This window comes from Staurois parvus, unplaced genomic scaffold, assembly GCF_062004578.1.
Source record: "Staurois parvus isolate SC_StPar_1 unplaced genomic scaffold, SC_StPar_1.0 ptg000220l, whole genome shotgun sequence".
Classification (NCBI taxonomy): domain Eukaryota; kingdom Metazoa; phylum Chordata; class Amphibia; order Anura; family Ranidae; genus Staurois; species Staurois parvus.
The window spans coordinates 59,089-131,177 of record NW_028318016.1 but is presented as its reverse complement, the minus strand read 5'-3'; the positions used below and the strand labels follow the sequence as shown (position 1 = coordinate 131,177).

The 72,089-nt window shown below is 42.1% G+C and overlaps 2 protein-coding genes across 2 annotated transcripts in view; both read left to right on the top strand.

The window, feature by feature from the left end:
* Positions 1-21,579, top strand: part of PRR11 (proline rich 11) — a 31,749-nt gene extending 10,170 nt beyond the window's left edge. The window contains exons 2-10 of the mRNA XM_089679177.1: positions 604-707; positions 7,219-7,381; positions 9,484-9,606; positions 10,099-10,359; positions 10,855-10,953; positions 12,540-12,652; positions 12,752-12,814; positions 14,872-14,968; positions 18,557-21,579. Of these exons, the coding sequence (XP_089535303.1) occupies positions 607-707; positions 7,219-7,381; positions 9,484-9,606; positions 10,099-10,359; positions 10,855-10,953; positions 12,540-12,652; positions 12,752-12,814; positions 14,872-14,968; positions 18,557-18,628 (1,092 nt within the window). The 5' untranslated portion in view covers positions 604-606 and the 3' untranslated portion in view covers positions 18,629-21,579. The remainder of the gene's footprint in view (positions 1-603; positions 708-7,218; positions 7,382-9,483; positions 9,607-10,098; positions 10,360-10,854; positions 10,954-12,539; positions 12,653-12,751; positions 12,815-14,871; positions 14,969-18,556) is intronic.
* Positions 21,580-44,010: 22,431 nt separating this feature from the next.
* SMG8 (SMG8 nonsense mediated mRNA decay factor) lies at positions 44,011-71,117 on the top strand. The gene is made up of 4 exons (XM_089679176.1): positions 44,011-45,634; positions 48,090-48,235; positions 49,409-50,290; positions 69,216-71,117. The coding sequence occupies exons 1-4, from the start codon at positions 44,092-44,094 to the stop codon at positions 69,411-69,413; spliced, it is 2,769 nt and encodes a 922-aa protein (XP_089535302.1). The 5' UTR covers positions 44,011-44,091; the 3' UTR covers positions 69,414-71,117.
* Positions 71,118-72,089: the final 972 nt, after the last annotated feature.

Here is a 72,089-nt window from a genome sequence, read left to right as displayed (position 1 = left end):
AGTCAGTGCCGCCTATCAGTGCCAGTAGGTGCCACCTGTCAGTGCCATATATGAGTACTGCCTTTCAGTGCCCATCAGTGATGCCTTTCAGTGCCACCTATCAGTGTCCTTCAGTGCAGCCTATCAGTGCCCATCACTGCAGCCTTATTAGCGCACATCAGTGAAAGAGAAAAATCACTTATTTACAAAATTTTATAACAAAAACTAAGAAAAACCTTTTTTTTTGTTCAAACTTTTCAGTGGTTTTTGGTTTGTTTAAGAAAAAATAAAAAACCCAGAGGTGAATAAATACCGCCAAAATAAAGCTCTGTCACAAAAAAATGCTAAAAGTTTCATATGGGTACAGTGTTGCATGACCGCGCAATTGTCATTCAAAGTGTGACAGCGCTGAAAGCTGGAAATTGGCCTGGGCAGGAAGGGGGTATAAGTGCCCTGTAGGCTAGTCGTTAAGGCTTTTAAAGCCTCAAATGGTGGGTAAACTCCTTATTAATGCACAAACTTTTGGCAATTTTTGTAAATAATAACATATTATATAAATGCATATGTTAGAGACATATAAATCACACAAAGATAATTATTTGATTTGAATTTTTAAAATTACAGAATATGGCAAAGTTCATGCAAGCACGCAGAAGACCAGGAAAACACAAGCAGAAGAAACAATGGGCAGCAAAGAAATCAGACACTTCCAGTTGTAACTCAGTACAGTAAGTTAATACTGCGCCATTTGTCTCTGGCTACTGATTAGGACATACAGGCAATGCTTCTTTTATGCTGATGCATCAGAGTTTCTTCACAACTTTACAGAAACGTGTGCTTCAGCCTTATTGCTTAGCAATAGAGACATAGAGCTCAATTCACTATGTTAAATTCCAAATGTGGTATTTAACTCAGGAGCATGCAATTCCACAAAAAAATGCACGTTAAATAATACAACTTATTCTTTTTATTTTGCAGTATTTGACATGTGTTTTTGCATGTTATTTTACCGCAGACCAGCTGCAGTAGTAACTGAAACATTTAGCAATGGTATTCCTACCACTGCTAAATGTGACAATTTAGCTCAGGGCTTCCAGTTGTTAAGGAGCCAGCACCCACCGGCATCCCAACAACCAGTGACTCCTGTAACAAATGAGTTGACAGTAAAAAAAAAACAACTATTATTATACAGGACTTATATAGCGCCAACAGTTTGCTCAGCGCTTTACATTATGGAGGGAGACAGTACAGTAACAATACAGTTCAACACAAGAGGGATTAGAGGGCCCTGCTCCTTGGAGCTTACAATCTAAGATGGAGGGGATAGTGGTACAAGAGGTAATTAGCTGTGGGGGATGGAGTGGTAGGAAGAGTAGAGGATTCCAATATTAGCTGGGGTCGGGGTAGGCTTCCCTGAAGAGATGGGTTTTCAGAGTGCGCCTAAAAGTGAGCAGAGTAGGCAATAGCCTGATAGATTGGGGTAGGGAGTTCCAGAGGATGGGTGAAGCCCTTGAGAAATCCTGGAGATGAGCATGGGAGGAGGAGACAAGGGAGCTAGAGAGTAGGAGGTCTGGCGAGGAGCGGAGAGTACGGTTTGGGTGGTATTTAGAGACAAGGTGGGTGATGTAATTAGGGGCAGTGTTATGAACGGCTTTATACGTCAGTGTTAGTGTTTTGAATTTTATCCGCTGGGCAATTGGAAGCCAGTGGAGGGATTGGCAAAAAGGGGTGGCAAACACAGAGCGGTTAGTAAGATGAATGAGTCTGGCAGCAGCGTTCATGATGGACTGGAGTGGGGATAGCCTGCGATGAGGTAGGCCAGTGAGGAGGGGGTTACAATAGTCAAGGCGTGATATAATAAGGGAGTGAATAAGTTGCTTAGTGGTTTCCGAGGTTAGGAACGGTCATATCTTGGAGATGTTACGGAGGTGAAGTCTACACGAGTTTGTCAGTGATTGGACCTGGGGCTGAAAGGACAGATGGGAGTCTAGGATTACACCTAGTACCTTGGCGTGAGGGGTGGGACTAGTGTTGTTGATCATGATGGAGAAGTCGGGGGGGGCACAGGCTGGGGGGAATACTAGGAGCTCGGTTTTGGAAAGGTTGAGTCTGAGGAAATGGAGTGATATCCAGTCCGATATTTCACTTAGTAGGCTGGTGATGCGATTGGAGACTGAGGGGTGGAGGTGAGGGGTAGAGAGGCATAGAGATGGTAGTTGAAGCCATGGGAGTTTATCAATTGGCCAAGGGAGGAGGTGTAGATGGAGAAGAGGAGGGGTCCGAGGACAGAACCTTGAGGTTCCCCAACAGAGAGCGGGAGTGAAGGGCAGGTGGCAGCGTTATAGGTAACACTGAAGGAGCGCTGCGATAGATAGGAGGAGAACCAGGAGAGAGCGGAGTCTCTGAGGCCAAGAGAGTGGAGTTTTTTGAGGAGGAGGGGGTGGTCAACCATGTCAAAAGCCGCAGAGAGGTCAAGTAGTAGGAGTATAGTATAGTAGCCATTGGTTTTGGCGGTTAGTAGGTCATTGGTGAGTTTGAGTAGGGCAATGTGCAGTTCCCCCTCCCCCCAATCCGCAGCAGGTCCTTTGGGTCTGGTACGAATTTTGGAGGGACCTCACATCAAAAATAAACAAAAAATGGCATGAGGAACCCCCCCCCCCAAAATCCATACCAGATCCTTATTCGTGCAAGTAGCCCAGCTGGTCAGGAAAGAGAGGGGATTAGTGCCCCCTACCTCCTGAAACTTACCAGATCACAGGTCCTCAACATGGCGGGGGGGGATGTTTTGCCAGTGGGAGGGCTCCCTAGTTCCCTCCTTGTTCCCATGTTGATGCGGACAAGGGCCTCTTCCCCCAACCGTGGTTATGATGCCCGCACGAAAAGTAAAGACCATTGGCATGACTAGTCTGTCGCTTCTGCCGGCTAACAACCCACTTCCAGCACCACTTAAGTAAACAAAGGGGTAAGGTCAATGACATCACAAGGGGCGGGGCTACTCAGTGACATCATTGACCTACATGGTGTAATTCTTTGGGGGTATAAAAGCTCATTGGTAGTTCCAAAACAGTGATTTCACTTCACTCCAGAAGTAGTTTTCAGGGCTTTTTCTGGCCACTGTAATTTAAAACAAAGCAAAAGTTTACAAAAAAGGTTTCCCATGCAGGGGGTTCTCACCATCACATCCACATTGTCACCAGTGCCATCACATCCAGTGCTCATGCACTCACTGCTGTACCTCAGCTTTGTGTCCTTTACGCAGCATCCCAGCTGTTCTGTCCCTCATGGACTGTCTCTCATACTCAGGGACTTGTGCCTCAGACTATCCTCCAACACCTGGCCTAAACTGCCTAATCACACATCCATGTTCAGTCAATGATGTTATTGGGTGGTCCTGACCTCTTGTGACGTCATTGGCCAAACAAGGATGTTTTGTTTACATTTTACTGTCAGCGGGTAAACCCTGCTGACAGCAGATGAGTTACTGTTAAGGACGCAGTGGGTGCTGGCTACTTAGCAACCATTAGTATTCACTAAACAGTGTGTGGCTAGACCGCAACTTATTTAACAAATATTTTTTCTTTTTTTTTTTTACTTTTAGACATTTACCAAGTGTTTCTTGCAGGAAAGACCACATAAACCTGTTGTCAATTGACATTTCCATGCAATATTTGGATACATGACCCAGTTATCACATACAATATCCTTTAGTTAATTGAGCCCATAGTACGTAAGTAAGCTAGAGAAACCATTCAAACTGTTGTGTAAGACTACATGTACACATACAGTATTAGAGTGTATTTGGGAAGTTGTATGAAGTGAGGCAGTGTGGAAATATTTGCCTTATCAGTGGCCTTGTTACTATTAGGTTAGATTTAGATATGTGTATAAATCTGTCTTTCCTCTGAAGCCCGATCTGCTTTTACGATTGCACTTCAGAGGCTACTGACAGGCTGTGAGGAAACTATGTGACGTCTCCTCACCACCTGTTTTCATCGCATTTTTTCCAACAAATGCACCACAATCATGTGCATTGCATGCAGTTGCAGGGCATTAGCAGCACTTCTTCATTTGTTAGAGTGCGTAGCCTTCAGTGGGCAAATCGCTACATGTTGGGTAAACTTTGCTTCAGACGCAAAGCAAAGCATCATGACCTCTGCATGTAAACACCCTTGTCTGCTGCCTATTGCAGCTTAATTGAGGGCAGTTGGTGGGTAGCAAAAATGCAGCTCAGCCATGCATTTTTGACCCCCCCCCGAACAGCATGTCTAAATGCAGCCTTACTCTGCTTCCCTTTTTAAGTGTATATGGTCTTTTGAGATTGTGTTTGCTCATATTCCTTCATATGCGTCAGTTTGAATGTTCGGCAAACATATTTCAAATGCTTCTCAAATGCCCATTTAGTAGTCTAGCCCATGTAGTCTAGCCCTAAAGCTACTGTCACTAAAATCAAAGTGCCAATAAACCTGTTCACTGCAAAGAAGATAGTAATTACTCACCTTTCCCTCTACCCAGCTACTGTACATCTGGGAAGAATAATTTTCTGGTCCACTTCCATGCTCAGTGGTTTCGCCCACCGATCCCCATATCACTACTGTGTCCTGTACCACTGGACACAGCAAAGGACCAAAAGATTAGCATTTCTGGAAGTGTGTATTTGGTTTTTGTGACACAGCCTTTTTAATGTCCTGCAATAAGGAATTCTGTCCTCCTCTAGCTTTTAAGGCCTCCTACACACAGCCAATTACATGGAACCACTGGATAACAGAGACAAGAATCAGTGGATTCTTGCAGCTGGAATGATAGGACCATGCGAATAGCAGCGGCCACTCAGCCTATTTAAACTAGTGACTGGCTTACAGCAGCCACCACAGAGCAATTCTAAGAAAACTTGCTGGCAGTAGTCACACTGTAAATTTTCCTTAGAATGTGAACTTCATGCCAGTGAGGTAAGCAATTTAGAAAAGCTTGAGAAAGGCCCAGGCATTGGAAACATCACCCAGGGCCATAGTGCTTTTTGCTGGTGCGCCTGTAAGGTGGGCTTACATCGGTTAACTGTTGGTGCAACGTGCACCCTAGACTGACCCCACTTCTTGAATGGGACAGTCTTCCACCAGTTATTTTAGAGCATCTACGCCATATTGTGTAACACTCTCCTTTTTCTCATAACATTTGTAGCTCTACCCCCACAGGAGCCGCTTGGTAGATTGGGTTGTTCTTCTGACAATAACCTCAGCCCCACTGACACACCAAGTTAAGAAAATGTATAATGCACTGCTATTGGAAGCACAAATATAGATATTCTGCACACTGAACAAAAGTTCAGTATCAAAAATCAAATACAGACTAGTTAGCGGTAAATTAATCCAATATATTGGCGTGGATTTCAGTAAATAGCAGTATGCACAAAAATGAGAAAGTAAAAGATTAGACCGTTCACTAGACCATACGTTCACTAGGCAGCATAGTAAGGAATTTTATGCAGCTAAATTAGAGTAACCCTCATAATCCACAAAATTGGCAATAAGTAATGGCTTTAGAAAACAGTAACAGCAATGATAATTAATACTGCAATAATACCACTATATCCGCTTTAGAGTGCACTGTATATGAATGGCAGCAAAGAAATGTAGGTCTCCCTAAAGAGGTACCCCCTACTAAGGCAAAGTTCTTGTGATGAAGCTATCTGAGTTAGCAGTCTTTAGCCTTAGTTCTTCAGCTGGCTAGCACTGGGGTCCAGTCTTTACAGTGGTGTACATGAGTACAGTCCTAGTAAAGTTTGCACGCAGTAAATAATGCTGCTAGTTAGATGATCACTTCCTATCTGCTAAGTTTCTGCTAGCAGCACCAGGTTAATTGCAGCAGTGTCCTCTCACCAGTCCCAGTGATACAACAACAGGGGCCCTGCTGTTCAGATGTCAGCTCACTTCAGGATCCACCGTGAGGGTCTTCGGTACTCAGCACATGGCCACACGTTAGAGCTGGTTGGTGTGCACACAGGAGCCGCAGTGTGCACACCTCAGTTCCTTTGCAGCAAAGAGGAAATCCCTCGGTATTCAGCCTATGAAAATACAGCTTTCACTCTATATATAACTAGCTCGCATTGAGAATTATAGTCCAATAGTCCATTAATTGCTATAGTAAAGTTTCTTTCCCAAATTTAATTTCCCATGATTCAATGCTGCCAGCCATCAAGTCCCTTGAGCTCCTTCTGCTTGTCAGCTCCCCCGTTTTGGATGGAGGTGAGGTAGTGTTAACTCATTCATCTAAAGATTATTGAGAGCACAGAGTGAACTGCAGCACATTGTCTTAAATGTCTCTATGTTTCTAGCCAATCACCTTGCTACACTTGCTATGCAATGGTCTCACAAGTGTAGAACACTTAAAAGTCTCCCAGAACAGTAAAGCCATCTTCCATAGATGTTGCAGTAATTTATCAGTGGGTGTTATTCACACAGGGTTTTCCTTCCTCACACACAAAGGAGATCCTTCATAGGCCCAGGGATCACTCTAATACAAGCCACAGGATCCGTTAAGTGAGGGTCAAGGGAGTCAAGGTGTCGCTCTCTGCTCCTAAGTGCCCTCTCTCATGACATTGGCAGTTCAACCCTGCAGAGGACTCTTTAGTTTAGCTCCAGATCAGCTCTACATGTCTGCAGATCAGGGGTGTCCTGCTTTCATACCCCAAGGGCACTGGACCCCACCCACAGCTGGCTTATAAAGGGGCACTATCTCCACCCATTACATCGCTACAAGAGGAGCAACAATTAAAGGGCACTAATACCTGCAAACCCATCATTAATTTTCAGTTTATGATATGAAGAAACAGGATACATAACATATGGCAGATCAAGAGTGGCACTCATTTTTTTTCATGTAAATTGTCCATATAAGTTTTACAGATACTGGGGACCAGCATCTGTGACTTTTATCATGAACATTTTGGACAAGGCAGCTGGTGTTTTGTACTGGCTGGTAGTTCATACCAGATGTACTACAAATTCCAGTGTGTTACCCAGTAATTCTGCTGATATATTACTGAATGAAGAGCCTATAATTTTTGACCACTTGTTTCTAAAATTCATGTGCGTGATTCATTTTAGCTTCACAAAATATTTTTTTTCAAAGGGATATTATTATTATTATTATTATTATTATTATTATTATACAGGATATTGCTGCAAGTTGAAGTTATGATCCACATACTAGATAAAATTATGCCTATACTTTTCTGCTTTCCAGGTTGCCAGAACAGACAGATGCAAAGTTGTCGTGGTATTTGAATTTGATTTCTTCTGTATGGTTTAGATTTCCCAATATAAGAAATACAGTGAAATCCTTAGTATATTCCATAGTGAATCCATTTATATCTTTATTTGCGTGGAGCTATTACAATCTGAAAAAGGTATGTACATTATATCTATCTTTACAATGTTGCTTTCACTCTATGTCCTTCCACTTTTTACTAGTGTCATAGTATCATTGTTTCATGTCATGAGATTATAATTAAATTATGGTCTACAGTTACATTCAGCAAACATTCACTTCAGGTTAACCCAGGTCCATGTGTTTTAAATGACTGTGATTGAAAGTCACATTCATTGCTTTATAAATAGACTAGTATAATAATTAAAAATAAAAACAATATTTTATTATTAACAAGCAGTCATTAGGCTCCAGTCATGCAGCTCTCTAGACCTGAGAAGTGTAGTCTTGGAAAATGAAGTAATCAGTCAGTTGAAGTAGGAGGAATCCCTTCCTCTCCAGTGCTCCTGTGTTCATTTAGTGGTACTGGCAAGCAGAAGGTATGGTGCTATATGACACATTTACACAAAGCCAGTATTGGCCATCTATTGGTCAGTACCAATCAGAAAGAAGATGCAGATCAAAAACAAGCATAAATTCCCAGCACACTTACCAGCTAGCCTGCAACAAAACCAAATTGACCCTGTCTAACAGTTCACCTTAAAAACAAGGGGTTTTATCATACACATTTGCAAATATATGTGTAAGCTGCAGTAGCCATGTCAAGTACACCCTGTCTACTGAAGTCATAACTCTATCATTCTGAGATTCTCCCAAATTGGAGCACATATAGCAGTGGATAAATGTGCCTGGAGAAAGCTCAACCCTCTTTAAAGGTACACGGACGCACGGGACACCCAGCAAGGGCACAGTGGCAGCGGAAGGTATCTCAAGTGTTCCTATATAACTATACAAACAAATGGAAATCACCCCAACCTATAACTAGCCTTTGCAGCACGGAACACTAATTTGAGAGACTCTCAAAATAATAGTTAGGACTGCAGTACACTTGGGTGCCTTGACGTGGCCACTTCAACTTACACATATATTTGTAAATGTGTGCAACTAAACCCCTTGTTTTTAACATGAACTGTTAGGATTAATTTGGTTTAGTTGCAGACCGACTGGTGAGTGAGCTGGGAATTTGTTTTGCTTTACATTTCCTTTCCATGTACTCTTTGCTGCAAGTTATAGGTTTGGTTGGCTGCTATTTGTTGTGTAGAAAGTAAATGCTGAACCTGGATGATGCCTAAACAAAGATGGCACCAGCCTTCTGTGGAGAAAGGAAGATGAAAGACCTATCAAGGGAGTACTGTAATCTTCTGCCTGCAAGTCTTACACATGCATGCACCTTAAGTCGTCACTTTACTCATTTAGAATATCTTAAACTGAATGTGCAGAGTGTTAGGTTTACTCTGTCTTTCCACTTTAGTGAATGTACAGCTGTAACAGAAAAGGGACTTATACATAATTTAGGAGTGAATGAAAAACATTCACATTCCTAGAACAGGGGCTCCACACTTTCTATAAAGAATAAGATTAGATTAGGTAAAAATGGTCAAAAGCTAGAATATATGTTATGGAGGTGTGCTTCTACCTCTAGCACAGTTCACAACCATGACATGCATCAACTGAAGTTCCAGCACTGATTTCACTCATCACCATTCCTAAAATCATTAGATTTCTGCTAAAATGTGTTTTTATAAGGCTCCGTGCACACTGGGCCTTTTAATAATTCTGGTAACGTTAGCTGTGTAAAGTCACATTAAAAACATGAGTTTTTCAGCGTTTTTGTATTAGCGTTTTGCCGCGTTTGTGTTTTTTTGTTCAAAAAAAGTCCAAAAACACTGGTTTACCGTGTTATTCAGCGTTAGAGCATTTTTACAGCTAAAAAACTCCTCTAGAAACCCACTAGTTCTGGGGGTTTTTTTCTAGCCAAAAACGCCCCTGCCAAAAAAGTTGATTACAGTCTGTGTGCATGGACACATAGGATAACATGCTGGGGGGTTTGCTGGCTGTAGAAAAAAGCCAAAAACAGCAGCTGTAAAAACGTCTAGTGTGCATGAGGACTCAAACAGAGTGAATTTCAAAGGTAAGCTTGATTTCATCTTTAAAATAGTAATTTTGGCATTTGTAATTCAGTAACTTTTGTCAAAAAAAGTTTCAAAAAATAATATTCTAAATCTCTGTATTTCTTTTCAGCAAGTTAATGTAGTAAAAAATGCAATTGCTCCATCTTTAATCTGCCAACGTGAGCTACGCACACTGAGAAAACGCCTACACAAACTTGAAATTGAGTTTCTCAGGTTGCAGTTATCACTTCCGGTAAGCACCTCGACATTTACTGTTGTTGTCAGACATACATTACCATTTTCTTTTTGTTTTAATTGCAATGGATATTTGTTTCCAACAATAGTTTTTTAAACTGTGATGCAAAGCATAGGTTTCTCATCTATGTTTTATGGTGAACATATAAAAATGCAGCCTTACTCATTGAATTCATGTCTTCTCTGGGGCATCAGATCCCTTAGGAAGCATAGCAAAATGGAGCCTGAGCCCACCGACAGGATGCACAAGCCAATCCAATTATGTATTTATAGGGAGGGTATCCACACACTGTAAACAAGCCAATACATACATGTGTGCCTATCACTTTGATTTCCAGATTGTTTTAAAATGGGTTTACAACATTTATTACACAAACTTTCTTCTAACAAAGTACATGAACCAAACTTATTTCTTTATAAAATAAACTTATTTGAGACATTGGTTGTTTCTCAGATAGATACTATTAAATGTTTTCTAATTTTCTTCTAGGATAAAGGAACTAATTCAAGTGTATCAGGAAATTTCATCTGCAGGTGTTGTCAGCAAGCAACCACTGCTTCCTCTATTAAGGAGTCAAATGTGCGAGCAGCAGAAGAATGTACTTTGCCTTCTCTACCACTATCAGTTCCTCCACCTCCCCCTCCGCCACCGCCACCACCTCCACCACCACCAGTGCCTCCTTCTCAAGCCTTACCATTTCAAAACCGTTTGCCTATACTGAAGAAAACTGGAAGTAACAGACCACCTAAGGTTAGATATGTTTGTTTAAGTGGAGAAAAATGAGATGTTAAGAAAAGATACTTTCGAAGAGGAAAAATTAAAAGCAAGACAATGGAGCACACAATAATGTAGTATTGTCTGTGGCAAAGGAGTATTGCTTGTAGGAAGGTGGTTTTCCCTTCTTCAAGTTAGTTCTGCCCAGAACTTGTAGGCTGCCTGAAAAAAGCACTTGTGGAAATATATATCTGTCCCCACACAGACCTTTAGAGGAGAGTGTAAGTGAAAAAGTGGTAAGTCTTATATATGATATTCAGTCCATGGTCAAAGCTGAGAAGCGTAGGGCAGCCAGTTCAGTAAAGTATAGAGACGTGGATGTGATCCAGCTCTCTCTGTGGTTTATATTCTATCTGCAACTTTACAAAATGTTATATAAATGTGCTGTATTTTGAGCAATAAAGAGTGTGCTACAACAGATTCTATTCGTGGCTTCTAGGTTTACAATCTGCTTTTTTGTACCTTCTTCAGGAGGAGCCTGCAAAACCGGAGGGGCCCATTCAAATAACACTTAAAGACCTTTTGAATGTAAAATTAAGAAACACAAAAGATAATAATGAAAGACAAAAGGTAGGTTTCCTTAAATAACTCTTGGCCACATACATTTACCCAGCTTCTTCCAGGTTCCGGGCTGCAGCTGTCTTTATTGGTTGGCGCAGAATGACATCACTCCTGCACTTATGCAGGAGTTCAGTCATCCCGACACACGGGATTTGTGTCGGTATGTAAACAGAGCTGTGCATACATTCAAAAGAAGACTGTGAGCAGGTAGTTAAAGTGTTACTAAACCCACAACAGTAGAATCAGTCTGTATATGCAGTAATGCATGCTTGTTAAACTCACTGTGGAACCTAAGGGGCTAATCCTCTGCATTGTGCAAAAAGGCTGTTTGATCCTGTCTTCTCTGCCCCTCCTCTTGTTCAAATGACTAGCTGATACAGACTGAACTGGTGGTCACATGCTCAGTTTTGTGTGAATTGCTAGAGAGGTTTTTTTTTTTTTTTTTTTTTTTTTGGGAGGGTGCATGTGATCAACACAGGGCCAATCAGCACTGTCCAGACAGAGGGTCAGAGGTTTCACATCCTCCTAGTGCAGAAAGAAAACTCCTACAAGCTTTAACCAGTGCTATGCTGAAGTCAGAAGACTTCTCTAACTGCTGATGAGAAAAGGTATTTGGCAGTTTATATTTACTAAAATAATTGCATTTCCATGTTCTGTGTACTGTGGGACACCAGATATAGTAAATGCTGGGTCCTGGGTTTAGTATCACTTTACGTTTATTTTATTGCAATAGAGACAATGCATGACTCTTCTGTAATAAAGAGCCTATGTGTTCACAGTTTTTTAATTAGAGACTTTAGTTCACATTAAGTGCATGCTTATAGTTGCATGGTAACCTCTAGATCAGGGTTCTCCAAACTTGCAAAGCAAAGGACCAGTTTCGTGTCCTTCAGACTTTAAGAGGGTTTGACTGTGGCCAGTTGGAGTAGAAAATACCCAGTGTGAGTGAAAGTAGACAATGTCTCAAGCTTGGCGGGAGTAAAAAAATACAGTAGTGCCTCTGGTCAGTAGGAATGGAGGCCCATCATTGGAATTAGTGGGATAATTAATGCCTAGTTGTTTATTTCAGGGGCAAAATTATGCCCATTTTTAGTGTCAGTGGAAAGAATAGTGCCTCCTCATTGGTGTTAGCCAAAGGAATAATTCCCCATAGATTGTGTCAGTGGGCTGAATAGTCCCCAACTGTTGTTGTCAGTGGAAAGAATGGGCCTCGTATCAGTGGGAGGAACAGTGCCCCAAGGGCCAGATAAAGGCAAGCAGGAGGGCACATTTGGCCCACAGTTTGGAGACCACTGCTCTAGATGGTCCATGTTTTCTTAGTGATTTTAAGATTAGTCATAGACTGGCAAATGCTTTATCAATAGCTACAGTAGATTTTGTCTCTTTCTGCAACAGACTGTGAATGAATAAATGCATTTTCTTCAAAGCAAAGGGATTATCATTTCATAAATATCAATTATCTTCTAGTCTGGAGTGTGCAAAAAGATAACCCCACTATTTCAAACTACATTGGTTAGAGGTTCATTTGTGTTCCTGTTGAAGTGAATGAATATATTTATGTTTCTTTCATGTCTGTCCCACTGCAATATTTTAAGGTGGCAGGACGCAAATATGATGGTATGCCACTGATCACGATATCCGCATTAAAAGGCGTAAGTCTGAAGAATGCTTCTAAGATGCCACCAAGGCGGCTTGCACATATATTTAAGTAAGAGGTTTAACTGGAAATCTTTCTCAAAAGCACAATAGCATTTACATGTACACTGAATTCACTTATTATGTTTTTGTATTATTTCACTGGATATAGAGATGTGAATAGTAAAAGCCCTCTGGACTTGAGACGCCATCTTAAAAAAGTCAATATGGTGAGGTAAGCTTATCACCTTCCTTGCGTGTATTTCCCTTCTGCTAAACCTTCAATCTTATTCTCCTAGCTAAATGGAATCTTCCTCAAAAGACTTTATGAAAATACACACAAGGTAATCAAATTTTGAGATTACCAAATCACAAATCAATTTTTGTTTAAACTGAGAATTTTTGTAAGGAAACCCCCAAAACACAGGACCATGATCAGCACAGTCTTTAATGGGAGCCAGTGGCATATATCAGAACTCTTGTCCTTACAGTTGTGACCAAAATTATTCAACCCCCACTGAAATTGAGTGTTTTGGCCAGTTTGACATTGCTTTTGATCATTCAGTCATCTTGCTTACATTTACATTAAAGAGGCACTTGTAGGTCAGACAAATATAACATAACAGTTATAATGAAATAACCACAAATGTCTTTTCTGTGCTCACAGCATTATCAGTTTTATTCAACCCCCAAGTGACATTCAATCTTAGTACTTAGTACAGCATCCTTTTACAGTTATAACAGCTTTTAAACGTGAAGCATAGCTTGACACAAGTGTCTTGCAGCGATCTACGGGTATCTTCGCCCATTCTTCATGGGCAAAGGCCTCCAGTTCAGTCACATTCTTAGGCTTGCGCACTGCAACTGCTTTCTTTAAGTCCCACCAGAGGTTCTCAATCGGATTTAAGTCTGGTGACTGCGATGGCCACTCCAAAATGTTCCAGCCTTTCCTCTGCAACCATGCTCTAGTGGACTTGGAGGTATGCTTGGGATCATTGTCCTGTTGAAAGGTCCAACGTCTCCCAAGCCTCAGGTGTGTGACGGACTGCATCACGTTTCCATCCAATATCTCCTGGTACTGAAGAGAATTCATGGTACCTTGCACACGCTGAAGCTTCCCTGTACCTGCAGAAGCAAAACAGCCCCAAAGCATGATTGACCCTCCACCATGCTTCACAGTAGGCAAGGTGTTCTTTTCATCATAGGCCTTGTTCTTCCTCCTCCAAACATAGCGTTGATCCATGGGCCCAAACAGTTCTAATTTTGTTTCATCAGTCCACAGAACACTATCCCACAACTTTTGTGGTTTGTCCACATGGCTTTTGGCATACTGCAGTCGACTCTTCTTATTCTTTGGAGACAGCAAGGGGGTACGCCTGGGAGTTCTGGCACGGAGGCCTTCATTACGCAGTGTGCGTCTTATTGTCTGGGCTGAAACTTCTGTACCCACATCTGACAAATCTTTTCTCAGTTCCTCAGCAGTCACACGGGGACTTCTCTCCACTCTACGCTTCAGGTAGCGCACAGCAGTCGAAGTCAGCATCTTCTTTCTGCCACGACCAGGTAGCGTTTCAACAGTGCCCTTTGCCTTGAATTTGCGAATGATGCTTCCTAAGGTGTCTCTTGGTATGTTTAACATCTTTGCAATCTTCTTATAGCCATTGCCCTTCCTGTGAAGAGAAATCACCTCTTCTCTTGTCTTCCTGGACCATTCTCTTGCCTTCACCATGTTTGTAACCACACCAGTAAATGTCTAGAAGGAGCTGAGTATCACAGTCATTTTAAAGCTGCCTAATTGGTGCTTATTATGCTTGATTGCTGCTCGGTGACATCCACAGGTGTTTTCAATACCTGATGGAAAGCACCTGTATGAACCTCTGTTCTTCAGAGTGGTAGTCTTTAAGGGGTTGAATAATTGTGGCAATGAAGAAACCACATAAGAACCATTTACTACTGTATTACATAAACAATTGATGTCATTTTAGTTGCATTTGGGTAGTTACAACGTCCTTGTAGGATTTGATTCTGAATACAATTCCAAATGTACACTATAGTCCCTAAACCCCTTTACAGCATTGGGGGTTGAATAATTTTGGTCACAACTGTATGTGCTACACTGTCTGAACATAAAACCAATATCATTCCTAGCAAACAAATATTCTTCCTTTGCTTTGCTGAACTGATATAGTAAAAGGAAAATCGTATTGCTTTCTTTTGGCAGTACACTGATACATATACTACACCTTTCATAAGAAGCATGACTGTCTAACTTTTTCTTTTTTTCTTTTTTAGGAGCCCAGGAGGAACTCCAATATATGATAGAGATAACAAGGAGAATGGCACAGGACTGACTCCTTTAATGACAAGAGCTCTCAGACAGAAATTTCAGGCAAGTGTATTAATTTTTCATTTAGGTTTGTTACTAAAAGGGTATGCGTAGTCAAAATTTTTTTAAGTTATGAATACAGTGGGGAATGGTTAAAACCTCTACCAGGTAACTTTTTGCTATCTCTGTTCTGTTGGGGAGTTTTCCCTTCTCTTTCTGTCCTAAATAAGCAACAGGAGATGGGAGGAAATTTCCCCATGGTGACAGTAATTCCCATTTTTGACAGTTGTCACCAGAACAATTGTCTCAATAGGATGATTGAATTTTTCCTCTTGTTGTGGTGACCACACTGGAACTCACCTTCTGTCTTGCTGATAATGATATTCAGGACAAATAGAGGGGTGAAGCTGCCAAGTAGGGGCATAGACAGCAATAAAAAACCTGATATCAATCCTTTCCTACTCTATGCAAAACAAACAAAAATCCTTTATGTCCATACAAAAAAATAGCTGCATGTTTAAAATGTTAAAATGCCTAAGCTTGCTTAATATATTCAAGAAGATTAAATATATTGTGTTGAAATTCATTCTGCCCTTTACTGGTATTCAAATGTCTTTCTATTTCAAATTTCTTCTGCTTTTCTGATACAATTTTCTGCAAACACAGATAGACCATACGCTTCCTGCATATGAAGTTATTGCAAAGAAAGCATCCCCAAGATCCCTGTTGCACAGCCCAATTTGCTTTAAAAGGGCACTCGAGACACCATTCCATCCACTGACACCAATAGTGGGGTGCCATTCCTTCCACGGACACCAATGATAGAGCACTAATTCTCCCTCTAAAGCCAATGAGGAGGAATATCTTAATCCCACTGACACCAGGGCATTTTCTAATCCCACTGGCTACAGTCTGGCTTCCCCTAAAGCCTGAAGGACAGTTAACTGGCCCTTTTTTTTTAAAGTTTGAAGACCCCTCGCCTAAGAGAATTGGATACTCCCTGGATCAACAATCTACAATGTTGTTATTTTTGAATATTGATACACTCATCGGCTGCTTTATTAGGTACAACTGTTCAGTTGCTTGGTAACACAATTTGCTTATCAGTCAATCACATGACAGCAACTCAATGCATTTACGCATCTAGATGTGGTGAAGACGACTTGCTGAAATTTAAACCGAGCATTAGAATAGGGAAGAAAGGGTATTTAAGTGACTTTGAACGTGGCATAGTTGTTGATGCCAGATGGGTTAGTCTGAGTATTTAAAAAACTGCTGATCTACTGGGGTTTACACGTACAACCATCTCTAGGGAAATCGAGACTCATTAGACCAGGCAACGTTTTTCCAATCTTCTATTGCAGGGCTCAAAATTTCAAGTCCTGAGCTACTAGCCAGGCCTTAAGAGTTACTTGCCACCAGTTGCCCCACCCAACCCCTACCCTGCTACACCCCTATTTCTGCCCCTAAACACGCCCTCGTAAATTATTACATTACATCAGGGTCCCCAGAGTCCCCCCTCATTACATCAGGGCCTCCAATGTCCCCCTAACCAAACCATGATACTTAGAACATGCACCGCATACAACCATAACCCCCCATAATCTTTCACTCACAAAACCATAACTCTACCAAGCATATCCTACCTACTATCCAACCCAGCAGTACCTCAAATGTCCCATACTCTACCACCCATAATAACCACATAATCCTGAACCTGACCAAACCACCCATACATGTAGGTTTCCATACAGACACATGTACATACACACACACACACAAACAGATACACCTGTACACACACACAGAAACATGTACACACATGCACAGAGACACATGTACACACATATAGACTCTTGTATACACACACAGACACATGTACAGACACACATACATGTACATACACACAGACACATGTACGTACACAGAAATACACCTGCACAAACACATGCTCATACACGCAGACACATGTACATACATATACAGGCACATGTACATACATGCAGATACATGTACATACATGCAGATACATGTACAAATACACACATGTACATACACACACACAGACACATGTACATGCATACACAGACACACACACACACATGTACAGACATACAAATACACACACACACACACACACGTACACAGCCCTATAAAAATTTCAGTACTTCGTTACCTTCACTCACATAGCCGGGTACTGCACTCTAGGGGAAGGCAGAGAGCACAGCACACTCCTTCCTTTGCTTTCACTTTGCTCAAATTTTGAGCAGTCTGACTGCTCCCAGTGCGAGTGACAGATCCGGCCCTGAGTTCCGAGCCTGCTCAGCAAGACGGCCCTGGGGACACATTCGCCCCCACCTTTTTTCCACCTTATTTCCAATGTGAGCAGGCGAGTGGAAATTTCAAGACCTGTTCTATTGTCCAATTATGGTAAGCCTGTGTGAATTTTAGCCTCTGTTTCTTGTTCTTACCTGACAGGAGTGGCACCCAGTGTGGTCTTCTGCTGCTGTAGCCCATCTGCTTCAAGGTTCGACGTGTTGTGCATTCAGAGATGGTATTCTGCATACCTTGATTGTAACAAGTGGTTATTTGAGTTACTTTTGCCTTTCTATCATCTCGAACCAGTGTGCCCATTCTCATCTGACCTCTGACATCAACAAGGCATTTTCATCCACACAACTGCTGTTCAATGGATATTTTCTCTTTTTCGGACCATTCTTCGTAAACCCTAGAAATGGTTGTGCATGAAAATCCCAGTAGATCAGCAGTTTTTGAAATACTCTGACCAGCCCATCTGGCACCAACAAGCATGCCACATTCAAAGTCACTTAAATCCCCTTTCTTCCCCATTCTAATTTTCGGTTGGAACTTCAGCTAATCATCTTCACCACATCTAGATGCCTAAATGCTTTGAGTTGCTGCCATGTGATTGGCTGATTAGCAATATGTGTTATCAAGCAATTGAACAGGCGTACCTATTAAAGTAACCAGTGAGTGTATATTCTATTTATAAAAATGCTGGATGTGTTTTAAATGAAGAGCTAGAGCTAGCTCCAGTGGAACGTTTGCTCCACAGCTTATCCTGTAAAAAAAAAAAACCATATGTGAAGGTTAAACCTTCTTTCCTCCATACACAGAGTGCCCCTTTTTCATTTACTTTAACCTTGGCGTGAACAGCTTTGCCCCAAGTTTATGGTATACCCCTCATAAATGCCTTTTCTCAAAGGAGAATACATTTAGTCGAGGGGTAACAAGGTTAGGGGGTGATCATGTGACAGTGGTCATATGAGCTGAAGCCACTCCCGCCAGCTACTGATCTTTAGCCTGAACTGGGAGCTGTCTTTGACAGCTAAGTCTTTGTGATGAGAGCTCGCAATGAGCGCACAAACATCAGCCACCCAGTGACGCATAAGTGTGGCGGCCGTAAAGGCGTTAATCTTTCCCCACGGCTGAAGTTAGGAAGTTTCTCCAGAACCTAAACCTATATATATAATTCTAAAATGAAAGATGTATGAAATGTATGTATGAAAATATTTATTTAAAACCACATAATTGTAGTTTTATTTAATGCTGAAATTTGTAAATGTAAATCACTATATACAAAATCGTCATTGCATGAAGGCTTAGAAAGATTAACGTTATATTTCACAGATGGCCCACCCAAAAAGCCCATCACCACTGCGAATGTCTCCAGGAAACCTAGGTCTTGAAGAAACATGTTAAACTCACAGAAGTTGAGTGGTATAAAAGAAAAGTATAGGAGCCTTCCTACTTTACATACCCGTTTGTATGCATTTAAACTGGGAATTTTATACTGTATATGAAACCACTGAGCGATATGCAGTTTTTAACCATGTTTTTACTAAAGAAAAGCCACTTTTGGTCCTGGATGAATTTCTGTTTGTATTAACTTACCGAAACAACACACAGTTTATTATGGATGGCTTATATGAGCAAGTGCCCCACTTCTTTGATAAGCAATGTATACACTCTATACACAGATGCAATGGTTTTTATTAATAATTCTTGCTCTGTCTTGCTCAAACCATTTGTTAGAAGTGATATATTACATAAGATATTAGAGTCTACCACTTTATTTTTCAGTATTATAAAATATCAGTAAATGTACTATCAAATATACATGCAGCGTTCACCACTAAAACAAGCCTTGCAATTTATTTTATATATTATGCTGCTGTTTTTAACAAAGGCTTCCTGTTATAAACGGAAAAGAAAGTCTTGTTAGCTGTTTCTCGAGTTTTAATCTACAAGTTATGCATGGTTTTTTATTGTGGTCTTGGTGTCAAGTTTTCGTTGTTTTTAAATGTATTGCTTTCATACTGTAATTTAATATGTTCCTGGCTGGTTTGAATTTAAGTGGAAGTTGTCTCCTTTTGGGTGAGGATGACGCTCTGTTTAATCCATAATCCAGTTTGACTGTTATGTAACCACAAGAAAAAAAAGTTTCTATGTCTTCAATCATACCATGACTAACAGGGCTTGGCTATATTATCTGGTGTGTATTTTCTGTATATTCCTATGCATAAATTGCTAAGGTATGGTGACACCATAGTGCTGCTGTCACTAGCCCTACTGGTTATTTTATAGAAATATAGGCAAAATACACTCCAGACGAAGGAACTAGGAAACTCAGCTCAGATTGTTTACATGGTAGGTATTAATGTAGGGACTATTCTCTAGGGACACAAGTAGTAGTAAAAAGCTAATGGGGATCAACTCTGAACCACATCTATTCACCAAAATAGTTTATTACATCATTGTATAGCTAGGTTACAAAGACTAATCCTCTTATAGTTTAGTATAGAAATATTAGTGTTACAGTAGTTAATTTCAGTCAAATCCTAATTTTACTTAGACTTGCACCCACCCCCAGTGTATGCCATTTCTAACTACCCTGTAAAGGAAAGATGTGTATCCTTACCTATGCTGAAGGCATTCTGGTCACATGATTTCTCCAGCGGCCAGCTTCAGTGAAGAGGAGAGATCGGCTGCAGATTCTCTGCAGTGACATCACCGATAGGCTTACTATGATGAGGCATCTGATGTCGGCTGTCCCTCCTCTACACTGAAGCTGGCGCTGGAGCCGGATCATGTGACCAGACCAGTGCGCCCTCATCATAGCTGAGTATATAGATCTTTCTTTTAGAGGGTAGTTAGAATAGGTCTTAGAATGGGGGTGGGAGCAGGATAAAGTATAGTTAGGATTTGACTCACTTCTACTTTAAGCCATCTAAGAGATCATTCCCCACCCCCAAGATTAATCTATTGCAGGTGTCTGATGAGATTTATAGGGATAATGAAAAAATGAGGTGGTGGTCAAATGGGTGTCTATAGAATCGCACTGGTCAAGTGTGCTTTTTTATGCCCCTGGCCCAGTCCTTATGTTTGAGAAAATAATGGTGATCAGTCAGGCAAACCCATCCTGAAATAGTCTTTTTTTTTTTTTTATTGGTTAGCCTGGAAATGTTTGACCATGAAGCTGGGTTAGGTAACAGACACATTATGGAAATGTGTACCTTTTACCTATACACATGCTGACCATGGTGCATCCTTTTTTTATTTTGTCAGGATAGAGAGTGATCACGTATTCTAATATGTATATATATGGGAACATTTAGCTTAGCAATGATACTGCACACAAATGGGTGTGATCGCTGTCAAGCTCAAATACGCATGCCATTTGATAGCTGATAATGCCAAATTAGAGATTAAATGGTCTTTGAAATTATTATTGCACGGGATGATATTAAATTTATTAGGCATATCAGGCAGTTACCTGATCATCTGTCCTAACCTTCCCATCACCCCAGCACTCTGGTATTTCTACCTAGTCGTCTGATCTTTTATTCACTTATGAGGGGCTACATACATGCTGTTGTTGGCACATGGTATTACACAAACGAGATTTCTCACATGAACTGAGCACAGGAATAAAATATATATTTTAACGATGGTCTATTGAAGACAAAATCACCATTAATTTTCAAAAATGTGCTGGATTCCTCTTTGATCATTAAAAAGATAAAGTTATTAAGTTGTTATGTTATGTCTCAAAGAAGTATACACCTTAAAAAGGAATCAAACCCACTCTAAAAACACAATTTTCAAAACATTTACAATTCACGCAAGCTTTGCTTTATATGTGCCTGTCCAAAGACTATTTTAGGTCTCTTCATATTAGTGGTCTTCCTGGTCACTAAATGATTGAAGTATAGGATGTATGTGGTGGTTGTTTATATAAAAACAAACATATATAGTTAGGTCTTGCAAATTATTAGATTTATAAATATATACAACATTTTTTGTTGTATTGTTTGTAACTTTCAATAAAAAGGCCATTCTGGCAATAGTTTACCAAAACTGGAAGTAGAAACTTAGGGGATGATTTATTAAAGGCAAAGGGAATTTGCAGTTTGCAAAAGAATTTCCCTCCATAGCTGTGTGAGTGAGATGAAGCTCTGCTGGCTTCCATCATCCAATCATGAGTGAGCAAAAGAAAGTTTACATTTAACTGCTATGGACAATAATTCACTTTTCTTTTACTCCAGGATCTGAAAAGTACCAGCATACTACAGACCTGTGTTGTTTTAACATGTACTGTATTTGTCCTTTAGCTGTTTATTCAGATGTTAATAAAAATCAATACTATGTGATATTTTTTCCAGCTGTTATATACATGTAATTACTGTAAAGTGTACCTCTGATATTCTACCATGGAATATGTTTTATGTAAAAATCCTGTTCTAAAATAAATTATTGTTTTGAACAAACCTATTTAAGAAACAGAAGATATTACACCACATGGATGATTTACTAAAGGCAAATAGGCTGTTCATATTGCAAGGAAAATTTCCCTTAGCTTAGTGAATGAGTCGAAAATTCACTTTCAAAAGAATACCCAGTAGTATATGTACACAGAAATGTGCCCAGCTTCTGGAATATGGGCACTGTAATGGCTGTGGCATATATGTGCATGCACAGAAATGCCCTGCGTGTGTGCAGATGCGCAGCAAAGTTGCAGCCAGTCTGCGCATATGCTGAATCTTGTGGAGAGCATGTACCCCTGGTAACACATAGCTTCCAGGGATGAATATGATGTGGCAATCCCAGGAGGCAGCGGGGCACGACTTAGGCCCAAGAGCAGGAAATGCTGTCTTGCAGCACAAAACAGTACTACAGAATAAAAAGTATTAGTGAAACGTATTCTTATTTTTGTAAGGAGGAATAACAAAAAGAGAAATGTTGCTGTAATGGGTTAAGTTCTTCTTTAAATATTCACTCTATTTAACCACTTCAATACCGGGCACTTATACCCCCTTCCTGCCCAGGCCAATTTTCAGCTTTCAGCGCTGTCGCACTTTGAATGACAATTGTGCGGTAATGCAACACTGTACCCACATGAAATTTGTAGAAATGTTTTCACACAAATAGAGCTTTCTTTTGGTGGTATTTAATCACCACTGAGTTTTTTATTTTTTGCTAAATAAAACAAAAACCCTTGAAACTTTTGAAAAAAAAACACACCTTTCTTCGTTTCTGTTATAAAATTTTGCAAATAAATAACATTTCTTCATAAATTTAGGTCAAAATGTATTCTACCGAACCGGATATCGTATGTACTCTCCAGCGCCTCAGGAAATGCACAGCCAAAGGGAAGCCAAGGGAACCAGGACAGCGACAACCAAAGGAAATGCTTCAGGGGTGCAACCCTCCTCAGACGGGGAGATCAGCCACTAGATAGAGAATAAACAGGTGGCACACACACCTAGTGCATTATCCAAGGTTTATTCAAAGGTATAAAGGATAAAAATGGCCATCACCAGCAAGGCTCCCATCCTCCATCCACTACACATCTGCGCAAGAGGCTGGTCAGTAGCTCTGAGGAAAGGGATTCGTCCCCGAAACGCGTCATCCATTTGACCGCACTGACAGTTGGAATACCTTGCTTGCTGTTGTGGCCATCGTCATTATGCAAATGCTTTTTAGATACATGCTTCGTCTGTGAGTATGTTTTTATCCTTTATACGTTTGAATAAACCTTGGATAATGCACTAGGTGTCTGCGCCACCTGTTTATTCTCTATCAAAATGTATTCTGCTAAATTTGTTTGGTGAAAATAATAATATTAATTGAATTTGTATTTTTTTTCAAATGTTTCTATTTTTTTTTTATTTTTTATTACACTTTTTCTTTTTTTTTTACTAATTTATTTTTTAACACACTGTGACAAAAGCAATACAATGTTACCATAGTAACATTGAATTACTCTGGGCCAGTGATCAGGATTTTTTTTTTTCTTTTTTTAACACATTATGATTGCTAATACCAATGTATTTAATTGATAATTGTAATCATTGTTACTGAATGAAACTGATTCATTCAGTATTTTGTTGTGATTAGCTGTGATTTGGGCAAAGTTGATCACATGATACACATGGTCTGTGATTGGCCCTGTCTGTATCATGTGACTGCCTTGACCAGTCACAGCTAACAACATAATTGTATACAATGTATGGCATGACAGGAAACCATCCATTGTATACAATTGATATGTGATTTGCTGTGATTGGTCACATGACACTGGCAACGGGCCGGTGTAGTGATATGTCATCGGCTGTGTCACGTGAGCGGCTCGTTTTGACAGGACGTCATATGACGCCCAGTCACAACGGCGAGTGTCCTGGCCAGCCATCAATCTGCTATAGTCCTGGTGGAAAGGTGTTAAATTACCTGACAATTTCCCATATCAGTTTTTTTTACTCTATAAAGAGTGAATGTTACATTTCTTACACATTCAATGGACACATTTTAAAGCAGACCTCCAGCCAAAAATACGATAAAAATATATAGGGCATTAAAAGATAAAATAACAAAACAAGCTGCTGCAATATTCACCTTCAATTTAGAGATTTCACCCGCAGTACTTTAGATTAATAAAACTCAGCTCCTCTGAGACCAAGTCATCCTAGGTCCGCTCCATGCTGTGACTGGACAGTGAAAGGAGAAGCAGCACAGTGCTAAACTGGCCATAGATGGATTGCATTTCAGTCGGTTCAGCAGGTACTAGCTAAGAATCAATCCATCTATTGACAGACTGATTGTACCCAAGTTGAACCATCATTCAACTAGGGTACAACCAGCATGTCTGATTTTTTTTTACATGTGGTTACTGCAGGAGGCTATAGTCACTACCAGTAATCACTGTGTTCTGCGGCAAGGAAGTCTCCTTGCCAGTAGAACACAATATCGGTATGGGAAGGATTCCCCCATCAACATTGACTATGTTGATGGGGATATCAAGCAATTTTCTTTCCTTCAGTCTGTGGTGTAAGGAAAGAAAATCACATAATCTATGGGCTGCTTTAAGCTCATCTCTGTCACTCCGCTTTCTTCTCCTCTCAGCGTGCTCTTTGTCAGCATGAGAACTGATTGATTTCTTGTGCTGCTGCTTCTTCCTCTCACACTCCAGCTTCCTATACAATAATAGCAGGAGGCTAATAGCAGGTTAAAATCAAATACTTACACTGCTTGCATTTAAACAATGCATTGCATGATGTAATAATGATTACAAAGCCACATTAAACCGTATGTTTTGTATCTGTCTAGAGTTCAGCTTTAAGCCTGGAACCAAACTACACTGAAGTAAATTGAATCGCATCAAATTTCATGTTTTTGTATGTTATTATGTTCAATCTTATTTCTGCTTTGTGGCATCATGGGGTTTATTTACTAAAGCTGGTTCACTCATCTTCTCGTGCACTTCTGCATAGAAACCAATCGGCTTCCAGGTTTTATTGCTAAAGCGTAAATTAACAAGCTGAGGTTAGAAGCTGATTGACTACCATGCACAGCTGCACCAGATTCTGAATGCACCAGCTTTGGTAAATAAACCCCCAAGTGTAATGTCTCCACATTGGACAATTAACGGACATGGTGTTAATGCAGATTTATTGTTCAATGGCCAGACAATTAACAAGGTAAACAGAAAACATGACAAGAAATACTAATGTCAGCTTTGTTAATAATGAGCTGCCCAGTGCTGAATTTTGTGCGTTAACCACTTGCCGACCAGCCATAGTAGATATAATGTGGCAGGGCGGCACCGCTGCGCAAAATTACATATATATATGTGATTTTGCATTTTGGGTAGGGGGCGTGCGCGAGGTGCGTAACCGCCCTACTCGCGCCACTGATCGCGGCCACGGGTGTCAATCACCAGGTCCCGGCCGGTGATTACCCGCCGGAGCCCGGCGATTACCGGCAAATACTGAAAGAGAGGACAGCTGCATTGTTTTCAATGCAGCTCTCCTCCCTGTCAGTTTGAGCACACTGATCCGGATCCCTGAGCACAGCCTTCCGGATCAGTGTGCTTACAGTGAAGCACACACCCCCGCCCCCTAGTGAAATTCCTCTCATACAGTTAACTCTTTGATTGCCTTCTAATGTTAACCCCTTCCTCCCCAGTCCCATTAGTACAGTGTCAGTGTTTTTTTGTTTGTTTTTTTTTTGCACTAATCACTGTATTGGTGTCACTGGGGATGTCAGTGACCCCAAGTCAGTTCCCCCCGGAGTCAGAATGTCCGCCGCAGTCTCGCCATAAGTCGCTGATCGCGGCAATAATTTGCCAATTGCTGCCATAAGCTGCTGCCATTATTCGTATATGAAAAAAAAATTCCAGTATATATACCACCATTTGTAGACGCTATAACTTTCATGTAAACCAATTAATTAACACATATTGTGATTTTTTTTTTTTTTTTTTTTTTTTTTTTTTTTAGCAAAGACATGTTGCAGAATACATTTTGGCCTAAATTTATGATGAAATTTGATTTTTAAATTTTTTTACTGGACATGTTTAATAGCAAAAAGTCCAAAATACACCGCGTTCCAAATTATTATGCAAATTCTATTTAAGTGTCACAAAGATTAAATATTTTGTTTTTCAGTGTAACTCATGGATGGAATTGTGTGTCAGGGCTCTTTTGATCACTGAAAACAATCTCGGACACCTGTGATAATTAGATTGGCCAGAGAGCCCAATTTAAGGAAAAACTACTAAAGGAGGGTGTTCCACATTATTAAGCTGAGCTCCATTTTCAAGCAATATGCGGAAGAAAAAGGATCTCTCTGCTGCCAAAAAGAGTGAAATAGTTCAATGCCTTGGACGAGGTATGAAAACATTCGATATTTCACGAAAACTTAAGCGTGATCATCGCACTATTAAGAGATTTGTTTCTGATTCAGAGCACAGACGGGTTCGTGCAGATAAAGGCACATTGAGGAAGATTTCTCCCAGATCCATGCATCGGATCAAGAGAGCAGCTGCTAAAATACCATTACATAGCAGCAAACAGATATTTGAAGCTGCTGGTGCCCACGGACATCAAGGTGTAGAGTCCTCCAGAGTCTTGCAACTGTGCATAAACCTTCTATTTAATCACCACTAACCAATGCTCACAAGAAGAAATGGCTGCATTGGGCAGAAAAATACATGAAGACTAATTTTCAAACAGTCCTGTTCACTGATGAGTGCCGTGCAACCCTGGATGGTTCAGATGGATAGAGTAGTGGACGGCCACCCTGTTCCAACAAGGCTGCAACGTCAGCAAGGCAGTGGTGGAGTCATGTTTTGGGCCGGAATCATGGGAACAGAGCTGGTCGGCCCCTTTAGGGTCCCTGAAGGTGTAAAGATGACCTCTGCAAAGTATGTGGAGTTTATGACTGACCACTTTTTTCCCTGGTACAGAAAGAAGAACTATCCTTTCCGTAATAAAATCATCTTCATGCATGACAATGCACCATCTCGTGCTGCAAAGAATACCTCTGCATCAATGGCTGTTATGGGGATAAAAGGAGAGAAAGTCATGGTGTGGCCTCCATCCTCCCCTGACCTCAATCCTATTGAGAAACTTTGGAGCATCCTCAAGCAAAAGATCTATGAGGGTGGGAGGCAGTTTACATCCAAACAGCAGCTCTGGGAGGCTATTCTGACATCTTGCAAACAAATTCAAGCAGAAACTGTCCAAAAACTCACAAGTTCAATGGATGCAAGACTTGTGAAGCTGCTATCAAATAAGGGGTCCTATGTTACAGTTGCGGTTGTATTAGTCCACAGACCCAATTCATCATATGCCCGTGTTCTCTGCTGCCATGGCCAGGCATAGATATGAGAATATAATGTGTTTTATGCATTTCAACGACAATACACTCTATTGTCCTCAAGGTGACCCTGAATTTGACCAGCTCCACAAAATTCAGCCCCTTATAAAACACCTTAACCAAAAATTTGCAGATGTCTATACTCCCCAGCAAAACATCTGCGTTGACGAGTCCCTCATTACTTTTTCTGGCCGCCTTGCATTCAAACAATTTCTCCCCAGCAAGTGTGCCAGATGTGGGGTCAAGATGTATAAGACCTGTGAGAGGGCAACAGGCTATACATATAAGTTTCGGATTTACGAGGAGCCCCCCAGATGCCCAGACTACATGGGGAGTAGTGGCAAGATAGTTTGGAACTTGGTGTCATCCTTTTTCCATATGGGGTACCACTTATACTACGACCTAATGTGTGCCCACCATTAGAAGTGGGTGGATGCAGGGCGGTATAGTCTAATTGTGGGCATACCTCACACTTTTTCTGGCAGAGATTTCTGCATACACAAAAAAAAAAAAGAACATAGCATATATACCCAACAAGGACCAGGGACGTACTAGTATATCACTGGACTTTGAATGGTTATACCAGGATGATGCCTACAGCTGCAGCCATCATCCTGGTATCATTTTTTTCAGCCGGCGATCGGCTTTCATGTAAAAGCAATCCTAGTGGCTAATTAGCTGCAGGATTGCTTTTACAAGCAGCGTGAGATGATGACCCCCCTCCCCCACGGCCTTCTCAGGCAGTCCTGTGCGGGGGAACCTGAGAATGCAGCCGGTGTTTCTGCCAGCTGACCACAGAGCTGATTGCAGACCGGAATGGTGCAAATCATCTCTATAGTCTAAGAAATTGGAAGCTACGAGCATTTCATCACTTCAGTTTCGCAGGATATAAACATTGCCATTTGTACATTGGGAAAGCATCTGATCACACCAATCTAGGTTTGATTAGATAATGTAAGGGCAGAGGAGATATCTAGAGTCTGATAGAACCTAGATTTCTCAAAAAAGAATATATGACAATGACCATTGAAGTTATAGAGGATATTTGCATTCCCTGTGATTGCATTAAAAGTGATGAAAAAAAAATGAAAGGGACAGTGTAAAAATAATTTAAAAAAAATCAAAATAACTTTAAAAAAAAAAAAGCACCCTTGCCCACCCGTGTGCGCATGTTGACCCTGTGTCGGTATGTAAACAGCGGTTGCACCATGCATGTGAAGTATCGCCGTGAACATCAGATCAAGGGCAGTAATTCTAACAGAATTTATTTTTTTACCGCAAGTTTTTGGAAAATGACAAAAAAAAAATTATTTTTTTTTACACAAAATTGTCACTTAAATGATTTATTGCTCACACATGCCATGGGTATATGTGGAGAGATGTTTTGGCAGTCTAGCCAAGTACAGGATCCCAAAATCCAATAAGCACCTTCAGGCTTTTAAAGGGCTTTATTTTCTCATTACACTTCCTAACTACCTATTACAGTTTCGGAGGCCCTGAAATGCCAGGATAGCACCAACCCCCCCCCCCCCCCCAAATGACCCCTTTTTGGAAAGTAGACACCCCAAGGAATTTGATAAGAAACATGGTGAGTATTTTGCAGATCTCGTTTGTTGCCACAGGTTTTTGGAAAATGAAGAGAAAAAACAAAAACATATTTTTTCTTTTCTTTTTTATATTTCAAAACCTTGTGAGAAAAAATGAGATCTGCAAAATACTCACCATGCCTCTTTTTAAATTCCTTGGGGTGTCTACTTTCCAAAAAGGGGTCATTTGGGGGGGTTTGGGGCTATCCTGACATTTCAGGGCATCTGAAACTGTGATAGGTAGTGAGGATGTTAAGCACCTTTAGGCTTTCAAAGTGGACATTGGATTTCAGGCTCCTGTATGTGGCTAGGCTCCCAAAAAGTCTCACACATGTGGTATCACCATACTCGGTAGAAGTAGCAGAATGTATTTTGAGGTGTAATTCCACATATACCCATGGCTTGTGCGAGAAATATATCATTTAAATGACAACTTTTTGTAAACAAAAAAAATAATTTTTTTTTTGTGTGAAAAAAAGGACGCATATTTCGTTTGGGTACAGCATTGTATGACCGTGTAATTATCAGTTGAAATAGTGCAGCACCGAATAGCAAAAAGAGGCTTAGTTATTAAGGGGGGTAAATCCTCTGGATGGCACGTGGTTAATCCTGACCTCCTACTGTCTTGACCCCTGAACTTACTGCATTTCTTTATCCTGACTCTGTATTACTTAATCCTGACCCCTAAACTCACTGCATACTCTGCATTACTTAATCCTGACCCTGGCACTCTTTTTACCCTCTCTTGACCCTTAACAGCATAGGCTCAGGTTTTTTTTAACCATACCCCTTTAAGCCTTTCCCACTGTTATGGCAATTTGGCCACACCCTACAATATCTAATAGCTTGGCTTCAGCAGTTCTCCACAAAGTGAAGAAATGCCTGAGAAATAGGGGTCACTCAAATTTAGAAGTCCATGTGAAAATGAAAAAGTGAGCACCAAACGACTGCCTCAAGATTCTAAGAACTCTTATTGTTTTATTGTTTTTATAACATGTAACAACAGGAAGGCATAAAACAGCCCACACATTTCAGGGGTTGATTTTTTTGACCATTGAAACACAATGCTATTCTTTCTCTTCATGTTGTTACATGTTATTATAACAAAAAAAAGGATCTTGGACTCTTGAGTGTTCACGTGAACATTTAAAGTGTAACTAAAGGCATCCTTTTCTAGTTTTGGATATAGTGGAGAGGGATTAGAATGACTGTCAGAATTTGATTGCAGTCTGTGCCCCTGTTAGGGAGATTCACCTTCTCTATTTGTCCTGTTTATTATTATCATCATAAAAGGAAAGTAAAAGAAAACCCCAAATTTCCCACAATCACAAATCTTCCAATAGGGACATTAGTTCTGGTGATTCTGGTGACAACAAGGGATTCCTTCACTTTCCAGGACTTCTGTTTGGGGTACAGTGTAGAAAGTAAATGGAAATGGGAAACAGATGGCCAAAAAAAAGTTGGCTACTTTCGCACTGAGGAGTTTTTCAAGCGTTTTTGCATTAAAAAAGTGCCTGAAAAGCTCAAGAAAACTGCTTCCCTATATATGTGAATGTGTATCTATGATTGTTTTCACACTGAGGCGTTGCACTTGCGGTGCTGTTTAAAAACTCCTGTTTGCAGCATATTTGGGGCATGTTTAGAGAGTTAAAAAAAGCCTCAAAACGCCTCTTCCCATTGAAATGTATGCTAACCACTTCAAAACGCTGTAAAAATGCACCGCGCATGTGGGAAGGTCTGTAAACAGTCACATGTCCAGGATGTAGAGTAGCATGCTCGGATATCAGGATATCCTGTTGAGGGGGAGAAGAAGAAGCACAGCATGGAGGGAGAATGACAGCAAAGAAATGAAGCTGAGAGACAGGGCAGAACTGAAGAAACATCCTAGAACTTTGGAGCCAGAAGAATTCATCCACTCTGTTCATATGCATCCAAAAAAGTTGTGGAATATCACCAACAGCAACTATGCCAACAGACCCAAGAAAATCAAAGCCTGGCAGGAAATAGCAAGCCAGCACATCCTGGACTGGAATCAGCTTCACCGACGTGAACAAGAGGAAAGACGTAAATGCTAGGGTGAGGGTATCGTGTAGGGTATTGAGATTAGGATTAGCATAGTGCAGGGATAGAGTATTGGGATTATTTTAATCCAGAGAGAGCAGATTGGAATTAGGATGATAAAAATGCAGGGATGGGGATTGGGATTATTTTAGTCCAGAGATAGAGGATTGGGATTAAGATTATCATAGTGCAGGGATTGAGGATTGGTATTGGAATTAGCATAGTCCAGAGATAGAGGATTAGGATTAGAATAGTGCGGGGATAGGGGATTGGGATTATCTTAATCCAGAGATAGCGGATTGGGAGTAGGGTGAGCAAAATGCAGGGAGAGGGGATTGGGATTAGTTTAGTCCAGAAATAGAGGATTGGGATTAGGATTAGCATAGTGCAGGGATTAGGGATAGGGAAATAGGATTAGGATTATCTTAATCTAGAGATAGCGGATTGGGATTAGGATGAGAAAAATGCAGGGATTAGTGTTTTGATTGTTATTATTGTGCATTCATTAATTTTCATATACCAAAAAGACAGAGGCAAATCTGAGATATGGGTGTTTTTATTACACAAATGTTAGCAAATATATTGCATTACAAGCAAAACTCTGAACTGTTATTTCACACATGCTTTTAGCTACACAGAATTCATACAAAAATAGGCAAACATAAATCATATCTCATAGCCAATTCACTTCACCAACAGGGCTCAAAAAATAATCAGTCAAATGATCTTTTATTGCAAAATCCACTCTTGGATCACTGACATGAGGCCAATCAACAGGTGCTAAGTCATGGGATAATGTGTCCTCAAAATTTACTCCATCTCTTTCTCTGACCAAATTATGAAGGATACATGCTGCCTTCACAATTTTACAGGCATTCTCAACCTTTAAATTAATTGGTTTATGGAAAATCCGCCATTTGTTGGCAAGGATGCCAAATGCACATTCCACTAGTCTTCGAGCCAAGCAGAGAGGATAATGAAATATTCTCTTTCAGGGTGTCAGGGATGCGGGTGTGACCAGAAGTGTGTGGACTGACACAGGGAAACGCAAGCTTCAGATATGGTATAAATAAGACAATTTATTAAGACTAACAATACAAACATAAACGCAGTGCACCAAACCCCAAGCTAACACAAATACAGTCAGGTCCATAAATATTGGGACATCGACACAATTCTAACATTTTTGGCTCTATACACCACCACAATAGATTTGAAATGAAACGAACAAGATGTGCTTTAACTGCAGACTGTCAGCTTTAATTTCAGGGTATTTACATCCAAATCAGGTGAACGGTGTAGGAATTACAACAGTTTGCATATGTGCCTCCCACTTGCTAAGGGACGAAAAATAATGGGACAATTGGCTTCTCAGCTGTTCCATGGCCAGGTGTTTGTTATTCCCTCATTATCCCAATTACAATGAGCAGATAAAAGGTCCAGAGTTCATTTCAAGTGTGCTATTTGCATTTGGAATCTGTTGCTGTCAACTCTCAAGATGAGATCCAAAGAGCTGTCACTATCAGTGAAGCAAGCCATCATTAGGCTGAAAAAACAAAACAAACCCATCAGAGAGATAGCAAAAACATTAGGCATGGCCAAAACAACTATTTGGAACATTCTTAAAAAGAAGGAACGCACCGGTGAGCTCAGCAACACCAAAAGACCCGGAGGACCACGGAAAACAACTGTGGTGGATGTCCGAAGAATTCTTTCCCTGGTGAAGAAAACACCCTTCACAACAGTTGGCCAGATCAAGAACACTCTCCAGGAGGTAGGTGTATGTGTGTCAAAGTCAACAATCAAGAGAAGACTTCACCAGAGTGAATACAGAGGGTTCACCACAAGATGGAAACCATTGGTAAGCCTCAAAAACAGGAAGGCCAGATTAGAGTTTGCCAAACGACATCCAAAAAAGCCTTCACAGTTCTGGAACAACATCCTATGGACAGATGAGACCAAGATCAACTTGTACCAGAGTGATGGGAAGAGAAGAGTATGGAGAAGGAAAGGAACTGCTCATGATCCTAAGCATACCACCTCATCAGTGAAGCATGGTGGTGGCAGTGTCATGGCGTGGGCATGTATGGCTGCCAATGGAACTGGTTCTCTTGTATTTATTGATGATGTGACTGCTGACAAAAGCAGCAGGATGAATTCTGAAGTGTTTCGGGCAATATTATCTGCTCATATTCAGCCAAATGCTTCAGAACTCATTGGACGCCACTTGACAGTGCAGATGGACAATGACCCAAAGCATACTGCAAAAGCAACCAAGGAGTTTTTTAAGAGAAAGAAGTGGAATGTTATGCAATGGCCAAGTCAATCACCTGACCTGAATCTGATTGAGCATGCATTTCACTTGCTGAAGACAAAACTGAAGGGAAAATGCCCCAACAAGCAGGAACTGAAGACAGTTGCAGTAGAGGCCTGGCAGAGCATCATCGGGGATGAAACCCAGCGTCTGGTGATGTCTATGCGTTCCAGACTTCAGGCTGTAATTGACTGAAAAGGATTTGCAACCAAGTATTAAAAAGTGAAAGTTTGATTTATGATTATTATTCTGTCCCATTACTTTTGGTCCCTTAACAAGTGGGAGGCACATATGCAAACTGTTGTAATTCCTACACCGTTCACCTTATTTGGATGTAAATACCCTGAAATTAAAGCTGACAGTCTGCAGTTAAAGCACATCTTATTTGTTTCATTTCAAATCCATTGTGGTGGTGCTTAGAGCCACAAATGTTAGAATTGTGTCGATGTCCCAATATTTATGGACCTGACTGTACATACAACAAGGTGAAACAAACCCAAACCTAAACTGATAAAGATACACAGGTACATACACATATAGAGCACAACGTAGTCAGGCAGGCCGGGTCGATAACTGTCGGGCAGGTAGGTACAGGAGGAGCAGGCGGAGAGTAGTCAGGTCACAAGCCGGGTATAGCAACTAACGGACAGGTAGGTACAGGGGGTCAGGCAGAGAATGGTCAGGGTCACAAGCCAGGGATCAAACAGGAGAAGTCAGCAGAGGTCAGGATCAGGCAGGGTCGGCAACAAGTCAGGCAGGAACAGGAATGCAGGTACAAGATACAGGGGCCCATGGAAAAACACACACCAAGGCATAGACTGCAGGTCTGGCCATCCCTTAAATACACCACCTGCAATCAGCCCCAGGTGATGGCTAATTGCCGAAGTGAACTTCTGGTTGTTGAGAGCACCTGCTGGCCAGCCCTGGTACTGCAGCCCACAAGGCAGGTGAGTCCCTCCACTATTGGCAAGTCCATTCCTGACACAGGGATTGAGATTCCGCTGGGAGTATGGCTTCACTAGATGTTCCCCAATAGCAAAAGCCTCATCGGCAACAAATACAAATGGCGTTTCAGGACTATTTGTACCGGGTAATGGTACATTGTCAGGCAAAGCAAGATGATTCTGAGCTAGACGCTTTCCAAATTTAGAATGCTAGAAGACAGCGGAGTCTGCACAGCTCCCATATGCCCCAATATCGACAAAAATAAATTTGTAGTCTGCATTTACAACAGCCATAAGCACTATTGAAAAAAATTTCTTATAGTTAAAATAATGGCTTCCACTGCCATGGGGTTTAACTAATCTAATATGTTTGCCATCAATTGCTCCCAGGCAGTTTGGAAAGTTGGTTTTCTTCCAGAATAACTGCAATTTCTTCCCATTGGTGTTTTGTTGGAATAGGCATGACAGTTTTCTTTAATTCCTTCCATATAGCATTTCAGGTTTTCTTAACTATGACACTGATTGTAGATATTCCTTGTCAAAATTCATAATGAAGAGACGTGTAGCTGTTTCCTGTAGCCAGATATCTATAAAAATAAAATTTTCCAATTTTATCATTAGAGTTAAAGCTATGAAAGTCAGATGGAAAACAATGCAGGACAATTTTAGAAGGGTATTAAAAAGCAGAACAATGTCAGAAGTGGTTCAAACGGAAAATCTGCAGAGAATTTACTTTTATTACCAAGAACTCTTTTTTCTGAAGCCCATCCTGGAAATGAGAGGGTAAGTATAACTAAGGTAACACTACATATATAGATCTCAATGAATCCCAGGTGTTCAGTGTTTCCTTTCCTTTTTTTATTGCTGAAGGACTGACAGTAAAGTGATGAAGATCTGGATGATACTGAATTTCATGAAGATTCCCAAAATCCTGCAGATTCACAATTACTTTTATGAAGATGAGGATCCTGAGGAAACTTTAGCCCCACTACCCGAGCCACAGTCAATAAGTCAAAAATAAAATCCAAAAATTGTAATGAGCATTCTGAGCAGTTTGTAGATGTGCTTAAAAATCTGATAGACACCCAGGAAAGGGACCTGGGTGAAAACAGTTTGTTTGCAAAAAGTCTGATACCACAAATGGATCGCATGGATTCTAATCTCATATGTGAAATACGGGTGGAGGTCATCCTTGTTGTCCTTTTGTTCCAAAAAAGGTCCCACGCCCAATCGGTCAGTGATGTAAACAATTATTCACAAAACACACAACATAGATGTTGCAATGACCCTAACAATTACCAATGTATGCCACAAGGCAACTCATATGTTTTACAAAATATGTCTTACCCTGCTGCTGTGTCAAGCCAATAAGTCAAAAATAAAATCTAAAAATTGTAATGAGCATTCTGAGCAGTTTGTAGATGTGCTTAAAAATCTGATAGACACCCAGGAAAGGGAGCTGGGTGAAAACAGTTTGTTTGCAAAACGTCTGATACCACAAATGGATCGCATGGATTCTAATCTCATATGTGAAATACGGGTGGAGGTCATCAGTGTTGTCCTTTTGTTCCAAAAAAGGTCCCACGCCCAATCGGTCAGTGATGTAAACAATTATTCACAAAACACACAACATAGATGTTGCAATGACCCTAACCATTACCAATGTATGCCACAAGGCAACTCATATGTTTTACAAAATATGTCTTACCCTGCTGCTGTGTCAAGCCATGGCCCAGCACATGCTTGTAATGTTCCTCCAAATTACATAGCATATGATTTTAACTGTACACATGTTCAGGGAGGAACATTTGACACTCCTATGTATAGACACCATCCTCCTCCTACTCGAACAGAACCACCGCAATCTGGTTTGACCAATTCTGATGCTCCTCCATCATATCACGAGCCGTGAAGTATACTTGTTAACAACTTCAGACTTACCTATGTTTGAATACCTGAATGTTTATGGTCTAACCTCAGGATTTGTGAGGTATTAGGTTTTGGATTTCTAAGATCAGGAGATGATCATTTCTACATTGCACATATAAGGTTGCCAATTCTTAGTTCTAAATTCCAGGATTGGTGTATCTGACCACTACAGACATGCAGACTGCATATCATACGGACATTCACTAACATATTCAAACATTACTGAATTACATCTTTTATATTACTGACAGTTGATAACCATGACATTCTGACATATTTGCTAACCCTAATCCCAAGTACTATGCTAACCCTAATCCCAAGTACTATGCCAACCCTAATCCCAAGTACTATGCTAACCCTAATACCTTCTACCACTATGCTAAACCATCCCACATAGCCAAGGAGTATGCTCAATTTACCTAAACCAGTGACAGACCACACAAGACAAAACAAGATTTCCAATTTATGTATCAATTTTCATCTGAGTATAATTCCGAAACTTTTTGGGGTGAACTCTCAAGTCTTGGTATAGAAGACTGAATTGCCCTCTTGAGGAGTGTGAACTCAATATGAGATGAACCCAATATCTACGTTGCTGCCTCTGCTTGAGAAGACATTCCCAATATAGCAGCACACATATCAACATCAGTGCTGAAAACTCCATTTGTTTCCCTCCACAAAATAAGGAAGTGAAGAGGAAATGATGTGAATGGGGGAAGTTCATTCTAAGGCTAACGCTACAAAAACGCATCAAAAATGCTTTAAAAATGCACCATGCGTTGCACTAATACCACAATGCTCCAAAAATGCACCAAAAACACTCCAAAATTACGCTAGGCATTTTTTAAGCAGTTTTGAGGTGAACCAGTGTGAAAGCAGCCTTACTCTTTCAAAAATGTAAGAATAATTGTCTTTAGATCTACTTTAAATCCTCTTCTCCCCTAAGCTTTATTTCACAAAAGATTTAATTGGCTTTTTCAAATAATAAACAATGTACAGTAGCACAGGCCATGGGTATACAAGTACATCAAATGAAAAGTAGCATCAGTATCGGAATACAAACACAGAGGCAATTTAAAACACATCTCCAAAGGACAGGCAATTATGTGTAAAACTGGGACATGGTAAGGATACAAATCCTATAGGGATGTCTCAATAACAAGAACACAAAGTGCCTCTGGAAGCAGGGTAAAGGGCGAATGAATTCGCTTATGACTCAGATACTAAAAACTAGAAAATGGGGAAGAATAAATAGAATCAGAGTGATGGAAAGGAAAGAGGAAAAGGTCAAGCATGAAAGAGAAAAATGGGACAGGGAAAAGAAAGAAGAGAGAAATGGGGAACAAGTGTATAGGGAGTTCCTGTGAGGCCTGACCAAACAGCAGCATCCATGTAAATTGATGTCCCCAATCACACTAAGACTCCATGCACACTAGCATTTTTTTTAGCTCAAAATATGCTGGAAAAAATGTTGGCTAAAAAAATTCTGGTAATAGTGTATTTTTAGTAGCATTTGGAAGCATTAAGGAGCATTAGTTTTTTAGTGGCGTTTAGCGTTATTTTCAGCTGGAAAAACGCTGCAAAAACTCTGTAAACACGATTTTTTTTTTCTGCTCCTAGATGCTGAAGCTCAAAAAATGCTAATAGCCTAAAGTAGTGTGCATGGACATATAGGATAACATATTTAATGTGGAATATACTCCCTCAAGAGTTGGTTCTGGCCAGCTCAGTGGATTGCTTTATAAAAGGCCTGGATTCTTTCCTAGATACACAGAATATAACATTTATAGGTAAAGTTGATCCAGGGAATATCTGATTGCCTCTCGGGGGATCAGGAAGGAATTGTTTTCCCAGCAGGAGCAAATTGGATCGTGCTTTACTGGGTTTTTTTGCCTTCCTCTGGATCAACTGTGAGTATAGGGTTATAACTTTTTTTTTTTTTAATGGTTGAACTGGATGGATTTTTGTCTTTTTTTCACCCACACTTATGTATGTAACACTATTTAGCTTCTAGGAGCAGAAAAAAAATGCTGATAACAGCTTCTGGGCGCTTACAAAAAAAACACTAGTGTGCATGGAGCCTGAAAGTAGCAAGCTGTCCAAATCCAAGTGACTATTATAAGTCATCCATCCATGGGTCCTAAGCATTAGGAAATTTGGTGTGGATGTCAGTCAGTATGGAAGTGATCTTCTTTTATGTCATAGACCCTAGGAGCCTCTGTTTAACCTCAGCAAAGTTATGTGTTGCTTGTCTCCAAGCTTTGGCTGGTTTTTGCCAGTACGCCAAGAACACAAACCCCACCAACTTTCTCTAGTTTTTGTTAAGGGCTAGGCTGGGCTAGGCCTATGTAATAGGGCTTTCCATAGGTTATGAAAAAGATTAAAGCAGAACTCCACTCATTCAAAACTATTTTTAATCCTTATGCTGCTAGCATTAGTAAATAGATAGGGAAGTATATCATATTTATGTGTTTGAAACTATTTTTAGATTTCTTCAGTTACTTCCTGGTTTACAGGCCTAGGCAAATGGGAGGAGAGGCTTTCTCAGCTAAGCACACCCTCCTAGCTACATGCCTGAGCTAAGAGCAGATGGATTCTGGCAAGTAAATGCTACATGAATTATCTGCCCTTACTCAAGATGGTCACAGCCAGAAATGATAGGGGGTGTTTTCAACATGGTTGGATGGATACGTTTTTTTTTTATATTAAAGCGGTGTTCCACTCACGCTGTCAAAAAATAAAAGTCAGCAGCTACAAAAACTGTAGCTGCTGACTTTTAAAAAACACACACTCACCTGTCCCTTGGTCCTGCGGTGTGTTCCCTGCAGCCCGTTGTACAGGCCGTCTTCTCTCCCTGGGCGCCAGCATCTTCAGTGTGGGCACCCGGCTGTGACAGCTTGCGGCTTCACAGCCGGGTGCCCACTGCGCATGCTCGAGTAGCGCTGCGCTTCCTGAATGGTCCTGTAGTCTTTTGGGACCTGTCACATGTCCCAAAAGACTACGGGGGGGGGGAGGACACCTTCCACTTCCAATTGCCTAGGCGATCGGAGCAGAAGTTGGAGCGGGTACCTGTCAAATTCGGGTACCCGCTCCCCCCCTCCCCCTAAAGGTGCCAAATGGGGAGCGGGGGACCAGTCTTTAAAGCAGAACTTCCCCTTTTGCGTGGAGCTCCGCTTTAAAAAATTAATTAAATAGAGTTTTTGGTTTATGGTGCTTAGATGCAATGTAGTTCTGCTTTAACACTTAAAACTAGTCTAATCATGTTATATACTTGAAAATGGAAAAATAAAATGTTTTGTCTTTAGTGACACTTTAAAGCGGTAACACAGTTATTTAAAAAAAAGATTAAAAAATGAAAAAGAAAAAGTCAGCCTGCAACTTATCATAATGTGCTAGTATCAGGGGCGGACTGACCATTTGGAAACTCGGGCACTGCCCAAGGGCCCGGGGTCAGTAGGGGGCCCCATGAGATGCCCCTGGTACCTTTTTCATAGGCTTTTTTGAGTTTGGGCAAAGACACAGGGGCCCCATGATACCCTATTGCCCGGTGGCCCCATGAGTTGTCAGTCCACCCCTGGCTAGTATGCATCGCATACTAGCACATTATGAAAGACGTACTTTGAAATGAAGCCCTCCAGCGGTGAAAGGGTTGCCACCCCAATCCCTTTACAACCAAACACATATTAATTACACAGGTTGTGTGGCTGATTAAGTTGGTAATTAAACTCACTTAGTGTCTTATCTGCATTAAAACGATTGTAAGAAAAAAATATATAAAAAAAATATAATAAACATCTCTATACTTATCTGCTCTGTGCAATGGAATTGCACAGAGCGGCTTGAACCTCTTCTTCTCGGGTCCCCCCCCACCTTCCAGGCTCCTCCTCTCTATCCAGTTTGCCCACTGGAAGCAGCTTCCCGTGGGGGCACTTGTGTGTGCTTGTTCCCAAGCCTCGCTGTTGTGTCCATTGAAAAAGACAGCAGGACTCAGCCCCACCCCCCCACTCCCTTGTCACTGGAGTTGATTGACAGGAGTGGGAGCCAATGGCTCCTTCTGCTATCAATCTGCCCAATGAGGAGGGAGACAGTGGCAAGAGACGCTGCTATTGTGCACAGCGCTGCATCGGGCTCAGATAAGAATAACGCAGGGGCTGGGGGGATCCTGCAGCAGAGAAGGTTTTTTTTACCTTAAGGCATAGAACGCATTAAAGTGTTACTAAACCCACAGCAGTAAAATCAGTCTGTATATACAGTAAAGCATGCTTGTTATACTCACTGTGGAACCTAAGAGGTTAATCTGCATTGTGTAAAAAGTCTGTTTGATCCTGTCTTCTCTGATCCTCCCCTTATTTTACTGTCCCCAATCCATCTGCTGATAGAACAGAGCCTTGGGGGCAAGCTGCACATGCTCAGTTTGGTGTGTATTGCTAGAGAGGTTGTTTTTTTTTCCTTGGGTCATGTGATCATGTGATCAGCACAGGGCCAATCAGTACTGTCCAGACAGGGGGTCAGGGGTGCTGCCTAATCAGACAGTGAGAGGAGAATGAAAACTCCTCCTACAAGCTTTAAGTAGTGCTCTGCTAGACCCTGATAGAAGTCACAAGACTGCTCTAACTGCTGATGAGTAAAGGTATTTAGCAGTTTATAGTTACTACAATAATTGCATTTCCATGTTGTGTGTACTGTGAGAGACCAGCAGATATAGTGAATGCAGGGTCCTGGGTTTAGTAACACTTTAACCACTTCAATACCGGGCACTTTTACCCCCTTCCTGCCCAGGTCAATTTTCAGATGTCAGCGCTCTCACACTTTGGATGACAATTGCACGGTCATAACATAAAATGAAAATGAATGGTGCAGCGCTAACTACAAAAGTGAATAAAAATGAATAAAAATAAATGTGTATCCATATATTAATAAAGTGCTAATAAATCAACAAACCAAAAATATGCATATAACAAAGTGCTAATCAGAACCGTGATAAAAAGTGGACAATACTAGTGTATGGGTCACCTTAGTGACCTAAAAATAGTGATGAACACACACAATATATAATGAAATAAACTGGTGTTAAGTGTCCTTGGTAATAATCAAAAAGCTTTAAAGCAAGTACTAATAAGTCAATAAAGTAACAAGTGCTGATAAAACGTGATAAAACACCATGCAATGTGTTAAACGTGAACACTTCATGCAAGTGCCGGCACATTTTAAATCCACTCCAGCTGCAGTGCCTCCACACCTCCTTCCGCTGACCCAAAAGAGCCCAACAAGCATTCAGGATCACTCTGGATCCTTTATATCTCCGGCTGAGGAATAGTACTCGGCTTGATTCAAAGAGAAGCCGGAAAATGAATCATGTTGAAGAGCCAGGGATTGTAATATACCCTACAGAGTATCCTTATAAAAGGCAGAGGAGGAAGCATTTGGAGGCTGAACAGGAGACCGTTTATGATCCTTGGCTTTCTGGAGAGGTATTATCTGAAGATATAAAGGATCCAGAGTGATCCTGAATGCTTGTTGGGCCCTTTTGGGTCAGAGGAAGGAGGTGAGGAGGCACTGCAGCTGGAGTGGATTTAAAGTGTGCCGGCACTTGCACGAAGTGTTCACGTTTAACACATCGCATGGTGTTTTATCACGTTTTATCAGCACTTGTTACTTTATGGACTTAGTACTTGCTTTAAAAGGTTTTTGATTATTACCAAGGACACTTAACACCAGTTTATTTCATTATATATTGTGTGTGTTCATCACTATTTTTAGTCACTAAGGTGACTTATACACTAGTATTGTCCACTTTTTATCACGGTTCTGATTAGCACTTTGTTATATGCATATTTTTGGTTTGTTGATTTATTAGCACTTTATGAATATATGGATACACATTTATTTTTATTCATTTTTATTCACTTTTGTAGTTAGCGCTGCACCATTCATTTTCATTTTTTGTTCTGATTGGTATTATTATTGGGTGTTGGCCGCTATTGGTTAGGATATTTCTGTATCAGCGCAGGAGGATTTTTAGTTTTTCTTTTCATCTTAATTGCACGGTCATGCAACAATGTACCCAAACTAAATTGTATCATTTTGTTCACACAACTAGAGCTTTCTTTTGGTGGTATTTAATCACAGCTGGGGTTTTTATTTTGTACTAAATTAACAAAAAAAACACTGAAAATCTTGAAAAAAAAAACAAGTTTCTTTGTTTCTGTTATAAAAGTTTGCAAATAAATAATTGTTCTTCATAAATTTAGGCCAAGATGTATTCTGCTACATGTCTTTGATGAAAAAAACCCAAATTAGTATTTATTATTTAGTCTGTAAGAAAGTTATAGAGTTCACAAACTATGGGATATATCTGAAAATTGATCAATCCTGAAGTACTGACAGTCAATCTAATTTCTTGAGGTCCAAGAATGTCAGAACAGTACAGATATCCCCCAAATGACCCCTTTTTGCAAAGTAGACAGTCCGACGTATTTCATAACAGGCATGGCGAGTTTTTTGAAGTTGTAATTTTTTGGTCATAATTTTTTGGAAAATGAAGAAATTAAAAAAATTATTTTCACAAATTTTTTACATACTGTCACCAGTGCAGAACAATATCATCATTTTATCTGGAATGACAGTGATCAGGGACACTGACTGATGACAGTACGAAAAAAAAAAATTATAATTTTTTTTTCAATTTATTACATTATTTTCTCTTAAGATTTTTTTTGCATATTACACTATGAACAAAGTAGTTTGATGTCACCATAGTAACATTGTGCTACTTTTGGGAAGTGATGAGTATTTTATTTTTTTTTTTACACAATTTGATTGCTTATAGCAAAGAATTTCTTTGCTAAAAGCAAGCATTTAACTGAATGAAATTGATTCATTCAGGTTTTTTTGTTGTGATTAGCTGTGATTTGTCACAGCTAATCATATGACACAGATGGGCTGTGATTGCCCAGCCTGTGCATGTGATCACTGTGACCATTCACAGCTAGACACACTTGTATACAATGGATGGCATGAAAGGAAGCCATCCATTGTATACAACAGTCATGTGACCTGCTGTGATTGGCAGGTCACATGGTACTGGCAACAAGGCCGGTACACAGATCTGTCATCGGCTGTGTCCGAGGTACAAAGCAAAGTGCGATCCGGGAAGGACATCAAATGACGCCCTCCCGGAGGGACGAAATGTTTCCCCGGCCGTCATTTGACTATAGGCTGGGCGGCAAGTGGTTTAGGTACAAAACCTTGAGGCTTTAGAACCACTGTAACCCCTTCACACCAGTGCCTCCCAGCCCTTTAAAGGGTTTCCGAAGCCGGGAGGCGGGGCGGGGTTTAGGGTCATGTGACTGCTATGACAGGCCGTCATGGCGGTCACATGATCGAGAGAGGTCCCCATCGAAAGAGGAGATCGAGACCTTTCCGTGAGTACCAGTCATGTGTGCTGGGAGCGCGCAGGGCGCGCAACCTCAGCACATATGTCCTTTTTTGATAGAACTCAAATGCGCGGCCGCTCGGTGTCTAGGCCCAGACGCCGGGAGGCCGCATATTTGCGTTCGGCCGGCGGGAAGAGGTTAAATTAGCCTCAGAACCTGTGTAATTAATATGTGTTTGATTTCATAGGGATGAGGTGGCAATCCTACGCTGCGCGCTGTCACTGCTGACAGGGCTTTCATCTTCATCCGGTCTTCCTTCCGTGTTGGCAGGCTACGGCTGCTTGAATGCCCGAGCCGTGATGACGACGCTCCTGTGCATGTGTGTGGGAGTCACAACAGCAGTGCAGAGGTCTGAAGGGATGGCACAAGCATGAACGCATGCAGCAGTGATGTCACCAGCTGCCAAACAAGCAAATTTCTTCTAAACAGTGCTTGTTTAGGAGATTTTAATTTTAACTACAGGTACATTTTATTCTAAGCATACTTGTAGGTAAAAATGACAAAGCAGGGGTTTCTACCGCTTTAAAATGGCAGGAGGTGGGTTGAATCTAGCGCAGTATCACTTAATGTGCAGTTCTCCCGCCAGACCGAAGAGGGCGCACCACAGGAGTCGTACTTTTCAGACGCTTTAGGAAGGAGAGGCGTGAACGTTTCCGGTGGGAGAGTTTAGGCGGTTGCACCTGTCAGTTCAGCGCACAATTACTTCCCCCAGACAACACCGCTGGTACAGAGGGCCATGAAGATGTCAGCGGGTGGCCCGTCCCTGCTGCGGGAGTTGCTGAGCTCTGAGCCGGCCTGGAAGGAGGACGAGGTGTGTGTGGTGGGGGTGTTCGGGAAGACGGCACTGCTGCAGGGCGGCTGGGACAAGGGCTGCCTTGTGAACTCTCTGTGTGACCGCCATGTCTTCCCTCTCTTCCACCGGCCTCCAGAACGGGCCCGGGAGCGCAGCCTGTTCCAGACCTACTACGAGCAGGAGTCCCGGGTGCTGTACGTACTGCTGACCGGCATCAGTGACACGGGGCAGCTGGCCCGGGCGTGTGAGGAGCTGGGCCGCGGGGTGTCCCATGCGGAGGCTCACGAGTTCTGGAAGGATGAGGAGAAGCTGTACTGCATGCACGTCCTCTACCTGTTCTGTGTGTGCCACCTGCTGCTCCTTGTACACCCCACTTGCTGCTTCGACATCGCCTACGAGAAGCTCTTCCGTGCCCTGGACAGTGTCCGCCAGAAGCTGCTACCCTCCCTCAAGCCAGCCCTCAAGGAGTGCACGGTGGGTCTGGAGTGGAAGCTGAATGCCCGGCCCTGCCCTCCCCGGCTGCTCTTTGTTTTCCAGCTGAACGGAGCCCTACGAGGAGTGGAGCCCAGCAGCCGTGGAGGGACCCAGCCAGCCGTGGACAGCAAGCCTAAGAAGCACTCTCCAAAGAGGAGGCTTCAACACGCCCTGGAGGACCAGATCTACCGCATCTTCCGGAAGAGCCGCGTCCTCACCAACCAGAGCATCAACTGTCTGTTCACCGTACCAGCCAACCAGGCTTTCGTCTACATCGTGGCTGACCAGGATGACGATCCCATTGGGATGTTACTAGAGGGTCTGAGGCATCACTGCACCATCAAGGACACAGACTCCTCCGGCATAGCGCAGCCGATCTCAGGGCCCCGGCGCTACCAGATGATGAGGCACAGCCGACAGCAGCTTTCCTTCACTGCAGAGAGTAGCTCCGGGGTGTCTGGGCAGCTGGTGGACTGCACACTAAGGGAGTTCCTCTTCCAGCATGTGGAGCTGGTGCTCACCAAGAAGGGCTTTGATGACAGTGTGGGCAGAAACCCACAGCCCTCTCACTTCGAGCTACCTACCTATCATAAATGGGCTAGTGTGGCCCTGAGACTGTATGAAGTTATCATAGAAAATAAAGATGATGATCCTCCTGCATTCCCAGGCGGCTATCCTCCAAAACTATTGGCCAACATGAAGGTGCTAGAAGGCTACTTGGATGCTGACACAAAGTTTTCAGAAAACAGATGCCAAAAAGCTCTTCCTTTAGCTCACAGCGCTTACCAGTCCAATCTGCCACATAATTATACTACCACAGTCCATAAGAATCAGCTGGCACAGGCGTTACGTGTATATAGCCAGCATGCCCGTGGACCAGCTTTTCAGAAGTATGCCATACACCTTAATGAAGATTGTTACAAATTCTGGAGCAGTGGCCATCAGCTTTGTGAAGAGAGGAGTTTAACAGATCAGCACTGTGTCCATAAATTTCACTTGTTGCCAAAAGCAGGTATATGCCTCTGGGTCATGCGTACTTAAAGATAAACTCCAGTCTTCAGTCTTGCACAATTATACAGGCTTCTCTCTCATACTGAGATTGCTGACTCCAATTTCACAGCACACTGTGAGCATTGGAAGCTGCAGCAAGTTAGTTAGAGCCCACCTCATTTCCTGTCCAAATGACCTCCAGTATCATTTATGCCTTTGCTCCCCAGCTTGATGGTTCCTGGCCCACATCTTTCATTAGATGTCTTTACCTTCAATTGTGGAGGCTGAGGATCACATGTGGGTGTTACTTAGGGTGTTCACCATGCAGATACAGGTTGACACCCACCCTTTAAAGCAGTTTGATATATGCATTTTCCCTCAAAAGTCCCAGCCTACTGCTTGCGTCATGTAGCTATTAGAAATTTAGCAGTTGTTGCAAAAACCAGAGATGGTTGAGAGTGTTTTTATCTTAGGAATTTCACTTCAGGCCCTTTTATTTTTCTTATGGACCCCTTAGGCAAATATCACACAATACCTTTTTATATCTAATTCTCATAGAATTGAAAAAACGTTGGGTGTGTATAGCTGCAAATTGTTGTTCCATCTCTTCTTGTGCTACTGGTGGTAGGACAGAGGTTGCTTGTGCAAAGATATATGAATTTAGTATTCCCTTTCATAGCTTCTCCTAAGACTTAAAGCGGAGCTCCACCCAAAAAGGGAAGTTCAACTTTAAGTACTGGTCACCTTTGGGTAGAGGAGGTACCCGATTTTGACCTCTACCCATTCCCACTTCCACTGCAATCGCCTAGACAACCGAAAGTGGAAATTGTCCTGACCCACCTCCCCCCCCCCCCCCCCTCGGGACACATGACAGGTCCCAGAAGACTACGGGACCCTTCACAGGGTGCAGCGCTACTCTTTCATGCACAGTTGGCACCAAGCTGTCACACCCGGGTGCCCACACTTAAGATACCGGCACCAGAGAGCGAGGACAGCTGGTGAAACTGGGTGCAGCAAGTACACCGCTGTTTTTTTGTGTTTTTTTTTTTTTTTAATGATACAGTGGGGTCAGGTCTTCATTTCTGTCAGTGTCCGTTTTCCCACCTCCTCTATTATCTTGGTAACCATTCTCACTGGAACTGTAAGTCATAATGCCAAAATTTTAGTAGTCGCTAAAAACCGAATAGTAGTCTTGCAATGGTTACACCTGTTGCAATGACAGCTGTCTGAAGTTTTTCCCCTCACTTTTTGAAAGATTTTATTTAAAGTGTTTAGAAACTTATATTTTTTTTAAAATAACAGACATGACATACCTACCTGCTCTGTGCAAAGGTGTTGTGCAGAGCAGCCCCAGTCCTCTTCTTCTCGGGTTCTGAAGCTCTTATCTCCTTCTCTTCTCAGTGTGCCACCATAAGAAGTTGCATCCTATTGTGGCACACCTGCGGGCTCAATCCTGAGCTGGGCTGCCTGCGTCTATGGACTCAGCCAATGAGGCTTGATATCATCCTCTTCTTCCTTATCACAGGACTTCACTGACAGCCGCTGGAGCCAATGGCTGCTGCTGCTCTCGGCAAAACCTGTGAGAGAAGGCGGAGAGCCACTGCAGATGAGCACAGTGCTGGATTGAGATCAGGCTCAGGTAAGTAATGAGAGGTGGGGGCGTTGGGGCGAAAGGAGGCAATACACATCCTAAAACATTAATACCCTAATGCAGGGAATGCATTAAGGTAAAATAATGTTTAGGGTTTACAACCACCTTAACCTTTTCTGTTTTTAACTTATTCTGTTCAGTTGTAAAGGTTGAAGGTTTTTTACCTTCAGCGCCCCTCCTAAAACTTACCTGAGCCCCATCCCAATCCAGCAATGTGCACAAGAGCCGCAACTCTCCCGGGTCTCTTTTCTCATTGGCTGAGACAGCAGTGGTAGCCATTGGCTCCCGCTACTGTCAATCACAGCCAGTGAGCTAATGAGGAGAGAGTGGGACCGAGCCAAGCACTGTGTGTGAATGGATGCACAGAGCAGCGGCTGCACCCATACCAAGCTGCCTGCTATAGGGCAGGAGGGAGAAGCCTGGAGTACTGGCGGGGGACCTGAAAGAAGGAGGATCTGGGTTGATCTTTGTAAAACCTTTGCACAGAGCAGGTAAGTATGACATGTTTGTTATTTAAAAAAAAAAAAAAAAAAAAAAAAGCCTTTAATATCAGTTTAAATATACTTAAAAAAAAAAAAAAAAAAAAAAAAAAAAGAAATCATTTATGGCCTGCTTTAACAATGTCTTTTTCAGTCACTTATTCACTGGCCTCTGTCATTAGATTTATATGCATTGTTTTTCACTGAGATTTGTCTTTACACCTGCTGTATCAGTATGTAAGAAGAAGATAATGATTCATGAGGGACAGTGTACTTGGGCTTGATGCTCCATTTTTGTTTATCTTTGTTCTAGTTATACTAACTGTTTATATATGCTATAATTTTAGGAGAGAAAATTGAACCTGATAGAAATCCTCCTATACTGTATCACAATAGCCGTGCAAGGTCAACTGGAAACTGTAACTGTGGAAGAAAACAGGCACCTCGTGAGGACCCATTCGACATAAAGAGCGCCAATTATGATTTCTATCAGGTACTGTGCATGATCTAATGGTTAAGGCCTAGTTCACACATATGCGTTTTTCAGTGCTTTTTGCATTTTGCAAAAACACACTAGTCCAGGCTTCTAGGCTTTTTTTTCTTGCAGCAGATTGCTTTATGCATAGGTATGAACCAGGAAAACTAAGAACATACTTGCAGTGTGGCTGTGCCCCTAGCGCTGCATTGTATGTGAGGACACCAAGGGACAGTTTGCTGCCAGAGTTGAAAAAAACTTTGCTTGCCAGGAGAGTATTGGACTGGGTAAGTAAAATTGCTTTTCATGTCCCCCTACACTAAATGAGCTGTTAACTTTTGAAGTGCAGGGACAGCTTCACTGCAAAGGAGGACTTTTTCGTTTTCTGGAGTTCAGCTTTACTCTAGCTGCTGCTGCTAGATTTTGTGTTCCTGGACCACTTTTTGGTTAATGTATTTGCAAATCTACATATACCATTGAGAGTGCATGTTAACAGTAAAGAGGGCAGGGGATGGGCTCTGAGGTAGAAAATGTAACCTTGTAAAAGGAGAGTGTGTGGAATTATGAAAACCTAAGTAGGAAGGCAGAGAGACACAGATTATTTGAGACCTTAGGGTGCACAGCTGAATGCATTAGGACACCCTTCAGTATTGGTGTCAGGAAACAAATATTTTTTTTGCAAAGGGGGAGCAGGGAAGAGAAGTACAATGCTAAAGAGGAATAGAGCAGAAAGGGAGGTATTGTGATGACCATGAATGAAAAGCTAATTGTACAGGAACCCTTCAGTACTGCTGATGAGAAAAAGGAACTGCTCTTCTTTTTTATATTCTACAAAGTTTTAAGTGTCAGTTTCTCAATAATAGTATAAAATACCATAGTAAGGGGGGGATTCATTACAAAGTACTAGGTTCTTTAAGCTACAGGGAGAGCCAATGGCTTTGTGACCTCCTGAAGTTTCGAAGATGGTATCCGTAAGTAGCTCCTAAAACACTACTTTCTGCTTCCTTGTACATAAAGCAATATTACATTTTAAAGGTGAACCATATGTACTTATTTTTTAGATAGGTGGTAAAATATTATTAAATGCGTTGTCACTGCTTTTTGTTTTTTGTAAGATTTTGGTGTGTTGGCTGTATGCTGTGCTTTAGCTTAGTGCATTATGTATTTTTTTTTTTTTTTCTTTTAATATAGATGCTAGAAGAGAAGTGCTGTGGAAAGCTGGATCACATTAACTTCCCAATATTCCAGCCTAGCACCCCTGACCCTGCACCAGCAAAGAATGAAACCTCTTTTACTTCTCAAGAGGGTGAAGTAGAAACAGAGAAGCTAAAGGACAAAGAACCTCAAACACAAGGAGAAAGTACTAGCTTAAGTCTGGCCCTCAGTCTGGGTCAGTCCACTGATAGTTTGGGAACATATCCAGCTGAACCTCAAGCAGGGGGAGAAAATGGAGATGCTCCAGGACAAGGTTCAGAAGACAAAGGGGAAAAGAGACCAAGTTTAGTGGACCGTCAAGCATCCACTGTGGAATATCTCCCTGGTATGATGCACTCAAACTGTCCGAAAGGTCTTCTTCCTAAATTTTCCAGCTGGTCACTTGTAAAGCTTGGTTCTGCAAAATCCTACAACTTCCACACTGGGTTAGATCAACTTGGTTTCATTCCTGGAACAAATTATCTAATGCCTTGGGATGTTGTAATTCGGACAAAGCCTGAGGAGGAAGGTGATCTAGACACAAATTCCTGGCCAGCTCCGAATAAATCTGTCCCTGCAAAACGAAGTGGAGTGGCAATGGGAAGAGGGCGTAGAAGAGATGATATTGCAAGAGCATTTGTGGGTTTTGAGTATGAGGACTCGAGAGGCCGCAGATTTATGTGCTCAGGCCCTGATAAAATAATGAAGGTATTAGGCAATGGACCTAAAGAATCAGCAGTTAAAGCTCTTAACAGTGACATGCCTTTGTATATGCTATCACCGTCACAAGGACGAGGACTTAAACCTCATTATGCACAGCTCATGAGACTGTTTGTTGTGGTTCCTGATGCACCTTTACAAGTTATATTGACTCCTCAGGTAACGTACAGTGTATATCTAATTTTTTTCGCACTGCTGTTATGATTATTCTTTCTTTCATATGAATATAGAGATGTGATCTGAATAATACCATGTAAAAATCATAATGCATGTTAACAATTCTAATTAATTGTTTTGGGCGTTAGAAGTGGTGTATTCTGTTCATTGTTCATTGTATTTTGAGAGGTACAGTTCTGCTAAAGTAAGGGAATGTAATTTAATTTCAGGTGTGTGTGTGTGTGTGTGTGTGTGTGTGTGTGTGTGTACAAGTTTTTGTTTGCTTTAGGCACACAAGGCATTTTTGCAGTCACTTTTACGGGTGTCAGGTGTTTCCAAATGGCCCCCTATGTTATCCTATGTGTCCATGCAAACATAGATACTTAGTAGCAGTAGTGTTTACCAGCAGGGAAAGAAAAAACGCAAGGCCAGTGTGTCCAAGAGCAGCAGCGTTTTTGCAGAAAAAAAATGTTGATGCATGTAAATGCTAGGTGCGTTTAGTGCTTGAGCGTTTATTCATTTCAGTGGCCAGAATAAATTATTATTGGAAAAGCATTTAGACACTTTGACAAGTGTCAGGTGTTTTTTCTGCCAAAACGCTGCTGCCAAGAGGTGAGCGTTTTTTAAAACGCCATGTATGCATGAAGCCTTAAAACTGCTTCTCTCTCCATTCGAGTCCATACAAGAATGCTAAAGCAGGTTGATGCAGTTTAGAGGAAGGTCATATGCACTTGTTAATAACCTCTAAATGATTGCAGAAGTATCTCAAACTGACCTGTATTTGCCTAAAGACTCAGGTCCTTACTCTTATTAATCTTGAAGTATACTGTTGCTACAGAACCAAGAATGTAGTTATAACTACTCATTGCTGAATATGTGCAAGCATCAATACACAAATACTAGAGCAGTGGTTCTTAACCTGGGTTCGATCGAACCCCAGGGGTTCGGTGAGTCAGTCTTGCGGGTTCAGCGGAGGTGAAGACCCACACCCGGCTCATATGATTCGTGATGACATGCCCCGCTTGTCCATCATTGGCTGCAGGTGGTCACGCAACATCGCTTAGCCCAGTGGTCGGCAAGCCGCGGCTCGCGAGCCACACGCGGCTCTTTACACGCTTTTAATGCGGCTCTTGTGTGCCGGGCGCCCGCTCCCCTTCCTCCCAGGGACTCTGCAGCGTGATCCAAAAAAAAAAACAGCCAGGGCAGCGCGTTCATGCAATGATTGGCCAGTCTCGCTGCCACTCACATCCTGATAGCCAGTGATTGGCTGTCAGGATGTGTGTAGGCGGGGCAGAGTGACAAACGTGAGAGGAGCTAGGCTCCTCTCACAGTCCGCCCTGAAGACCGGAACGGCGCGGGAATACGGCGAGAGGAACGCGCGGAGCAAAGGTAAGTGAATTGACACAGGGGGGACTTGGCTTACTACTTGCTACTTACTACTACTACTATATAAGGGATGAATTAATATGGGGGATGAATTACTATAGGGGGGATGAATTACTATATGGGGGATGAATTACTATATGGGGGATGAATTACTATATGGGGGATGAATTACTATGGGGGATGTATTACTATGGGGGATGTATTACTATGGGGGATGTATTACTATGGGGGATGTATTACTATGGGGGATGAATTACTATATGGGGGATGAATTACTATATGGGGGATGAATTACTATAGGGGGGATGTATTACTATAGGGGGGATGTATTACTATAGGGGGGATGAATTACTATATGGGGGATGAATTACTATATGGGGGATGAATTACTATAAAACAGTGGTTCTGAACCTGGGTTCGATCGAACCCCAGGGGTTTAGTGAGTCAGTCTCACGGGTTCGGCAGAGGTGAAGACCCACACCCGACTCATATGATTCGTGCAGTAAATATTTATTATAGAAAAAAGATAGCGCCGCGCTCCTATGTATTAATATATACAGCTTGAGCTTCTAAGGTGTATCAAATATCAATATAAACTGTGACTATACCACTAAATGCATATACAATAATACATAAAAATAACATATATTAAACTAATATTGCCTTAATGGGTGCCACGGTGAAATCCTGTGTTGCACCCATATAAAGCTGTGTGTACTCTATGTTAATAGTGCAAAAGCACATGTGCACGTGCTAAAATTAAACAAATAAAATACAGTCTTTAAGATAAATGTGCAAGTGAAAAGCAGACCATAGTGTCTTATCCTTATATAAAATGGATTTATTTTTGCCAATAACAAGTATACCTTGATGGTATGCAGCTCATAAATGATCCAATCAGGCATAGATGGCAATCAGCAGGTAAAAAAGAAAACCTCTCTGCAGCTGCCCTTGCAGTGCTGTCTGCCTGTGCTTGTACTCGGATCTGCTCGCTTCTCCAGTGCAATGTCGTGACGTCAGAGCCCCTCCCCTACGCGTTGCGTCACAGGGTCACGTGACTTCATCAGGGGGAATTTGATCAATCCATTTTATATAAGGATAAGACACTATGGTCTGCTTTTCCTTTTCTTTGACCAAACATCCCATGAGCTGATATAAGGAGGAGTGAACGAGGAAACAACCCCAGGAGGGGAATTGGGAGACCCAAAGAGAGCAACTCAGTGTACTCACAGATACACAGGGAGATAAAGGAGACAACAGGAGGATCCATCCATATACATGTCCACCTCATAGGACGGCTAGAGCAAAGGCATCATCCCATTTCATCAATCCTGGAAGGATAAAAAGCGTATTTGCCTGGATTCATTCAGGCAAATATAGAGGTGAGCATATAAGGAGACCATCTAGCACTCGGAGACAAGGAACAGAATATTCACTTGCACATTTATCTTAAAGACTGTATTTTATTTGTTTAATTTTAGCACGTGCACATGTGCTTTTGCACTATTAACATAGAGTACACACAGCTTTATATGGGTGCAACACAGGATTTCACCGTGGCACCCATTAAGGCAATATTAGTTTAATATATGTTATTTTTATGTATTATTGTATATGCATTTAGTGGTATAGTCACAGTTTATATTGATATTTGATACACCTTAGAAGCTCAAGCTGTATATATTAATACATAGGAGCGCGGCGCTATCTTTTTTTCTATCATTTATACACACTAGTTAAGTGAGTTAGTGCAAGTGCCAGCGCACCCTATACACTTTCAGAACATATTGAACACCTCGATCCATAATTAGCTCACAAGTATTCACTATAAGTAAATATTTATTATTATGTTTCTGTTTTTGTGTGAAAATCATGTTTTAATGGTTTTGTTCTTTGTTCTTAACGGTTTTGTTCATTATGTGCACCTATGTATAAATATATACCTATGTTTTGAATTTTAAAAATCATATTTTATTTTTCCATTTAAGAAGGGTTCGGTGAATGCGCATATGAAACTGGTGGGGTTCAGTACCTCCAACAAGGTTAAGAACCACTGTACTAGAGTAACCATTACCTTCTGGGCATCAGAGACAGATGTGTGTGACTATTTTGTAGCATAATCTTGTTGTTACTTTTGGTTTATGGAATATTTGAAATAGATGGACAGAGATATATACGGGTAAGGTACACTCCACTACAAATGTATATATTTTTTTTTTTATGCATTAATATTTTATTAGGTTTTACATTTCATCGGTTCCATCAATAAAAATCAAACTCTTATTAATCTATTATCATCACAAGTACAAAAATACAAAACATTCCCCCCACCCCCCCCTCCACTCAGCATCCTTCCCCTATCTTTTGAAGGTCCCAGGGTTTTCATCTATTTCTAAATACTTTCAATTAGCTTAACCTTCTTAAACTCCTTCCATTCTTTCCATTTCTCGCGAAAGCACTCTATTTTATCATCCTCCTATATGGTATAGTTCCTCCATTTTATATATCTGATCTACCTTTCTTGTCCAATCCGTTGTCTTTGGTGTTTCTTGTTCTCTCCATTTTGCTTGAGGTGAAAAAAAGTATCACGGACAGTACTCAATTGTTTTTGTTCTCTCCAGAAATTAGGAATCAAACTCTTTGCGTTAATATAATGCAATAACCCAGAATGTTTGTATTTTTCAACCGTTAACTTGGTTCCATGTAAAAGATATTTCCTGTATCTGGTGGATTATTTCCTCCCAATATTCCTGAATTTTAGAACACTCCCACCAAATATGAACCACCGTGCCCTGTTCCCCACATCCCCGCCAACACAAAGGTGAATTATCCCTGTTTTGTTTGTGTACTATATTTGGTGTCATGTACCACCTCGCTAAACACTTATAATTCATCTCTACACCTTTCATATTTACTTTACCATGTGTTAACTTAAAAATCTTTATTTGTTTATCCTCCTATCTTTAATCCTAATTCTCTCTCATTTCTCCATATAAGCAGGGATTGTGTTTATTGTCAACCTAGTGAGAATTTTATATATTTTTGAAGTTCCTTGTTTCCCATCACCCCGTGTACTAAACAAATGCTCAAATAGGTTCCACTTTTCTTTCTTCCTTAAGGGCCTAGGGAGTTTTTCTATAAAATGTTTCATCTGCAAATACCGCCACCCATTTACCCTACAAACAACTCCGTCTTCCTTTTCATTTCCACTAGGGGACAAATTTCCTCGCCTTTCATTATGTCTCTTAACTGTGCATCTCCTTTTTCTTTTTTTTTACCCATCTCCCTGCTACTTTTTCATTCCCCGGTGGGAAGAAATCTGTGTTTACTATGGGCATCAACATTGAGTTAAATTCCCATCCCATCTGTTTATATATTGTGTCCCAAGTTTTCAAAACCATATACTTGTGCTATCTGTCAATCTTCGACAGTGAGGTGGTAACCATATTATTCTACTGAAATGTGTTTTCTATATTTATCCAACTTTTTCCCCGTGCATTATGTGTCCAATCAAAAATTCGTGTTATCAATATTGAGTTATATCTTTTAAAATCAGGATCACCCAATCCCCCATTCTCTTTGTCTCTAGTTAGAACTTCGTAACTAGGTTTTCTATTTCCCCAAATAAACGTTATCATAATTTTTTTCATTATCCTAGAATACATCCCTGGCAGCTTTAGTAGGATCATATGAAATTTATATCACATTTCTGGAACAATTACCATTTTTATCAGATTTATTCGTCCTATCCAAGATATACCACCTATCTCTAATTTTTTCATTTCCTCCTTAATTTCATTTAATAGTGGGATATAATTTGCTTTATATAGGTTCTTCGAGAATGCGGTTAAATTTATTCCTAAATATTTTAGTTTTTTCTTTTTGTAAAGCCTTTTTTCTCTTCTCCTGGAAGATTTATATTTAAGATCTCTGTTTTAGTTGGATTAATTTTTAGGTTAGACAGCTCCCCATATTCCTTCAGAGCTTTCATTAAATTAGGTAGTTATCCTTGGGTTACCTATGTAGAACAGCAAATCATCGGCATAGGCCGCTACTTTATGTTCTGTCTCTCCTATGCAAATTCCCTTAATATCTATGTTATTCCTTATTTTTGCTAAGAGGGATTCTAAGGACAGGACAAACAACAAAGGTGACAATGGGCATCCCTGTCGGGTCCCATTATACATCTTAAAGCTCTCTGCTATTTCCCCATTAACCTTTATTGCAGCAGATGGTTGACTATACAATTTCCCTATCCATATTCTCATTCTAGGGCCCATCCCCAGAGCTTTCAGTGTATCCAACATATACCCCCAGTCTAATCTGACAAACGCTTTCTCAGCGTCTACCGACAATAACAAAACAGGGAATTTTTCTCTTTTTTTTTTTTTTTTTTTTTTTTTTTAATTTTTTGTATAAGCAATAACGATCTTAGTCCATTATCCCTACCCTCTCTCCCCGGGACAAACCCCACTTGATCCATGTGGATCCACTCCAGCATTAAATCCTTGATCCTATTTACTAAAAATTTTGCATATAGTTTAGTGTCTATTATTATTATACAGGATTTATATAGTGCCAACAGTTTGCGCAGCGCTTTACAATATAAGGGAGACAGTACAATTACAATACATTTCAGTACAGAAGGAATGTGAGGGCCCTGCTCGTGGAGCTTACAATCTAAAGGATTTAGATCCCATTCCCATTTCCCTTCCCATTTTCCTCCCTTCCCATTTTCCTCCCCTCCCTTCACCTTCCCAATCCGTTGGGCTACCTTTTTTGCCTAACAATCATTTGTGGTCCTAATCCCACTTTAGATTTAACTTTAAGGTGGTGCTCCGAGCATGTACGATTCACCAGCCACCTATCCCTCTCCATGCCCCGCCATTCCCAATCTCCAGTCAAAAATCTCCAACGCCCTATCCGAGTGGAAAGGCTGTAGGCAAAGCAAAAAAGGAGGAGAGGAGGAAGAAGAAAAAAAAAATCCTTTCCCTTCTCTCCTCCTACCCCTCCCTCACCCCCTTCCTCCCTCCCTACTGTCTATTCCTAACTACCTGCCAGTCCTCTTTCCCTATAGGTCCTCTTCCTCCCACCCAGGTATTTCCATTCTCTGCAAACCAAGTCTCTCATATTTTCAGGAAATCTCAGTCTTGCTGTACACCCATTTTTCCATCCAATTAAACACGCCAAGAAGCCCCATCTATTGCACCTTTTTGTTTCCTCATCTGTTCCAGCAATGGTTTCAAAGATCTCCTTCTAATCAATGTCTCTGCTGCTAAATCAGCAAAAATCTGGATATTTATTTCTCCATATTTAATAAATGTTCTTCCTTTTGATCTTCTTCCATATCTCTTCCTTATCCCCATAATTATGGAATTGTACAATTCCATCTCTTGATTTTTCTTTACTCCTTTCCTTTTGGGGGCCTTCCTATTCTATATACTCTGTCCAATTTAAGAGTCTCTGATGCAGATCTATCCATTATAGTATTCAACATTTTACCTATTATACCCGTTCGGTCTTCTCCATGTGAAATCTCTGGTACTCTTCTTATCTTTAGATTACCTCTCCTATCCCGGTTTTCTTGGTCCTCTATTTTATATAGCAACTTTCTTTGATGCAGGCCGGCTTCAAGCTCTTCCTTCAGGGTCTGTGATTCCCACAGCCCTTTTACTTATTATGCCGATGTTCTTTTAGGGGGAGATTCCCCCCCGCTGGGTCCTTTCTGTCCTCAGTCCTGTGTGGCTGGGGGAACTAGCACAAGCCCTGTTCACTTGAAGGGAGAGCTGGCGGCGTCCTCCGCCTGTGAAACGCCGGCCGGCTTCTCCCCCTCCCAGTACTCCTTTGCGGCCGGATACGTGGTCCTCTCCGCTCCAAGCCGCCTGCCGGACAGGATTCACCTCCGTCCCGCTGCTGTGTTTGCCTGGAGCTCTGTCCTCCTCTTCGACAGGCTCGTCCCACGACCTCCGCACTCTGCAGCTCTCTCCAGACCCCCCTCTCACAGGTAAGTCTCCTTACTGTCTGCGGGAATCTCTCGGATATTTTTGGCAGGTCACCCGAGGCATTGGTAGCTGGTTAACAGAGAGTTCTCACATCGAGCTCTCCCTCACCGCCATGTTCAGGCTCCTCCCTCACCCTGCGTCATGATCCATTACAAATGTATATTGAACCTTGAGCTGAATACAGGCAACATGACGTACAATATTTACATTGCACCCATCCACCCTGTTTACTTAAATCCATAATCTTTTGACAAAGACCCTGTGAAGGATAGTAATTTCCTCACACACAGCCAAGACTCCTTGCTATTCGTCATATACAAACAAAAGGCAGTACTAACAAGTTTCTCATAGGTACCCATCAGATTAATGTCTGCTTTAAAAATTTGAATGTGATCGAATATATAGTAAGCAAAGAGAAAATTTCATGGCTCATATCTAGTAACTCAGATGTGCTCTTAGCATTCTGGCAACATGGGATTGCAGGAATTAGGATACGTTGAGTGAACTTTCTGATTTAATCACAGTTGCTGTTTTTTGCTGGATAATAGGTCATGGATTTATTTCGCTTTTTACCGGCAATGGGAATAACAGAGACTTCCACTGCTTACCTCTTCTGAAAATGCTAGTGGCTTACTTGTCATGGTGTCCTTCTTGCTTAGATACCTTGAGTCACTTACCCAGAAAAGGTATAGAACATAAAGCTTTGTGACTTTCTCCCAGAGTTCTGATTTGCAAAATTGTCCCAGAACAGTGACTCAAAGTATTGAAGCCAGTGGGTCAGCACAAGAGCCAGGCAACTCCATATGCAGAAGGAAGTTTAATTCTGTATTTTGCGAATGACAGGTTTGCTTTAACCACTTGCCAACCACGCTATAGCTGAATGGTGGCTACAGCACGGTTGTCCAGTCCTGGTTGGGCATCATATGAAGTCCTCGCAGAACGCGCCCTCCCTACGGACACAGCTGTTCACGTGATGTGGTAAAAGGCCAATCACAGCGGCCTTTTACCACGTAATCAGCTGTGTCCAATGACACAGCAGATCACCGGTAAATGCAGTTGCCGGTTATCGGCTGCACTTTCTTCACGCTGTCACAGCGTGAGGAAAGTACTGCAGATAACCGGCAATTGTCAGAGGACGGATTGGTACCGAACATCAGGGCACTGATTATCAGTGCCACCCACCAGTGCCGCCTATCAGTGCCCATCATTGTTGAATATCAATGCTGCCTATCCGTGCCACCTCATCAATGCACATCAGTGAAGAAGAAAAATTACCTGTTTGCAAAATTGTATAATAGAAACAAAGAAAAACTTTTTTTTTTTTTTCTAATTTTTTGCTCCTTTTTTTTTTTTTTTTTTTTTGTTTATAGCGCAAAAAATAAATCACCCAGCGGCGATTAAATGCCACCAAAGGAAAGCTCTATTTGTGTGAAATTTAAAACATTTCATATGGGTACAGTGTTGGCATTCAAAATGCGACAGCGCTGAAAGCTGAAAATTGGCCTGAGCAGGAAGGGGGTATAAGTGTCCTGTAGGCTAGTGGTTAAAGTGGTTCTAAAGCTAAAACATTTTTTCACCTTAATGCATTAAGATGAAACATATTTTGCCACTTGCAAACTAGGCATAGAGAGTATCGTTTAAAAGGTCTCCACAAAATCAGACACCTAGTCAGGTTGAGTCGTGGCAGACTTGCTTGTTTTTTAAATTTTCAGTTTACTTGACTAGGGCTTCTATTCTGACACTTGTACAAAGTCTGTAGCTTTTTTGTGGAAACTGTACATAACTGAATAGTGCCAGGTCTGACAGATCAAGTTGCTGAGATATCAAACCCTGCAATGTTTTTATTGGGCCTCATTTCCAGATTTGTGAGCCCTGGCAATGATCATTATAGATAACTGCCACTGTTTCTACATTTTCACATACAATGGCAAGAAAAAAAGTATGTGAACCCCTTGGAAGTAATTGATTTTCTGCAATAGTTTACCATAAAATGTGAGCTGATCCTCAGCTAAAGTCACAACAATAGACAAACACAACGTGCTTAAAGTGGAATCTTACCCTCTCAATGAACATGGACTATTTGTAATCCTTATGCTGCTAGCAATAGTAAATAGATAGGAAAGTATATCATGTTGTCAGGGCTCCCAGGTGTGACCAGAGGTGTGTGACTGACGCAGGGAAACGCAGACTTCAGATATGTGATAAACAATATAATTTATTAACACTAACAATACAAACATAAACGCAGTGCAATACTAAACATAATACAGTGCAAACAAACCAAACCAACCACCCACAGATAACAGTACATACAAGCAAGCGTCGTCAGGCAGGCCGGGTCAATATCAATTGGGCAGGTAGGTACAGGGGGAGCAAGCGGAGATTGGTCGGGGTCACAGGCCAGGTTCAGCAGGTAGCTAGCAGCGTAGTACAGAGGGTCAGGCAGAGGGATGGTCAGGGTCACAAGCCAGGGATCAGAACAGGTAGCAGGCAGCGTAGTACAGAGGGTCAGGCAGAGGGATGGTCAGACAAGCCAGGGATCAGAGCAGGGTCAGCAGAGAATCAGACAGGAACAGAGAGCAGGAACAGGATACAGGGTCCAAGAGAAACACAACACCAAGGCCGAGTCTGCAAGTCTGGCCATCCCTTAAATACCCCAGCATAATCAGTTCCAGGTGTTAGCTGGCTGAAAGGTTGAGTCTCTGATTGCTGGGAGCACCCGCTGGCCAGCCCTGGTACTGCAGATCAAAAGGCAGGTGAGTCCCACCATTGCTGGCTAGTCCATTCCTGACAGTACCCCCCCCCCTCAAGGAGCGGCCTCAGGACGCTCCAAACAGTCCTAGCTGGGCAAAATGTTCCACCGCCCGGGTCTGGTAACTGGCGGGATATCAAAGACTGGCACACCGGGCAGGACTCCGGGCAGCGGCACACCGGGCAGGACTCCGGGCAGGGGCACACCGGCCAGAGGCACATTGGGCAAAGGCACACCGGGCAGAGGCACATCGGGCTGGACTCCGGGCAGAGGCACATCGGGCAGGACTCCGGGCAGAGGCACATCGGATTACCAGGCGAAGCAGCGGGCCACCGGGCGGAGCAGCAGGCACCGGGCCCCCGGGCGGGGCGGCAGGCACCGGGCCCCCGGGCGGGGCGGCAGGCAGCGGGCCCCCGGGCGGAGCGGCAGGCAGCGGGCCCCCGGGCGGAGCGGCAGGCAGCGGGCCCCCGGGCGGGGCGACCGGCATCGGGTCCCCAGGCGGGGCGGGCGCCGGGCCCCCAGGAGGGGCGACAGGCGTCGTGCCCCCAGGCGGGGCGACAGGCGTCGGGCCCCCAGGCGGGGCGACAGGTCTCAGGCCCTCAGGCGGAGCAGCGGGCGCCGGACCTCCAGATGGAGCGACAGGTCTCGGGCCCTCAGGCGGAGCGGCGGGCGCTGGACCCCCAGGTGGAGCGACAGGTCTCGGGCCCTCAGGCGGAGCGGCGGGCGCCGGACCCCCAGGTGGAGCGACAGGTCTCCGGCCCCCAGGCGGAGCGACAGGTCTCGGGCCCTCAGGCGGAGCGGCGGGCGCCGGACCCCCAGGCGGAGCGACAGGTCTCGGGCCCCCGGGCGGAGCAACAGGTCTCGGGCCCCCAGACGAAGCGGCGGGCACCGAGTCGTCTGGCAAGACTGCGGGCACCGAGTCGTCTGGCAAGACTGCGGGCACCGAGTCGTCTGGCAAGACTGCGGGCACCGAGTCGTCTGGCGGGACTGCGGGCACCGAGTCGTCTGGCGGGACTGCGGGCACCGAGTCGTCTGGCGGGACTGCGGGCACCGAGTCGTCTGGCGGGACTGCGGGCACCGAGTCGTCTGGCGGGACTGCGGGCACCGAGTCGTCTGGCGGGACTGCGGGCACCGAGTCGTCTGGCTAGACTGCGGGCACCGAGTCGTCTGGCGGAACAGCGGGCACCGAGTCGTCTGGCGGAACAGCGGGCACCGAGTCGTCTGGCAAGACTGCGGGCACCATGTCGTCTGGCAAGACTGCGGGCACCGAGTCGTCTGGCAAGACTGCGGGCACCGAGTCATCAGGTATCGGATTGTCTGGCTCGACAGCGGGCATCGGGTCACCAGGTATGACAGCGGGCACTGGGTCACCAGGCATCAGGTCATATGGCTTGCCAGCGGGCACCGCGTCATCTGGCAAGGCAGTGGGCACCGGGTCACCAGGTATGACAGCGGGCTCTGAGTCAATTGGCACGACAGCGGGCACTGGATCAGGTACCGGATCATCTGGATCAACAGCGGGCATCGAGTCAACTGGCCTAATAGGATCGTCGGGCTGGATCAGTTCATCATGCTGAGTAGCGGCATCAGGCTGAATGCAGGCTTCAGGCCGAGGAGAGGCTTCAGGCCGAGGAGAGGCTTCAGGCCGAGGAGAGGCTTCAGGCCGAGGAGAGGCTTCAGGCTGAGTCACGGAAGGCAGGTTCACCGGTTTGGATACTGGCAGGATGGTATTGGTTGGAAAGAATTTTCGCTTTTTTCTGGTTTTAACTACTGGAGCACTGCAAGTAAACGCAGGTCTGCAAACGAATGGAGCAGCTGGAGACAGAGAAAAACTGGAGGATGGAGCAGGAGAGGGAGCAGTTGCTACAGAGGACTTTTTTACAGGGTTAAAGGCAGGATAGGTGCAGCGAGTGGGAACAGGGTACTGACATGCGGTAGATAGCCAAGTATACGGGGCTGTAACTGGAGGAGCTGGTGGGAATACAGGAGTAGAGTTAGAAGCAGGACTGGGTTTTTGTAAGCTGACTGAGGCTGGGTGCAACAAGTCTGTCCATGTCTGCAGTAGGGGTTGAACAAAGCTGAGCTTACACAAAGCCTGTCTGACCAAAGACTGTACTGCGTTTATACAATCTCTTAGTGTCTGTGGTGAACATGTGGAATAACGCTCCAGAAAGTAACCCACATCATCCTCTAATAACCACACCAGGGACTCTACCTGGTCTGCACTAAATGGTGGCAAAAATTCATCCCTGCATTCGGGGGAACCAGATGAAACCAACTCAGCACAAACCTCAATCAATGGCTGCACCTCAGAGAACTCTGTGCCCTGATCTACTAGAACATGAGCGAGCCGTATACATTCTAGCAGTTCATCCCGGGGATACTCCTTCAGAGTTTGATAAGCATACTCCCTGTCATCAAACACTAGCAGAGATAAATACTCAACCTCATCCAGATCCATCCTTCCCAGCAACAAGCCAAGATGGCTTCCCTGTGCAGCCACTTCTGGTCAGGATTGGCCTTGGTGTAATGTCAGGGCTCCCAGGTGTGACCAGAGGTGTGTGACTGACGCAGGGAAACGCAGACTTCAGATATGTGATAAACAATATAATTTATTAACACTAACAATACAAACAAACGCAGTGCAATACTAAACATAATACAGTGCAAACAAACCAAACCAACCACCCACAGATAACAGTACATACAAGCAAGCGTCGTCAGGCAGGCCGGGTCAATATCAATTGGGCAGGTAGGTACAGGGGGAGCAAGCGGAGATTGGTCGGGGTCACAGGCCAGGTTCAGCAGGTAGCTAGCAGCGTAGTACAGAGGGTCAGGCAGAGGGATGGTCAGGGTCACAAGCCAGGGATCAGAACAGGTAGCAGGCAGCGTAGTACAGAGGGTCAGGCAGAGGGATGGTCAGACAAGCCAGGGATCAGAGCAGGGTCAGCAGAGAATCAGACAGGAACAGGATACAGGGCCCAAGAGAAACACAACACCAAGGCCGAGTCTGCAAGTCTGGCCATCCCTTAAATACCCCAGCATAATCAGTTCCAGGTGTTAGCTGGCTGCAAAGTTGAGTCTCTGATTGCTGGGAGCACCCGCTGGCCAGCCCTGGTACTGCAGATCAAAAGGCAGGTGAGTCCCACCATTGCTGGCTAGTCCATTCCTGACACATGTTTACTTGTTTTAACCTATTTTTTGCATACCTTCATTTGCTTCCTGGTTTCCATACCTAGGCAAATTATGTAATTCATCCCAGGATTCTTCAGGAGGAGAGGGAGGGTTCTCGGCTCAGCCAATGCCTGAGTTGAGGACAGATGGATTCCAGGAAGTAGCTGCTACATGAATCATCTGCCTTTACTCAAGATGGCCCTTGCTAGATATTCCAGGAGGTGTTTTGCAAAATAATTTCTCAGCAAAATAAAGTGTGGAGACATGGATGGGTGGAGGAGTTTGTTTTGAATATTAAAAAAATGAATTGTATGGTATTTTTAGTTTGCGGTACTTTTTATATGCAGTGCAGTTCCACTTTTTAAAGCTGATAACACACAAACAATTCTAATCCTTTATAGAATACACCCATGAAACATTCACAGTGCTGGAGTAAAAAGTAAATGAGGCCAAAGACTTATTATCTCAAGTGAAGTGAGTAGTTTGCACAACTGGAGTTCAATTAATGTAATTAGTTTGAAGGTGTGGTTTAAAGTTACTTTGATAAAAGACACTCAAACAACTTAAGTTTTCTGCTCATCAGCTGTGAATCATGCCTCACAAAAAGGAGCTCTCTGAAGACATAATGACCAAGAATACTTGATCTGCATAAGGCTGGAAAAGGGATACAAGGAAGTCTAAAGTGTCAGTCGACAGATAAATTGTCAATAAATGGACAGTTTAGTACTGTGGGTACTCCTCCTAGAAGTAGATGTCCAGCCAAGATGACTCCCAAGGTGCAACGCTGAATCCTCAATGAAGTAAATAAGAAGCCACAAAAGGCTTGAAGACTGGAACTGGCAAACATCCCTGTTCATGAGTCTTCCATACATAAGTCATTGAACAGGCAGAGTGTCCATGGCAAAACACCATGGAGGAAGCCGCTGCTCTTCAAAATAAAAATTGCTGCACGCCTGAAGTTTGTCACAGAGCACCTTGGAAAACCACAGAGCTACTGGGAAAATTTGGTTTTTGAGGGCTGATAAAACAAAAGTTGAACTGTTCGGGAAGAATACTCAGCCGTATATATTGCACAAAAAGGACACAGCTTACCAACATCAAAACCTCTTCCCAATGGTGAAGTATGGTGGAACATCATGATTTGGGCTGGTTTTTGCTGCCTCATGACTTGTACCATTTGCAATCATCAAAAGGAATATTAATTTCCAAGTTTACCAAAATATCCTACAGGATCATGTCAGAGTGGCTGTCAGCCGAATCTTGGTAAAAAAAATTGGGTGATACAGCAGGACAATGACCGTAAGCATCAAAGTAAATCCACCACAGACTGCCTTCAGAAAAAGAAAATGTGCCTTTTTATAATGGCCCAGGGAGAGCCCAGACCTTAACACCATATAGATGCTGTAGAACAGGGGTGACCAACTCCATTTCATCACGGGCCATATCGGAAATTATGGTTTCCCTCAAAGGACCGGTTGTTTCTGTAAGACAATGTCAAGAATCCCACACCTCCCCTAACATCACCGTGCACCCCCTTTTGGGGGCAGAGCTGGAAAGCAGAAAGTGCAGGGTCTGCAGGAGGACCAGAGGAAGAATGGAGTCAGTTACAAGAGTCTGCTGAATTCTGAGACCAGGGGAGGCAGAGATGAGGGGGTGCTTCAGCTGCACTGAGAGGTGCAGGGTTTGGCAGAGGAATTCTATTCACCTCTCTGCTGCCAACTGCTGAGACAAGGTGGGGGCAGATACAAGGAGGTACTTTGCAGGAGAGTTGCAAGGGCAACATGAAATGGCCTGGAGGGCTGGATTCAGTCCATGGGCCTTGCGTTTGACACCTGTGCTGTAGAATGAACTTGAGAGCCATTCACACCAAATTTCCTACAAGTGTGTCTGAGCTTTTTTTTTTTTTTTTTTTTTTTTGAATAATGGTCAAAAATTCCTGTTTAATTGTTTTGCAGGTGAAAGTGTTTGCTTGAAGTTATTGCTGCCAAAGGAGGTTCAATAAGCTATTAACTACAATTCACTTACTTTTTCCTCCAGCACTGTAAATGTTTAACAACTTTGTTTATAAACGTCCTCAGACGAGAAGTGTGATATCTCGGTCATTGCTGCAGCGATGATCGAGGTATCCTCTTGTAGCTCTGCTGATTTTCTGCAAAATAAAAATAATCCAAGCCACTAATTTGCCAGTGGATTACTTTTGCATGTGGTGGAAGGGGTTCCCACCCCCTTCTCGTCACCACCGTTACCGTCTTCTCCCATGTGTTCGGAGAGCCCAGCAAGGATATGTCCTGCAGCATCCAGTTCTAGGCACAGTGAGAGGAAAGGATGTCGTTCCTCACACTGTGTGACATCATAAACTGGAAGCGCCGAGGATTTTCACTTTTCACCTGTTTCGGTACTTCATTTACGTATTGGATCCTCGATCTCTCCATAAAGAGATCCTGTAATGGCCCATGCTATTACAAGGGATGAGCAATAAAGCAATAAAGTTGATCACCAAAAAAACAGTTACAGTGCAAAAAATTTTTTAAATTTTTAAAGCGCTTTCCCCCGTGCTCACGCGTATATAGGACCTATACACAGCGATCGCACTACACATGTGAGGTATTGCCACGAAGATCAGAGTGAGAGCAATAATTTAGCACCAGATTTTGTCTGTAACTCTAAACTGGTAACTTGCAAAGGCTTTTGAATCGTTGACCATGGAAATTATTAGGTGCCATAATTTGGGGCTGTTCCATGGGCGGACACAATTTTAAAGCGTGACATGTTTGGTATCTATTAACATCATCTTTTATATTCTACCAAACAGTTGGGTTTATATTGTGTTCTTGTGCATTAAATTCCACTAACCACTTGCTGACTGCCCAATAGCAGATGTTCTGCTACAGGGCAGCCACGCTGTGCAAAATCACGTGTGTTTTTACAGTCATGGCCGAAATTGTTGGCACCCTTGATATTTTTCCTGAAAATCAAGTATTTCACACAAAAAAGGTATTGCATTAACACATGTTTTGCTATACACATGTTTATTCCCTTTGTATGTATTGGAACAAATATAAAACAGAGGCAGAAAAGCAAATATGACATAATGTCACACAAAACCCCAAAAATGGGCTGGACAAAAGTATTGGCACCCTTAACTTAATATTTGGTTGCACACCCTTTGGAAAACATAACTGAAATCAGTCGCTTCCTATAACCATCAATAAGCTTCTGACACCTCTCACCCGGAATTTTGGACCACTCTTCCTTTGCAAACAGCTCCAGGTCTCTCTTATTGGAAGGACACCTTTTCCCAACAGCAATTTTAAGATCTCTCCACAGGTGTTCAATGGGATTTAGATCTGGGCTCATTGCTGGCCACTTCAGAACTCTCCAGCGCTTCTTTGCCATCCATTTCTGAGTGCTTTTTGACGTATGTTTGGGGTCATTGTCCTGCTGGAAGACCCAGGATCTTGGACGCAAACCCAGCTTTCTGACACTGGGCCCTACAGTGCGACCCAAAATCCTTTGGTAATCCTCAGATTTCATGATGCCTTGCACACAGTCAAGGCACCCAGTGCCAGAGGCAGCAAAACAACCCCAAAACATCATTGAACCTCCACCATATTTTACCGTAGGTACTGTGTTTTGTTCTTTGTAGGCCTCATTCCGTTTTCGGTAAACAGTAGAATGATGTGCTTTACCGAAAAGCTCTATCTTGGTCTCATCTGTCCACAAGACGTTTTCCCAGAAGGCTTTTGGCTTACTCAAGTACATTTTGGCAAACTGTAGTCTTGCTTTTTTATGTCTCTGTGTCAGCAGTGGGGTCCTCCTGGGTCTCCTGCCATAGCGTTTCATTTCATTTAAATGTCGACGGATAGTTCGCGCTGACACTGATGCTCCCTGAGCCTGCAGGACAGCTTGAATGTCTTTGGAACATGTTTGGGGCTGCTTATCCACCATCCGGACTATTCTGCGTTGCAATCTTTCATCAATTTTCCTCATCCGTCCACGACCAGGGAGATTAGCTACAGTGCCATGGGTTGCAAACTTCTTGATAATGTTGCGCACTGTGGACAAAGGCAAATCTAGTTCTCTGGAGATGGACTTGTAACCTTGAGATTGTTGATATTTTGCCACAATTTTGGTTCTCAGGTCCTCAGACAGTTCTCGTCTCCTCTTTCTGTTGTCCATGCTTAGTGTGGCACAGACAGACACACAATGCAAAGGTTAAGTGAACGTCTCTCCTTTTTATCTGCTTTCAGGTGTGATTTCTATATTGCCCACACCTGTTACTTGCCCCAGGTGAGTTTACAGGAGCATCACATGCTTGTAACATTCTTATTTATCCGCAGTTGTGAAAGGGTGCCAATACTTTTGTCCAGCCCATTTTTGGAGGTTTGTGTGACATTATGTCGAATTTGCTTTCTTTCCTCCCTTTTTTTGTTTTGTCCCAATACACACAAAGGGAATAAACATGTGTATAGCAAAACATGTGTTAATGCAATACGTTTCGTGAGAAATACATGATTTCCTGGAGAAATATCAAGGGTGCCAACAATTTCGGCCATGACTGTATATATACTTGATTGTGCATTTCTGGGTAGGGGCTGCGTGCTGCGCTGTCATTGGCTCAGGAAATGTCAATCACTGGGTCCCGGTGTAAACACTGTTCTTTCCCTGTCTGCAGGAATGCGTTTTTCTATCTCTTTGCAAAGCAGTGAAACCAATTATTCTACAATTTTTATTGTGATTTATTTTTACCAAAGACATATTGCAGAATACATTTTGGTTTAAATTTCTGAAGAAATTTTATTTTTTTTATTGGATATGTTTTTATAGCAAAAAGTAAAAAAAATATTGTTTTGGGATTTTTTTTCAAAATTGTTGGGTGTTTTTTTTTTTTTTTTTGTTATAGTGTAAATAAATAAAAACTGCAGAGGTGGTCAAATACCACCAAAAGAAAACTCTATTTGTGGGAACAAAATGATATAAACTTCATTTATGTACAGCATTCCATGACCGCACAATTGTCAGTTAAAGTAACGCAGTGCCGTATTGCAAAAATGGCTTGGTCATGAAGGGAAGTAAATCTTCCGGAGGGCAAATGGTTAAAGTACATTTTTTCCAAATTTGCGTTTGGAAAACCACTGTGCAAATATTGTTTGACAAAAACATATGCAATGCCCACTATTTTTCCTCACTTTTTTATTTATCCTTTTTTATGTTTTGGGGTTCTAAGCGGTTTCTAGCAAAAAAAAAAAAATGTGTTTTACATGTAATGTCTCCCCAGTGAATGGCTGTTCAGGGGGATCATTGGAGGATAACAGGCTTAGTTCCCAGCACAGCTAGAGGACTGGCCAAAAAAACTGATCACACTAGAACTGGACAGGCTCTCATGCCTCGTGTGATCAGTTTTTAATATGAAAGCAGAGGGACTGGCAGGACCACCAGAGATTTCACACAAAGGGAGCATTACAAAAAGAGCAGGATACTTTTTCATACAGGTACATGGTGCAAAAGGCACCTAATGATGAATATGAAATTTTGTAAATATACTTTTTTCTTGCCACTGTATACTTGAAATAAAATGAAACCTTAATTTATGGATATATTCTTATATTTCTAGGTGCAGCCTGGATCACCTCCATGTCCTATTTTTTTCCCTGAAAAGCAGGAAATTACGCTGCCATCTGACGGATTATGGGTTTTACGATTTCCTTATTCTTATGTGACAGAACGAGGACCTTGTTACCCTCCAAAGGAGAACCAGCAGCTGATCAGTTACAAAGTTATGAGAGGAATATTAAAAGCTGTCACTATGTAACTCATTTGTGGAATATATGAAATCAGATTTATACATAGAATTTTGCACTTTTTGTTGCTCTGCACTTGATGAACCTCATAGAAGTATGTCTTTCTGTATTATGTTATGTCTGTGATTTAAAGCGGTAGTAAGCTTGTTAAAAAAAAAAAAGTTTCTCCCTGCAAGGTAATATAATGTGTTAGTATGCATTGTATACTAGCACATTATGTGAAACTTACCTTAAAACTAAACCCTCCAGCTCTGCTGTCACCGCTGACCGTGCTTCCATCTTCACCCGTTCATCTTTCTGGGCTCCCAGGCTGCAGCTGCTTGAATGGCTGAGCTGCTGATGACTTCGCACGTGGAAGTTTCAGCCACGACACACAGCTCTGAAGGAACGGCACGGGACATATTAATTTTACCTACAGGTAAGTTTTATTATAAGCTTACCTGTTGGTAAAAATAGAAATGAGAGTTTACTACAACTTTAAGAATCACTTGGAACTTTTGTTATTGATTGTCGTTATTTGTTAGTCTTTAATATATGCCTGAGGTTACATTAAAGTGGTACTAAACCCAGGACCCGGCATTCACTATATCTGGTCTCCCACAGAAATAAAATTATGTTAGTAAATATAAACTTCTAAATACCTTTTCTTATCAGCAGTTAGAGCAGTCTTGTGAATTCAGCAGAGCACTGGTTAAAGCTTGTAAGAGGAGTTTTCATTCTCCCCTGATTGTCCTATGAGACTGCAGGACCTCTGACCTGCTGTCTGGACAGTGCTGATTGGCCCTGTTCTGATCACATGCACCCTCCAAGTAAAAAAAAAAAAAAAAAAAAAAAAAAGCTCTCTAGCAATACACACCAAATGTGTAGAGAATGTAAAGAATGTGCAGCTTGCCCCCAAGGCTCTGTCCTATCATCAGCAGATGGTTTGGGACAGTAGAAGAAGGGGGAGGATTAGAGAAGACAGGATCAAGTGTCTTTTTACACCATGCAGAGGATTAATCTTGAGCTCCACAGTGAGTATAGCAAGCATGCTTTATTGCATATACAGACTGATTTTACTGTCGTGGATTTAGTAACACTTTTAATGCTGTGCAACAGCAACCAATTATCTTCCTAAAAATTTAAATATTGGTTATTATGGTGTTGTGCAGTGCTTTTAAAATACAGTTTCCCTTATTGAGTTAGGCTAGGGAAACGGGTACACATTAGTGTACTGCATTGGATATTTGTTCGTTTTGCACAGCCTGTTTAAAGCAAGACGAGATCATGCAATACAAATGTCACTGTAAAATTCCTTACTTGAGATTGGTAACTAATCTCATACATTGGTAGATGTTGCATACTGTAGGTTGCAACATATTTTGGTTTAATTTATTAATGTGAACTAAATCTGGGTTAAACAACTGTCATGTGTAGGAACTTGTTTTTTTTTTTTACATTTTTCTACGTGTTTGGATATTTGATGCTAACATGGTTTAAAGTCACCTGGCTTTAGTAAATGTCCTATATGGTCTTTTAAAGTATGGACATTCTTTCGTGTCAATGCCCTCTAACTGATCATTTGTTTACAAAACAAATCTGCACAGTTCTGCAGTTGTGTTTGTAATATATGTATACATAATGTGTGTATGTGTTCTTTAACATGCTTGTGTATAAATGCATTCATTATTTTGTTAGTGTGTAACATGTATCAATAAATCAGATTTAAGATTTAACTGGGGAATGGATGTTTTGAAGTAAATTACTTAGGCTCCATGTACACTGCAGCTGATAATCTCACGTTTAGGAGATTTTCTGCGTTTTTGTTTTTTTTGTTTTTTCAGCAGCCCCTGAACTCTCCCTAATGTTTTCCTATTTGTCCATGTACACTATGTCGTTTACAGGCAGTTGACTTTACAGTAGCTTTTTTTGAACGCACCAAACTTGCTTTCAGGAGTAGATTTTATCAGCGTTTGGAAACATTTTTTAACTTCCATTTCCAGATGCTGTCCATAGCCTTTTTTTCATCATGAAAAATGCATGCAACGAGTTTTCCCGGTACTCAAATGGACCTTGTACACCATACTCTGAGGTTTCGCATGAAAGAAAATATGTTAGACACTGCTGCAATAATTTCTGCACAGAAATGAGCTGAAACGCATCCAAACACTACAAAAAAAAAAAGACCGCTAATCTCAATGACTACTGCTGTCTCTGCTTCTGCTCTCTCTATCTCAAAATGTCTGAAAATGTTAATTTTTTACTGTTTTTCAGTGCATTCTGGGCATTTGGGAAGGTCTCCTGAGGTTATCTTAAAAAAACACTTCTAAACGCAAACACTCATAAACACGCAAACATTCATAAACGCAGTATCCAAACGCGGCTAAACCGAAGTTTTTTACCCTAAGTTTTCCAGCAGTCAGTTTCTATAGTTTAGAAGTGTTTTCAAACGTCCCGTGTGTAGCAATTGTGCATACAAAGATGGATGCGGTCCTCCATCTTGCTAAGGATCCTCCATCTTGTATCTCTCTCCTAGACAAATCCCCACCCTCTCCCTCTCTGTTGAGTGACACTTGGTCCCTGGATGCTGAGTTCAAAAAGGCATCAAGGCCCAGTGGGAGACCTCATGGTTATGAACCCCAATTAGCCTGGCTAGTCTGCAAGACTCTTGCTGGAAAAGGACCGTAAAGCCATAAACCAAGCCCTTC

Bases quoted from the DNA above. Each gene is read 5' to 3' on its own strand.
- SMG8 (XM_089679176.1), top strand. From the start codon at position 44,092: ATGAAGATGTCAGCGGGTGGCCCGTCCCTGCTGCGGGAGTTGCTGAGC. The intron at 45,635-48,089 runs GTATATGCCTCT...CTATAATTTTAG, and splicing joins TCACTTGTTGCCAAAAGCAG to GAGAGAAAATTGAACCTGAT. The intron at 50,291-69,215 runs GTAACGTACAGT...TTATATTTCTAG, and splicing joins AAGTTATATTGACTCCTCAG to GTGCAGCCTGGATCACCTCC.